General features: G+C 40.3%; 3 protein-coding genes across 9 annotated transcripts in view; 2 read left to right on the forward strand and 1 right to left on the reverse strand.

Moving 5' to 3' along the window:
• Positions 1–2,677: 2,677 nt before the first annotated feature.
• Positions 2,678–10,602, forward strand: LOC127007394 (co-chaperone protein daf-41-like). 2 transcript variants are annotated; one of them, XM_050878318.1, is made up of 5 exons: positions 2,678–2,844; positions 5,179–5,365; positions 7,000–7,188; positions 8,498–8,620; positions 9,633–10,602. In XM_050878318.1, exons 1-4 carry the CDS (start codon positions 2,831–2,833, stop codon positions 8,600–8,602), a joined length of 495 nt encoding a protein of 164 aa, XP_050734275.1. In that variant the 5' UTR covers positions 2,678–2,830; the 3' UTR covers positions 8,603–8,620; positions 9,633–10,602. The 2 variants fall into 2 exon arrangements, with proteins under 2 accessions (XP_050734275.1, XP_050734276.1); XM_050878319.1 differs by lacking the exon at positions 2,678–2,844 and adding an exon at positions 3,504–3,523.
• A 2,186-nt stretch (positions 10,603–12,788) lies between these two features.
• Positions 12,789–32,751, forward strand: LOC127007395 (cysteine and glycine-rich protein 1-like). Of its 2 annotated transcripts, none has more exons than XM_050878321.1 (6): positions 12,789–12,948; positions 25,905–26,031; positions 27,203–27,357; positions 28,960–29,086; positions 30,295–30,432; positions 32,498–32,751. In XM_050878321.1, exons 2-6 carry the CDS (start codon positions 25,935–25,937, stop codon positions 32,560–32,562), a joined length of 582 nt encoding a protein of 193 aa, XP_050734278.1. In that variant the 5' UTR covers positions 12,789–12,948; positions 25,905–25,934; the 3' UTR covers positions 32,563–32,751. The 2 variants fall into 2 exon arrangements, with proteins under 2 accessions (XP_050734278.1, XP_050734279.1); XM_050878322.1 differs by lacking the exon at positions 12,789–12,948 and adding an exon at positions 19,114–19,381.
• A 7,844-nt stretch (positions 32,752–40,595) lies between these two features.
• LOC127007396 (dynamin-1-like protein) overlaps positions 40,596–72,089 on the reverse strand; it is a 39,923-nt gene continuing 8,429 nt past the window's right edge. Inside the window, exons 3-16 of one of the 5 annotated variants that reach the window (XM_050878325.1) lie at positions 68,647–68,855; positions 65,593–65,803; positions 64,969–65,069; positions 64,463–64,609; positions 63,930–64,093; positions 56,986–57,136; positions 56,265–56,381; positions 54,181–54,279; positions 53,726–53,908; positions 52,207–52,407; positions 50,673–50,726; positions 46,671–46,755; positions 44,379–44,590; positions 40,596–43,369 (exon numbers count right to left, since the gene is read on the reverse strand). In XM_050878325.1, the coding sequence (XP_050734282.1) occupies positions 43,313–43,369; positions 44,379–44,590; positions 46,671–46,755; positions 50,673–50,726; positions 52,207–52,407; positions 53,726–53,908; positions 54,181–54,279; positions 56,265–56,381; positions 56,986–57,136; positions 63,930–64,093; positions 64,463–64,609; positions 64,969–65,069; positions 65,593–65,803; positions 68,647–68,855 (1,991 nt within the window). In that variant the 3' untranslated portion in view covers positions 40,596–43,312. Of the gene's footprint in view, positions 43,370–44,378; positions 44,591–46,670; positions 46,816–50,672; positions 50,727–52,206; positions 52,408–53,725; positions 53,909–54,180; positions 54,280–56,264; positions 56,382–56,985; positions 57,137–63,929; positions 64,094–64,462; positions 64,610–64,968; positions 65,070–65,592; positions 65,804–68,646; positions 68,856–72,089 lie in introns of all 5 variants that reach the window. The other 4 variants (XM_050878323.1, XM_050878327.1, XM_050878326.1 and 1 more) reach the window with 4 other exon arrangements.

Raw genomic sequence — 72,089 nt, forward strand, 5'->3', positions numbered from 1 at the left:
CTCATGTTAACATTCTCTGAATCATATGTAATGTGTCAAACATTCATGCAGGATTAGTTAAGAAGGAGCATAAATTTTCAGGAGTACTGTCTTTAAGTTTGAGCAACAGCATTTTACATCTGCATGATGAGTTATTTCTCAATTGCACTCTAAAGGCAAATGTGATAGTAATAGAGGATCTCAAGTGTAATTGGATGGGTCATGTGAGCTAGTGTTGGTAAATGATTGTGACTATAATCTATCGAATCTAACTTGAGCCATCAGGCACGGCTCCCCTGAGGTGCGCTAATGCCACATCACCCCATCACTCCCCTCAGAGGAGCTCGCTACCCCCCCTACGTGAGTCTTCCGTGGTGGCGGAAGGGTGAATGTTGCGGCACCATCGCATGAGCCACGTTGCCACATGAAATGGAAGGTTTACAGAGTTGTTGTCTTTCCCTCACCTCCCAAGCCATTCATAACACCATGCAGTCGTATTATGAATATATATATATATATATATATATATATATATATATATATATATATATATATATATATATATATATATTCCATAAATAGATAATGTACAGACTAACAGTGAGAAAGATCGCCGTGCGCAGGTCATCGCTAGATGTGTAAACGATGGGGGTTTCCCTGGGTCAAGACACATGGCTCAAGTTACAGTCGATCGACTATAGTGGTGGTGATCCTTTGTGTGAGCATTAAGGGAGCATTGTAGGTATATCACTTCATGATTTTAGTAAAAGGAACGAACCGAAGGGCTGCACAGAAAAGGATATGTATGAAGAATCCTGTAGGAAATTAATTGAAGTAGGAATGTTGGTGTAATATGTCAATGTAGAGAAGTATGAACAAAAGGTTGAAGATGGATGTCATGTAGAAAGATCTGGAATTTTATTGAAATCAGTAGAGAAGCATTCTAAGTTTTAAAGAAACCAAAGAATATCAGTATATAGGGATAAAGAAATATCTAGAAGAGCACAAGGGTTACTTAGGAATAAATTAAGCATTCAAGAAGTGGATGGAAGTTTGATGAATTATGCAACAAGAAAGGTCTTCACATTTTCTGAAGAAATTATTGTGATCCTCCAAAACTGTGCCCATAGGTGAAATAAGGGCTTTGGAATCACTTGGGGCATGGTATGGGATTGGAGTTCTTAATGTCCAGACTAAACAATAAATACAATACAATACTTGACTTGTGCATGCCTATAGTGAAATAAACTTTGCGTGGTTTTACTAAATCTTCCAAATCCTTTTTTTTGTTTTTTTGTTTTTCCGACTTCACTATCCAGCTTTAGTTGTGGATGCATTCACAAAAGAAAACATGACTCCAATAGAACTAGGAGGCAGGGCTGTGTCGCCTAGAGCAGGATGTGGTTCAGGCTCATGCCACCCCTTTGTAACTGCCATTTTTATTGTGCTCTTTTTATGCTTTAGGTGTCATGTGGTTACTGTAGGGACCTTAAGCAATTTTTTTTTTTGGGGGGGAGGGGGGAGGCTTCCTGGATTAGGGTGCTTCATAAAGGTTGATAGCAGACAATAAGGTTTGTGTGTGGCCCATTTTAATGCCTTACCTGTTTTAGATGCAATATGCAAGAGATGAATGGAAAAGAAACAATTGGCACATCCACATTATAAGTGAGGTTTTGAAGATGCGGAAAAACATCATCTAGTTTCAAGTTAAACTTTGATGTGAGCTTTCTTTAATTGGAGGAGGAAGGGGGGAGAGAGGAAATGAATAGTATGGGAAACCACTGCCAATTTAGGTAAAATTTTTATGTCCTGATTGAGTGGACCATTACACGACTTCCCCTTCCCGATATGGATGGATTTATGTTTCAGTTCTAAAGTTTAACCCATGGATCCCCGAGGGAGCCGGGTTTCTCGGGTACGAAGAATCCTTGGTAAGTCTGGTGCTTGGCCCAAGACCGGGAATCTGGAGCTGCCTTGTGTAGGCCAGTCGGCCTCTTGCAGTCCCTGTTCTTATTGTGATTGTCCCTTTGGTACGAGGAACAAATTTATCTAAATTGTGTTGGGGGGGTGGGGGTGAACTTTTGCGTCACTGCTTTAACTAGTCAGCCAGGAAGAGTACTACACATCCAGGTTGGACTTGACATTGCACGTCGCGCGGATAATTACAGTTCTAGAAAGTTGAATGAGGCATGCTGCTGGTGTTGGCAGGTGACATGCCAAGCCCCACCACGCGCTCGCGAAGTTTCAAGAACTTACTCGATCCAGAATAGCATGCCATCGATTTTCCTAATTACTTCAAATATTTATTTGAGATTAAATGCAGATCAATTATTACCTTGGGTTATATTGATTGTTATCAGATTTTTCATGGCTGGATACAGGGTACGATAATATACCAGACTAAGAACACAAATATATTGTAACGTTGGAACGTGGTTGATGTACATGAAACAGCCTAAGGCATTCTTGATAATGAGACGGCTAAAATGTTATAGTCAATAACTGTTAGCTGAGGTCGGTATTATCTATCGATTCTCGGTTTTGTCAACAGATTCTAGAAGTTTCTGAAGACAACGCTGGGGACGGTGCCAACTGTTGTCAAACTGCTTCAGAAATTGGTTGGAAGTCTTAAGTGAATCAGGCAGTATATAATACGAGCCACATGATATTTAAAAATAGTTATCAGTCTCCCGCAACAGCGGCGGCAGGGGCGGGAGTGGGTTCAGGCGGGGCCGGGCACAGCCGAGCATCGCGCCGCGCCGCTCGATCCCCCGCCGAGGCGCCGCAGCCCGCGCCCCGATCCCCTTTCCACCGCCGCAGTATTTACCTTCCCCGCGCCAGACGCCGCACCATGGCCAGCACACAGTGAGTGTATTCTGTTTCCCAGGGCGTCCTGTCAGGGGGAACAGGCGGTGGCTGCGTCGTGCGGGGCTCCTGAAGGGCGTGTGGTGGCGGTGTGGAGGCCGCGAGGTGCAGAAGCTCGTGCCAGGCCTTGTACAGGGCGGGACCGGTGGCAGGCGTGGGGGCCCATGCCTCGTGTAAATAGACAGCGGCGGTGGCCCCAGGCAGGAGCACGGGTTAAAGCATGAACTGAATGGTTACTAGCCTAGGAGAGGAAGTGGCACCGAGGGGATTGAGGCTTGGTGGTTTGCGGAGGGCACAGGGGAGGATTCAGACAGTTTATTTGCCTTTCGCAACACAATGATGAATCAACTTTGGAACTGTGGCTCTCACAGAGATAAGAGGAAAGGTTCAGAAAATGATCGAGATTAATTTTATCTGATACATTTGTTGCAAGCTATGTCCCCCCCTGAATGAATCTCGACTTAATTTTCATTCAAGATTAGTAATTTTAGGTAGGGGTGCCTATTGCCTGAGCAGTGCACTGTCTTTGTCTAGCCATCACTCTTATAGGAAAAGGTTATCATCCATCAGGTCTAGGGCAGGTTGTTAGTTTATAGATGTTTTCTACTAATTAAACCACTAGTTTACTATTTTTGTCAACTGCTGATTTGCTTGGCAAAACTACACAATTATTTATGGGGTAAGTGTATCTTTATTCAGCGGCCTATCTCAGGGACACTGACCATTTATTTCTGGATATAATGATACTTTTCATATATAGATTGTTTTATACAATTATGAGAAAACAGCTATGAAATTCCTAGAGCATAACTCCAAATCATAATATAGCCATTTTATTTCACTATCATTCATTAAGTACACCCATCTTTTCAAAGGACACCATTGTCCTGTATGAATTATATACTTTCTGCACATACGACACTGCAATTTTGCTTTGCTGTCGAAGATCACTCGTTTGTGAGATCAGTTTATGCAGACATGATCTGGAGGGGATCTATCGAGGGATTTATTTGTTTGTCGCATTTTGACAGTGGAGCCCACGTCAGTTACGGTTACTTAAGGTTTAGAGAATTTAGGTCAAGTTAGATAGGTTAGATTTAATCAGGTTTTTAAATTCAATTGTTTGCGATAATTGTGATATGTTTCGTGGTGCGCTGTTGGTTGTTTTAACTGATAGTCGGCGTGCGTAAATGTAATTTTACTGCTGCAACAAAAAGCATCATAGTTTACACATCAATGAAATCAGTGCCTTGTTAAAATGAGAACCCACCTAAATTCACAGAAAGGAGGAAAAAGGAACTACTTCCAATGAGGAAGGTTGACTGAAGAACTGCTGCCTCAAACAGCGTGTAATCAATGATGCATTGCAAATTTATTAGAAGAATTTAAAGAAAAGAGGTCTGATCTCGCTGTGGGTTCTGCACTTTTCCTAGGCATTTGTATGAAATAAATTAACCATAATGCCACAACTTCTTTGAGTTTTAGTCTGAAAAGTTGCCTTAGAATGCCTGAATAGTTGGTCGATGCGAGGCAAGTGATATCTCAAGATTGACCCCCATGTCGCTTACCTCGCTTAAGCAGGGAGTGCCAATTTGATACTTAATCTTTGCTGATAGGAGGATTGAGGCTGACTTAAAGAGATATCAAAATTAAAGATATTGTAGTTTCTAATATTCAGGCAGGAATGCTTAGTTTAAATATTGCTCACAACTTTAAAAAAAAAGTATGAATGTCATATTTGTTCAGAATGCAAAACTTCACTTGTTAAAGGTTTGTTGATAAATGGTAATATCTGTGCAAGATTTTTTTGTTCTCCAATGAATTCCAAAATGTGTTACGATTCTCCACTGATCTGTTGAGTTTCTGTGAGGCTTGTAGGTCCCTTGAATCCATTTCTGAGGCAAAAAAGCAAGTGAACTATTTAGTTTAAAAGATATTGGGTTGTATGTTTTATCCAGAAAAACAAAATACAAATACACACTCACCTGTCACCACAACACACCAACACTAACAATTACACTTGATTCACTTCTTTCCCCTGCACGCTCGGCTCCCCTGTCCCCCCAACAGCCAGCACAAATATGCGTGTTATGCACCTGAAAGGTGCCCTGCGCATTATTAATCCAGATCCAGATCAAATTGTAACCCTAAGATATGGGTGAACATTTTTGTGAATGTCTTGTTTTGATTTCCTGCGCTGTAAAAACTAACTTCCATGTAATTGAGTACGTAATTTAGTAATGATTTGAATGAGGCAGAATCCTAAAGTAGTCACTAATTAACCAATGCCAAAGCAGTCTCATCAGTTTATAATGTATATTTTTGTCCTTTCAGGCCACTTCCTCCTCCAGTTGCATGGGCACAGAGGAAAAATGTAATTTTCCTCACAATTTGCCTTGAAGACTGCAGGAATCCTGTCATAAAATTAGAAGAAAATAAAATATTCTTCAAGGGTACTGGTGGAACAGAAAAAAAAGATTATGAGTATACTTATGAACTTTTTAAGGAGATTGATACAGAAGTAAGTACCTAGATTAAAAGTATATTGTTTTCTTATCCATTAGAATTATATGCCTCCATGGTGCAGTGGTTACTCTGGTTAGTGTTCCTAACTATGAATCTGTGGGCCAGGGTTCAAATCCTGGCTTGGGCAGTAGGCATGCAGCTCTTCCTGCTGTTCATCCTTCAAACATTCATGGATTTTGGTATCCACAGGCAGTCCTGCAACCAATAAACTGTGGGTAATGAGGGCCAAATATTTTGGTCTTTGCAAAGACAAACTTTTGCAGAGATCCAGAAGATTTACCATATTTAACGGCTCATAAGACGCATGTTTTTTCCAAAAAAATGTCCTAGAAAATCACCCTGCGTCTTATAAGGTCAAATTCAGCTTTGAGTTACTGACTAGTGAAGGTTTAGTGGTGCGTGGCACTTAAATCGCAAACGTTAATAAGATGGCGATCGCTTCTACACCAACTATGGCGACAAAATATTTCGACTAAAAATACAATATAGAGAATTAATAAAATTTATTTTCACAATTCCTTAGGTTTTAAAATGTACTATAGTCTATTGATTTTAACTTGGGCCCTTGGCTGCGACTCAGGGACTCCCCATGAGACTGCACTAGTGCCACATCACTGCATTATCCTCCTCAGGGAGGGTTGCTCCCCCCCCACCCACCCCCACCCTCTCTCTCTCTCTCTCTCTCTCTCTCTCTCTCTCTCTCTCTCTCTCTCTCTCTCTCTCTCTCTCTCTCTCTCTCTCTCTCTCTCTCTCTCTCTCTCTCTCTCTCTCTCTCTCTCTCTCTCTCTCTCTCTCTCTCTCTCTCTCTGTCTCTCTCTCTCTCTCTCTCTCTCTCTCTCTCTCTCTCTCTCTCTCTCTCTCTCTCTCTCTCTCTCTCTCTCTCTCTCTCTCTCTCTCACACACACACACACACACACACACACACACACACACACACTTGTTGCCAAGGGCCGTCAGGCGGCAACATCGCATTAGCCACGTTGTCAAATGATATGGAAGGTTTACTGAGTTGTTGTCTTTCCATCAAATCCCAAGCCATTCATAACATTATGCAGTCGTATTATGAATGTATATATATTCCATAAATAGATAACGTACAGACTAATAGTGAGACAGATTGAAATGCGCAGGTCATTGCTAGATCTGTAAACAATGGGGTTTCCCCAGGCCAAGCCACAGGGCTTAAGTTAGAGTCGATAGACTATAAAGTATTACTACAACTAGAATTACGATGTAGAATAATAATCCAAAATATATGATGTAAAAACTTTATACCCATTACCCCTCTAACAATGTCGCTGTCTATACCTTGTTTGTTTTTGTCTCAAAGCAGTACTCTTTAGTCTCTAGGAAGGGCCAGTTTTAGTTATTCCCAGCAAATATTAAGGGTTTTAAATGTAAAATATTTGGATTTAATGAGGATCTGAATACATATGAAACTTTAAAAATGACGTGATATTGGGGAGGACTACAAATGTCTGGCGAAAAACCTTCACCTGACATTTGTAGTTTAAACCCGTTTAATAATTATTATTATTTTTTTCAAATGCCTTCCCAAATTGGGGGGTGCGTCTTATAACACCATGCATCTTATAAGCTGTCAAATATGTTATTTATTTATTTTTCCAGAAAAGCCGCAGCTTTCCGCGTGACCGCAACATAGAACTTATTTTGGTAAAGAAGGAGGAGGGACCTTACTGGCCACACCTACTCAAACAGAAGGTGAAACAGCACTGGCTAAAAATTGACTTTAGTAGATGGAAGGATGAAGATGATAGTGAAGATGAGGGAGAAGGTCAGAATCAGGATCTTGAGGAGGTATGTAGTGAAGGATGTGAATGTTGTACTGATTTGTTAATAATATGCACGCTTTGTTCTCAGCACTCACTTTTTTTTTATATTTATCATGGTATTTCCCGAACTTCATCAGATGATGTAATTATTGACTGGTTTCTTGTCATATAATATTAACATGAAATAAATCTTATAATTGTCAAAAGCTGCTGCATAGAATCAATATTTATCTAAATCAAGCTTAGTTTAAAGAAAAATTAAAGCACATGCAGAAAGGACGATGAGGGCTGGGACTTTACAATTAATAGCCTCAGCAGACTCAAAGCCTAAAAAAAACATTTCTGCAAGGAATTTCAACACAGGCAAGATTTTTGTTACATCAACTTGTACTTATCATGCTATGTGTTAAAGACATTTCAACAGTTTTGTAATATATGAAGCATTTTCTCTACTATTTTATCAAGTTTTTAACTCCTAGGCCATGGGTACCGTTTCTTCCCGCAACTCTTGCGCCATATGGGTTATTTAAGTAGGTGCCAAATGCTAAAGTCATTGTTTTCAGAGCTTGATTACTCTAATACTATTACTTAGATCAGGTTAATTTTGGTCTCATAAGATTCAGCTCACCTTGAACTTGCCTGATGTTGAAAATCTGAACTCAAGCTTTAGTGGGAACAGGAGAGGTGGGGATGTGGGTGAAAGAGCATTCATTATGTGTGTGTTTCTGGATATTTTCAGAGACAAAAAAATATTACGATCAACAAAAATGCCTGATTTCAGTACAGTAGTTTGTTCCGTTACTTTCAGTATTTTTGTAGATGAAATATGTTAAAATTTGATGTATATTTTTTCTCCATAGACTAACATTTTTACATGATTCATATATCTCGACTGCTGGCATAGGACTGACTGATAGGAGGAGGTCACCAACTGCTGAAATTTACCCCAAGAATAGCAGAAGCACATATGACCCATTTTCACTACATTCTCTGAAATAATCCAGTGGGAAGTAGCTTGTGTTATATAAGTACACCTGTAATCATGGCCAAGGCTGCTAACATGTTATATTACTACACCTGAATCTAAGGGTTAATTGATTTAGGTGAGAAAAGGTGTTTACTTTTAGTAAAGCACCTATTATAATCAGCTACAATAACCCTCGATCACAAATTTATCAGTGGGGTGAAAAAGTGATTTTTTAAAGTGGTCAGCATGCATATATATAGCTAGTTGAAGCCTGCAAGTGCATAGCCCTGTAGAGTAACCTATTAAATCTTGGAAAAATTGACTGGAAAGTAGTCCATTCTATAGTAGCAAATGAATTTTGTTGCAGATGATGCGTCAGATGGGAGGCCTAGGTGGGGGAGACAGCCGACCCACCTTGGATGACCTAGAAGATGAAGATTCAGATGATGATGACCTTCCAGATTTGGAGTAGTCACTCATCTGCCTTGTGGTAAGGAGATAATACTTATTTATAAGTCCTTTGATATGCAGTGGCAGGCCATGTGTGGATGTAGGGAGGAGGCCAAGAGAGGTGCTCTCTGAAAACAAAAGCTACCTTGGAATATATCTAGACTAAACTTATTGGCAGTTTATTTTTAGTTCCAAGCAGGACTGAATTAGTCTGTTTGCAGCCAGGTGTTTTGATGTTTATTGTCACAATAACTTCAATTTTCTCCTATCTTCCTTATGCAGAGGGGTAACTTAGCTATTTTGCAACACCACTTTACAAAGAGAGTTTGACATTGATTGCCATGGCAGTGTAAGATAATACCTAAGACATAGCCATAAAACATGGTATGTATATAGTTAGGCATAGTGAAACTATATATATCATGCTATAAAATTAAAACCCTTATTACTTAAATGATTATTATGTAAGTGTGAGTAGTACAGGAAAGGATCTGCAATATTATAACTTTTCAGATTTGAGTCCATGATAATATCAAGTCCTATGCTATACTTCTCACACTTTTTGCAGAATAATCATTTATGTAATGAGGGTTTTTATCTTATAACGATAAAAATAGCTTTGGTATCCCCAAATGTATACAAAGCCTTTATACCGACATGTCTCCAATAGTATATTACATTACTGAGGTAATCAATATCAAATTCTCTTTGCATATAGGCATTGCAAAATAGCTAAGTCACTCCTCTGCCCAAGGAAGTTAGGAGAAAATTAAAATTACGATGGTAATAGGCATCAAATCACCCGGCTGCGAACAGGCCAATTTGAGGAGGGCAACCTAGGCTAAATAGGACTAAGTAATCGTTGCATCATGTAATTGTTGCTCAGCCTACTTTAACCCAACACTATGTGGAGACCTAGGGCCTCCACAATTCCTAATTGGGTTTTAGCTAATTTCAGGTCTAATGTAAAGAGCTTTGGTATACATGAGGTTCATGAATTTAGTACTAAATGTTTATAAAATTATTTGTCATTGTGTTCTTTTCGTTAACAGAGGCCTTCATATACAACCTGTTGGTGGGGGCAAGACAGTAACATGTCACATCCAACTGTGCTGCAGCTTCATGTGTTGATGTGCATGAATTCCATTTCCATGTGCTGAAAACAACAGTGTTAATGAGTGGAATAATGTACACCTGGACTTGGGGTCCCATGCAATGAGTGATCAGTGCAGATGGACTAATGTCTACCCTTTGTGTAAAAACTTGACAAAGCCCTCTTCAGTTTGCACATTTTGAAGGTAAAATGTAACTAAGCTTGATTTTGCTAACTTCATAGCCATTGATAGAGGGGATGAATAAGAAATCCTACTGGTAAGGATTTTAGTGGAAATTCTTCACCAGGCTGTTTGAACATAGTCTTAAAGTCATTATTCACTAAGTGAATGGATCTTTATTATTTCTTTTGTATGCACATGAACATCTGTTTTCTATTATTTCTTTAAAGAGAGACGCAAGCAAATGCAAAGCTTTTATGATCAATATTGTGCATTAGACCAAAGTGGAAAAGTTTTAGTTGTTAGTTATGTTTAATGAGAAAGCTGCAGCAGACTGATGATTGGAAATATGACTGTTGATCATATTGTTTGTTTTTGGTACATATATAAATGAATAACAAAGTTGTCGCAGTTAATTTCTTACATTTTTATAGGGAATGCATGATGACCTTTCCATGTGTGTTTTTAAGGAAATGAGACTGCAGGTAAACCATTTAGAGTGCAAGGTAGTAGAGTTCCCCAGTCCTGTATACATCTTTGTGTTATTAACCACTTATGGAGGGTGTGGGATTGACTGTTAAAATGATTTTCACATGTGACTGAAAAAGGCAACTTAAGTAATTCCATGACAACTTAAATTATGCAAAATTTAGTGTGTGAATTGATGTCATCTAGATCACATGTTTCTGTCAACAAAAGTCCCGTATACCAAAAAGTCAGTTTTAAATACACAGACCACTTAGTAAAACAGTCTTATTTGCCCTTAAGTAGATTTATTGAACAAAACATCAGTGTTTCTTTTGTTTATTATTTTGTTTAGTATTATTACTATCAAATTATGTGAAGTTAATCTGGAGTGCATGGCTTCTGTCAGATCAACAAAAGTATGTTTGTGTGTGGGGGAATCAGTACCTTCATAAAGGGTAGACAAGCCTACCCTGACCTAGTGATGCAAAGCTTTTGTGTATGGTGTCTGAGGGCAACTGACAGTAAGGAGTTGATGATACAGGGCCGTAATTTATGGGGGCTAGGGGGGTTGTAGCCCTTCCAATGTTTGCTATATCAGCCTCAGAAGGCCCCTAAAAGTGCTTATTTAAAAAAATCCCACCCACCTGTGCATGCTTGCTTTACTTGCCATCCTCCCCTCCCCAACCCATGAACCTATGATGATGCCCTCTAGCTCCCCCCCCAAAAAAATCTCAAAATTATGGGCCTGTGGTAAGAAATTTTTTCACCTTTGAAAGTGCATTTACACAAGGATTTTCTTGTAAATGAGTGTATGAATTAGACTTTTTTATGACTGGTGGCTTTGATTACTGAGAAAAAAAGTTTTGTACATAGGTATACCCTTTACATATGTGCTATCCAGCTTTTGCAGGGTGATATCTAAAATTGCATACATCTCAAGTCTGTCATCTTTTATGAATATTAATTAAATGTATAATATGTATTGAATGTATTAATTGTTTAAATGCACTTTCAAATACCTTTTCTTGCTTTAGTTATTGGCTACTGATGTAACCATATAACTTGTTGATTATTGCTATATCATGTCTTTTTTGTGTGTGTCATTGAGAGAGAGAGAGAGAGAGAGAGAGAGAGAGAGAGAGAGAGAGAGAGAGAATCACAATATGCATTGTAAAACAAATCCATTATGAACCTGCAGTAAGAAGTATATAAGAAAACACATACACCATTGTACGAACCTGTCACGGTGGTCATTGGTTACTTCCCCCGGATGCTCAATGATCGACAGGTCCTGCCTGCAGTTGATACAGAGAGAGAGAGAGAGAGATTTGTATTAACTGGTTAAGCCCCTTGCTGTTTACTATTCATCAGTGACGTATAAGCCGAATCATTTATTTAAGACACCTAGCCATGGAGTGTCATTATAGCCGTTGAACGTAAGGAACAGGAAATATATAGGTTTACCTGAACGGGCGACCGGCGTTCAATTTAGTTTTCATTGTTACCTGTACGTGATCTAGGTGTGGATGTGAACTCGTGACCTGGAGCCAAAGCTTCTAAATTAGTAGCTCAGGGCATAGACAGCAGTGAACAGGTAACCACTGCATACCTACCGCATACCTACACAGCTAGGTAGGTACCGGCGAGGCAGGGTATATTATATTAGTTTTGACAGTGTGAGTGACTATTTAGGCATCTAGCACAGACACGGGCACTTACTTTTTTGCCCAAGTATTGACAAACGCAGGATAAACTATATCACAAATGAAAGGTAATGGAGTAATGCATCACGAAATAACGTCCTATATACTAAGGACGTGCAGGATACAGCAAAGGTTACTTATTTTTTCCTTACTGCCGGCCAACCGTTAGTTATGACATGTTCATCTCGTCGATAACTGATGTACAGCGCATATACTGTATTCGCAAAGTCTGCACAACATGTAGTATGAACAAAACAAAATTTAAAGAGAGAGAGGGTGACTGGCAACATAGCGGAGGCAGCAGGGAAGGGGCCGAGCGGTGGGCGGGCTGCGATAACGGTGTTGTAGGAATCAGCTCGCAGCCGCAAAATAACTCGCAGAGAGAAGTTCAACTTGCTTTCTTTTTCTATATTATACTCACCGCTATCGTGTACTTGTCCTGTTTCGGCTCCAATACATGGCAAAATATCAGAGTAACACTTATCATCAATAGAAGGCCTTATAACAAGGGAATATGGCAGATTTTAGAAATTACCCCGCGTTGATGTCCACTCGCCTCAGTTCTTGCGTGTTTGGACTGTTGGTCTGGTGGTGTGTTGTCTGACGGGCAATATCAACCATCACAAAGATCACAGGTAGACAAACTAGAACAAAACCAGGCAATTAATAGGTTTTCTTGTGTGTGTGTGTGTGTGTGTGTGTGTGTGTGTGTGTGTTCTCCGGTGCGCATGCGTAGTGACAGCAGAGTGACTTATTTCTGCGAGGAGATATTTCTCGCAACAACGGCGTGCAGCAGCCAGCGAGTCAGCGAGTCAACGGAGCAGCGGCGGGACAGACGGTTGTGTGACACCACTACAGCAGACAAATCACTACCAGGTGCTGTCATCCCGTTGTTTCGAGACGTCAGGCCACCTAGTGTATAGGTAAGTACCTGAATACTTCACAATGTTCACCACAGAAACAAGTGAGGTGATGCCCATAAACCCCCCGCTGACCCTCAGGCGGGCAGGAATGTATACCCGATGGCACGGGAAGGAGGCCATGCTGGAATTTAAATCTGTGCTTGGTAAATATTTAAACCGCAAACATACTTATAAAGGAACCAAATGTAGCCTTGTTTGAATGTCATGCATGGAAAGCGATGCCATGCTGTAATTTTTAATCCGTTACCCGTACCTATATTTGGTGACTGGTCAGAAACGTAAAAATGAAATGGGGTGCTTTTGAGAAGTATAAAAACAATTAAATACTTTATGAACAATTTTTTTTTTTCATTTGCCATGCTTGGAAAGTGATGCCATCAAATCCGTTACCCGTACCTATATTTGGTGACTGGTCAGAAACGTAAAAATGAAATGGGGTGCTTTTGAGAAGTATAAAAACAATTAAATACTTATGAACATTTTTTTTTTTCATTTGCCGTGCTTGGAAAGTGATGCCATCAAATGTTGGAAGTTACATCAGTGCTTGGTGAGCTAGATGCTGACGAAAATTAGTGGCGTGCGGCTTTTGACAAGCTGGTTATGATGAGTTTTCTTCAGCAGACAGTGTGCATAGCATGTGCTTGATGGTACAAGGTTATCCAAGCAGACGCAGGAGTGAGCGCTGGGACAAGCGAAGAGAACAGTGGTCTGCGGGAGGAAGGAAACCACAGCCGCGCGAACATAACTGGCAGTCCAACAGTTTAAGGTCGTCTCTGTAAACTTGCAACCACCCGCAAATCAATTCACATCTTAGGATATTTTGTGTAATAAAAATAATCCATAAGAGGTCAATCAGATTCGGGTATGCACATGTATAAAACTGAAGTATACCAGCGAATCGAAACAAACATCCAGAAAGAAATACTAGAATTTTTTTTAAAGTATTGTGAAGTATAATTGTGCTAAGTGCAGCAGCAACACAGAACAGTAAGTCCGGTGTCTCGCAAAACTTGAAGGTCAAACTGGGCTGACGCATTGAAATCTAACAGGCTGCTTTGTCAGAACGCGGCGTAGCTTGTTCGTGCCTGATAATGTTTTCAGTTCCGATAGCCCTAAGTTCACCTTTCCTTCAGTACACATTTGCACATTGTTATACTACGGATCTCTAAGCCTATTATCGTGTAAGAAAAGAGCTGTAGGCCTATAGACCTTACTTCATAATTATCAGCTGCATTTCGGCCTACTGCGACTCAGGAGCTAGTAAAACTACGTACTTTTGAGAGCAGTGAATCGGTCACTCCATTTATGTAAGAATATGCAAAATTCTTGTTTATAAGTTTCATCACAACTTAGGATTTCTTATCTGGATGGGAACACGCCCCATCCATAAAATTGTGCGATGTCTCCAACCAAAACTGCTGCTGATGATTTCCATAAGATGGTCAGATGGTTGGCAAATATGACATCACGAGATGGCACGGACAACTACTAATTTTCAATACCCAGTCAATAACAACAATCCAAACAAAACACCCAAAGGAGGAACATATGCCATCCCTACCCCATATAAGTTAGTGGACTTCCTATCGACACGATGGTATCATCGATTGGGTCTTTTAAAGCAAAATCAGGCGAAGCAGCATTGGCTTAACCGACCCTCTATGTCTATGGTCTGAGTGGCTGAGTTATATATTTTTTCCAATACCTTTCCGGATACTTCCCAATGCACCTGTTTTGATGCTCTCCCTCGAGATAATCACTTTACACTTCCACTTGCTAGATAATTCATTGCGGTGCTAAATAAACTGTCAGTTAATTAGCCGATTGTGGGGAAAATACTTATTCTTTGTCGTATATAAGGCAGGTGGTGCACTTTCATCAGGTGGTCTCAATGCGCGGTGTGAGGTGGATCGTTACCATAGTTTTGTTGAATTGGGGTTACTACCTTCCAGAATACAGGATAGTAGCGGTTTTATTCATGATGTGGTCTCTATACTCCATGTAATCATATGTAATTGGTTTCTGCACGCACGACGCTGGGGTCACGCTGACAAAGAGTCGTTGTTTGTATCGTGCTAAGTGGAATAATTTAACTTTTTGAGGCTCCCTTTTCGAGAGTAATATTTCCGGTTGTATTGTCATTGCCGTGGTAAGCCCTCAGTTGGTGTACCATTGTTATGCTAAAGTGGATGATGGCGTGGAAAGGGTGAAGGGGTTAATAACTGGACGGTTCATATAGGTCTTGCTGGCATTATTCCAATTACGTACGTGAAAAAAATAAGTGAATTCGAGCTAATGTTTGAAACGTGTCGAAATTTAGAACGCTTGTCCATATTTTGACTTACTTTGATGGTTCAACTAAATTCTCCAGACTAGTTAATCACCCCCCTTTGATATGAATGCTAATTGGAAGGGTGCGTACAAAGTGGTACACATATCCTATAAGTGAGGCAGTGCCATATATGCATTCCCCTGACCTAGGGTGTCGGGCTGTTTAATTCTCGTCAGCTTGGTTTGTATGGTGTGGCATAACCTTTGGGGTCCATATTTTTGGTGTGTGTGTGGGGGGGGGGGGGGTGATGACCTCGCACGCACGGACAGCTATCAGAAAGGATTCAGTAATTTAGTGCTCATAAAGTTCCTAAGTAAAGGGATTTAAGGTATTATATCATCCCCTGTCTGAAAATACCCAGAAATATTGAATTTTTTTTTTTTCTTTTTTGAGTTAAAGGAATGTAAGGTGAATCACGGGCGGGATGTTACGAATAAATTCACTATAGTAATAACCCGTGTCGCTCGTCCCCTCCACCCGCACATACACAGGCAAATTGGTGCACTGACCCGTCGCTCATGTCGTAACCAAGCTGAGGTCAGTTTGGTAACTACATGCATATAGTCGTCACGCCTATATCATATATAGGTTACAATGTCAGGCGTATAAATTTATTATGGTGTGTGTTCAGAGTTATCCGGCCGCAGCAGGAAGCATACAAGAGGAAAAGATTAAAAAAAAAAAAAAATAGGAAGAGGAAAGTGCGGAGGAAGAGGACTAACAAAAAATATATAATATAAAGGTTCGGAGTTTTAATACTGCGTGACTAACGTGGAAAGAATAATTATGTCTGATAGCTGGTGGTAGAGGGAAGAAGCAACAGGGCAGCAGGGGTCCGGTCGGTGGGTGACATGAAGGGGGAGGGCAGGGTGGCTCGGTCTGCTCGGGCTCCTTTGACCCAGTGAGGAAAGGAAACGTTCCTCTGGGGCGGAACGCGGAAGCCTGACGAGTGGATAAAGCGATTAAGTCACCTTATTGTGTTGTATGCGGTAATAAGTTGTGTATGTAATTATGCTATGCATGTAGGTAAAGGTAAAGTTGGGGACATACGCTATAAATGCGCGTGGCCTCGGTAGATAGGTGAAAAGTGTAGCAAAAGTTCATCATAATTGTCCATTTAAGCTATAATTGTATCGTGGTGCTACGCTCGTTTGGTTGAATGAACGTTATTTTAACGTAAAAAAAAGTACCGTAATTAACACTAGTTAGTTCAATGATGCAGTACTATTTCATACGTAGGCCACTGTGTCGGCCTCCTGAAGGTATGGCAAACCGCCTTCCCTTTTCCTTGACGCCTCATTATACTCATTGGTTTTCGAAGCCCCACAGCTCTCCTGACTCCTCGCCATCTACGGGTCCTCCACAGGTGTCAGGCTTGGCCGAGGATATAGGTGCCCTTTCTTTGCCTTTCTTAATTAGGTGCGCCCTGTCCTTTGTAAATGATGGGTTGTAGAAGTTTGTAGCGTCCGGTCATATATGGGCCATGTACAGTACAATAGTAAGATACCGGCTACAGTTGTTTTCCATGATATATGTGTAACATTACACTACATAGGTTAACTAGGACCGTAACTATTACTGGTCAGTGCCTTGTCCTCGATGAGTATTGTGATCTTGGTTACATTATATCCTCCGCGACAAACACTGCCACGCTGTGGAGGGGAGGCGCCCGTAGCCGTGCAACTCATAGGATATAAACAACCTTTTATTTCTCGTACAAAATTTTCCGAGTTTAACGAGGGGACGTAAGGAATCCAAGTGACGAAAAATAAAAGGAGAAGGGGGGGTATGACATATATGACCTTCTCTATCAGTTCCCGCCTCCCGTCGTGCTTAACACAGACCCTTCTTATCTAACTCGCTGCCACACTGGTGGTCTGGTCCTTCATCCTTCATTCCCAACATCCCAGTGTGCCGTGTGGATGTGTTAGCTGGGGGTGGGGGGTGGAATCAAGAAGCTTCGGTATATAGCATTCCTTTGTTTTTGAGGCAGACGTTACCAAATCCAAACACCATTAATTTTGTTTAAGTTTGTAAGTAGAAGATTTGTTAAGGGTGGTAGCAATCATTCTGTGAAATTACGAGAAAAAAGTTTCCCCTGATAAATTAGTACATAGCTACTAATATTGGCAAAAAAAAAAAAAAAAATGTAAAGAAAGTATTTTTGTTGTTAGTTGATATCATGTTTCTTATGTCGCTGCAGACAATAATTTTTGTTTCGAAAACACTTTAAGACTGATGGGGAAAAAGGGGGGAAGGGTGTTGGAGGTGTGGTAGTGGTAGTAGTGTATGTGTAAGTGGTGGCGGTGGCGTCGAACATCCCTCCCTCCCCTGCCGGTAGCCCCACCAACACAAATGCTTCAGCGTACTATTATTAAATTAATTATCTCGCAGGTGTGATTCAGGTGGAGGCAACAGCTTCTGTTACTGTGTGGGGTGTAGTGAGGCTGTGTGTGTGTGTGTGTGTGTGTGTGTGTAGTAATGGAGTAGTTGAAATAATAATTATCATTAGAACCAAACAAATGCGTTAAGTCATTAATGCCTGTCTTGTTCCTCTTCAAACCCGCCCTTGGGTAGGGTAACCGTCACCACCGTCTGCGCCACCACGACATAACGCAACGGCTCGGCGCTTGTGTAACACCGTGTGGAGGGCATAACTGCGGACAGTGAAAGTGGAGGCGACAGGTTAACCGTTGGCGGGAGTGTGTATGTGTGTGTGTGTGTGTAGTGGGGGCGTGGAGGGCGGTGAGGGGGTAGGTGAGGATCAGATGGAACTCCTCACCCCTGCCTCTGGTGGTGGTGGTTGTGGATGTGATAGTGAAGCCCTGCAATGTGTGTGTGTGTGTGTGTGTGTGTGTGCGTGTGTGTGTGTGTGAAACCTCTCATTCAAGAATAAAGATGTAATACTTCCACTATACAATAGTTTAGTCAGACCTCATTTAGAATATGCGGTATAGTTTTGGTCTCCCCACCACTCAAAGGACATTGCAAAATTAGGTGTGCAACGTCGGGCAACAAAGACAATCTCTTCCATGCGTAACAAACCTTAAGGCTAAAAGCTCTCTTGAGAAACGTCGCCTCCGAGGAAACCCGATCGAATGTTTCAAAATACTCAATGGTTTTACGAATGTGGACAAATTCAAATTGTTTTTGATCGATGACACGCTCCGAACGAAAAAAAATACATAAACCTTTTTAAACAAATAAATTCTGACTGCACCAAATTTTTCTTGACAAACGTTCGTAGCGCGAGAACTGAATAAACTCCCACTTTCAGTGATCCAGCGCAGTACGATTGATTCATTAAAAAAACAAGCTCGACCGACACTTCCTTCAACTTGATATCAATTCACTAAAGTCGAAATGCAAACCTTGGTGACATTAAACATTAAATCGAAAAGGATTTTCACTTAGATATAAGTGTGTGGTCTGACTGTCTATGTAAATCTCTCTCTCTCTCTCTCTCTCTCTGTGTGTGTGTGTGTGTGTGTGTGTGTGTGTGTGTTTCTTAGGCTAGGGGCATTGAAACTTTGGACTTTTAGATTATCTTGGTTTAGTTATGGAGGTGGTTACTTGCGCACTGCCTCGTTTAGAAGTCTTCCAAATCTAGCTGCTCCGACAGGGGACAGGTGCAGACCGTCCCTTTGGAACAGTCCACCTTTGGAACAGTCCACCCTGGCCGTAGAAATGGTCCCAGGCGTTGAAGAATCCCTCGTCATGTTCCCTGCTATTTATACTATTACTACTAAAATGGCGTTGTAGCAAAGGAAAAGGATATCAGTAACGAAGGTAAATTTTTAGATTAAATCTAATCTCAGCACATCAAAGTTCGGTTTTGAATTTGATAACTTTTCTTTGGCGGGTTCGCTAAGCCGCGTGAGGCACGACCTCGTGGGTTGCATAGGGAAGCTCAGGACGTTTGCCGTGTGACGAACCACCCCGGTTCTTATCTGAGGATATCCTGGTCATGCGTACACACGCACACACACGTGTGTTGTGTGTGAGTGGTCTCAGTCCTACCCAAAGATCGGTACTACGAGCTCTGTGCTCTTCCGTAGGGGAACGGCTAGCTGTCTCGAGAGACCCGCAGCAGACCAAGAGGTGAATTACACACACATTAAGATAAGTTGGGTTTATCTTTCACGTGTAGCCCCTGTTCACCCAGCAGTGAGTAGGTACGCGACGTAAGGCGAGGAGTTGTGACCTCGTTGTCGCGGTGTGTTGTGTTGTGTGTGAGTAGTCTCAGTCCTCCCCAAAGATCGGTCACAGAGCTCTGAGCTCCTTCCGTAGGGGAACGGCTGGCTGTCTCGAGAGAGACCCGCAGCAGACCAAGAGGTGAATTACACACACACGTTCAAGCCCAAGGTTAGCATCTCAGCGTCACGACAGTTTCTATCTTAAAATAATTTTGAATATTTCCTCGACTGAGGAGAAGTGAAGGTTCTGTGGATGCAGATTATTTCTTCTCTACGAATTTTATAAACTTAAATAAGAAATAGGCGATATCTATAATCTCATATTCATTTTCGAGGGAAAGGGGAGGTGAGAAAGTTTGTGGGCCCTAAAACTCCCATCGGTTTACTTTTTCTCATTACTTTATCCACTTTTAGTCAGTTTCCCAGCACTTTGCCCTATACATCCTGTCAGTTTAAGTAATTGTGTTGTACATTCGTCAGCTGCGTCATCCTATAGTGCATAATGCAACACGAACATGTGAAATTTATTTAGCAGCGAACACGATCCTTCATGGTGTTTAAACCCGTTTATAGCATTGCGCTGACTTTTATGACCGTGTGATTGAGCGGGCTATTAACTTTTTAATTATTGAGTTATACATATGTGGAGAGAGAGAGAGAGAGAGAGAGAGAGAGAGAGAGAGAGAGAGAGAGAGAGAGAGAGAGAGAGAGAGAGAGAGAGAGAGAGAATAGGATTACAAACCACACAACTCCAAAGGGTCAGTCTCGTGATGTATTAACCTTAACCTCGACTAGACAAAAGAATTCAAGCAACGCCATCATGACACTCAACGAACTGCCCAGCGGAAATGATGGTGGAGAGAGGAAGTGGTGAGGAAGTTTGTTTTATGAAAGAATTTGTAGTTCCCCGCCACGTCTAATAGATTTACAAGTTTATAACTACTTCATTGGTAAAGAAAAGGAAGGGTATAGCCGAAAGAGAGAGAGAGAGAGAGAGAGAGAGAGAGAGCGGACATCCTCCTCTGCATCCAATTGACAGGGGTTGTGGCCAGTCGTGAGCCCTTCGTATAGTCACGTTTCCTAACAAGCTCTCTTGAAATCATGGGACACCACACTGAGCTGCATCGTCGGGTTCGGTAGATGAGTGGGAAGGAAAAAAAAAGCTAGCAAGAAGTTGAAAGCCAGCTGGGTCTCGATAACAAGGTGGTCATATATAAACGGGAACTGATTAGCGAGATTAGCCGGGATACAAGTGTTCAGTGAGGCGGAGATTCATCGTGTGCACTACCCACGCACGGCAGAGTTGCGTCACATTCAGGCACGAAGGTTTCTGGTTCTGCAAGGCCGCTGCGTTGTTCCCATCCCCCTTTTTTTCTTTTTCCTCTCACTTCTTCACGCTCTTCGCTTTTATCTTTTGAAAATTTAAAGAAAACATAAACAAAGAAATCAGAGGTCTTGGGTAATTCCCAAAACCTGTTTTTAAAATCTGAACATTAGCTCGATAGCGGTTTGAGGTGTAAATGGGTATGGTCAGGCTTGCTTGCTGCTTTTTTCTTCCTTTTTTGCAGTAAAGGAAGCAGCTCAAGGGCAAAAAAAAAAAGTATTGACAAAAAAGCCCGCTAATCACTGCCCCTATAATAGTGCTTAGAAGTAGCCAAAAGAGAGGTCAATTTTGGTAGGAGAGGTGTCTTAATACTCTCCTTTTGAAAGCGGTCAAGTCGTAGACAGGGGGAAGTACTGACGAAGGAAGGCTGTTCCAGAGTTTACCAGTGTAAGGGATGAAAGAATGATGCTGGTTAACTCTTGCATAAGAGATCTGGACAGGATAGGGATGAGCTCGAGTAGAGTTCAGCGGGGCCGCGAGAGTAGGGGAGAAATGTAGTTAGCAAGTTCAGAAAAGCAATCAGCATGAAAATATATCGATAGAAGATGGAGAGAGAGACAATATGGCGGCGGAATTTAAGAGGTAGAAGACTGTCAGTATGAGGAGGGGAGCTGACGAAACGAAGAGCTTTTGACTCCACTCTGTCCAAGAGAGCTGTGTGAGTGGAGGATCCCCCCCCCCACACACACACATGAGATGCATACTCCATACGAGGGCTGACAAGGCCCCTGTATATGGATAGCATCTGGGAGAGGAAATGAACTGGCGGAGACGATACAGGACGCCCACCTTCGAGGAAGCTAATTTACTAAGAGATATGAAGTTTCCAATTGTGATTTTGAGTTAAGGATAGATCAAGATGATTACTGTAGAAGAAGGTGACAGCTGAGCGTTATCGAAGAATAGTAGATAAGTGTTTGGAAAATTGTGTTGAGTTGACAGGTGGAGAAATTGAGTTTTTGAGGCGCTGAAGGACACTTAAGTTCTTGCCCTAGTCGGTCTCCAGCCTAGAATTATGTAGTTCCTATTAGGAGGGTCTTTGTCAAAAGATATTGAGTAATGCAGAGTAGAGTCGTCGGCGCAAAAGTGGATAGGACAGTTTCTTTTGGAGAGAAGATCAGTGTACTACAGAAAGAGAGTGGGAGATAGGACAGAGCCCTGTAGGACAACATTGTTGATAGGTTTAGGGGAAGAGCAGTGACCGTCTACCACAGCAGAGATAAATCGGTCAAAAAGGAAACGAGATAAAAGGACAGAGAGAGGGATAGAATGTAAAGGTCGTGATTAGCAGGAGTGCGAGTGGTTATCCTGTATAGGTAGGTACTCTGTTATACCTGCCCTTTCTTCTGTTTGCAGTATTTTTTTACCTAAAGACCTATGCTTCCGTCAGACAGTGCTTAATGTGTTTTAGCCATTTAACCTCCAATACTTTTTCACTATTGCCATTATCTTACAAGTAGGCGCCCAAAACACGAAACTGAAATCATGAGCTAAGCATAAAAGTGCAGATGAACGCATGTCCTTCAGGTTTATATTTCTCACAGTCTGTGCTCCTACTTTTCGAAAGCCAGTTCTTTTCTGGAGACCTTCCCCGAGGTGCTGTCCACTAAATAACATTTTAACAGCATACATAGTTAACAAGGCTGCTCTTTCAGACTTACTCCTATTTTGTTTATAGTCATGCTGGTGGCGGTGGTTGTGATGATAGTAGTCCTGTTGGGGGTCGCATGCACCTTTCCTAACAGGATGCACGTTGTGGGTGTACAGGTGTATTGTCGCACGTTATGGTGGCCCTCTGTTCGAATACATTATATTGAATTAGGTTTACATTGGAGGATGAATGGTGGCGGTGATGGCAATGGTGGATGGTTTGTGGTGTCCGTGGTCCATGGTATGCTCCTTCCCCAAGAAACTGCATGTCGTGGGTATATAGGTGTGTCGTCGCATGAGGTGAAATGATCGCCTGTGTAAGATAAGGAATAGGAAGGATGGCGGTGAAAAAGGGTGATGAGAGAAAAGTGATTATGATGGTGGTAATGGTCTGCACTTTTCCCAATAACCTGCACGACGTGGATATCCCATGGAGGTAATCCTGACTCCATGGCATACACAGGTGTATCGTCGTACTATGTGAGATAATAGTCCTGTGTGTACGGTAAAGAGGAGGAAGCCGCGGCCTCAACCCTCGACCCTCCCACCTGACCTACAGTATTGTTTCCAGGGCTCGTCTCGGGGCGTGACTCCGCATCATGCTGATTGTTCCCCGTCCACTGCGCAGTAGGCTACAATGGCCGTAATGATACTATTTTTTTTTTTTTTTTTTCTCTCTGAAACGAGGGGATCTGTATTTGCGTCAGGCCGCGGGACCAGCCGAGTGGAAACGGGGGAGGGGAGAACCCAGGGATGCGAAGTTTAGCCTCTGCGGGAACATTTCTGGAGCTAACTGGACGCGGGGCTGTTTATTTAGTTCTGGCTGAAGTGACGCCACGCCTTAGGTTGAGCTTCTTGCTTCGTACACCCGTCCCCGCCACCTCAGCACGAAACTCCTACTTAGGAAAGTTGTGCCCTTATGTTTTTCCAAAGAGCGTTATAGATGTGGAGAAAACATGTTGGTAACATTTTTTCATGAACTACATAGTAACATTCACCGCGACGCTGGGCGACAAAGGAGACATTATTTGTTAGTCTATAATTATTATCAACAGATCGATATCCAATCAAACATTAATGGTTTATTTTTCTGTCTTTTAATTTTTGCTGAGACAAATAATCATGAAAAAAATCTGCCATAGGAAAGTGGCGTTATGTATACGTTATTTTTTTATGTATGAACCTCTTGATCGGCAGGATCACACCTGTCTGCCAAAAAGGTAAAGTTGGGAGCCTTACGCTATAGTTCCGTGGCGGCGGCGGCACTCATCTCCGTCGTTCGCCCTGTGAGCCTGTGGTGGGTGAGAACCCCACAGGGCCAGTGTAAGATTCGAGTTACCACAGGTTACCTTTCCCAGGTTTCCCCAGGTACCCATTTATCGAGCATCCCGAAAGGAGGGATGAACAACTGGGTGGGCTGCAGGTCAATTGCCCAGACCGGGATACGAAAAAAGGCCCGCAGATTCGTAGTTAGGGACACTATCCACTGCACCGCTGGCAAATGTTGGTTGCTCTAATCTCGGGGGCACCACACTGCCTCACCCTCCACACCTTGCCCCGTGAGGGGTGGAATGAGTGGATAATTCTTAGGTGACATCGCTGCCTATTTCGCAGTGTGTGGATCTTGTGTGGACTGACACACACACACACACACACACACACACACACACACACACACACACACTTTAAGGAACATCAAATTCATCTCCATGAGACAAGATATGATTGGAATTTTTTCACTGATTTTTCAACTTCGTGTGTGGGTATTATTCCCACCATCACTGCTGGCTACCCCTGCTCACGAGGAGGAATACCATGCAAGTCTCTGCAAGTACCGACACCACACTGAACTCAACGCAGCGCCTCCTTCCCCCCCCCCCCCTCTCTCTCTCTCTCTCTCTCTCACACACACACACACACACACACACACACACACACACACACACACACACACACACACACGAAAGTCCTAACCATAGGTTTTCCATATAAAATTCTGAAAAATAGGCAACTAATCGGCAAATTATGCAATTCTTATTGGTACTGATGGACAGCGCCCACCAACATCTAACTGGATCTCTAGCCACGCCGTCATGCACAGTACGTAGTTTTTTTTCTCTCGTATGGGCAAACTGTCTTCTATCAATAATTAGTAAGCCATGATTATTATATTAACTAAAATAATCTTTGTACATCTTAATCACTTAGTACAGTAATTTTCATTATTAGTAATTTTTATTATTATGTATATGGTGGGCATGACTACCGGTTCACCTTCAGATGGGGAAGGAGCGAGCATGCGTTGCTGCGTCAGGCCCGAGAGACGTCTGCAGGAGTGCAGGTTAAGGGGGAGGACGGAAAGGTCAGGAAGGGAGGGACAAGGCGAAGTGGACACGACGTATGTGGCAGGGAATATCGGTGAAAAAAAAAAAAAAAAAAAAAAAAAAAAAAAAAAAATCTGGGGCGTGTTAGGAGGGTAATGTCATTGTGGGAAAAAAAAAATACCTAGGGCCTTAGGTCGAGAAAGCCGTGGCCACCGACGTATTGTGAGAACCTCGATCCGTTTCCTTTCACCTCAACCCCCCCCCCCCCCCAAAAAAAAAAAAAATAATAATAATAATTCTCAATTAGCCAAGTAGTGCAGCTGATGTTTACTGAAAATGCAGAGTTGGTTACACTACCTGAAATTTAATTAGCGATATTTAGTATCTTCCTTTCAAATGGATTTATTTTATAGCTGGTCAGTAGGAGGGCGGCCATGGTGCAGCATCTCAGGAGGCGTGGCGGGCGGCAGTAATGTTGACACACGTTTTGTTAGTCATCATAGTTTGTTTTGGCCCCGACCTCGCTGTTTTCATTGTTACAAGTCCGTTTCCTTTCTTCCCACACCACCAGCTTCACAATTCATTATTCCCCAGCTGAAAAATTTTCCTTGTGTGTGTGTGTGTGTGTGAACGTCGCCCAGCTTGGCGATGTCAGCGGCGCGGATAGTTAAGCTGCATCTTCACTGTAATGCTTCTCTTGGGGGGCTCCCGTGGTACCGTCTCCCGTGGTAGAGTCTCCGCCTTGCACTCCGGCGGGGTGCTGGGAGCGTATGAGTTCGAGACCTGCCCTGTTGTTGGGCCTCTTCCTTGAAAGAAGTGGGCATCTCTCTACCAGCCGTCTGGGTGGTTGCGCGGCATGCACCGCCTTCCTCCCTTGGGGTATATCCGCAACGAAATCCCCCCCCCCAAAAAAAAATGCTTCTCTTGCACACTCAGTTATGTTCATGAGAAGTACTATCATAGTATTGTTCCCTCCCTTCTACCTGTTACCACACACCATTTGATGCAGGTGACGAATATAACTCCCAAAGCCTATGTATGGAATCCTGATCGCCACTTGCCTTCCTCAGACACGTTAGAAACCATTCACACAAGTCAAGATGCCAGGCCAGTGTCCACGCTGCCAGAAGGCTGTGTACTTTGCTGAGGAGAAAATCGTCCTCGGTCGACCGTACCACAAGATGTGCATCAAGTGTGGTTAGTATGGTAGATTTAGTTGCATGTTTATTTTGCACTTTTTTTTTCTTTGTTTTCTTTCTGATCAGAAGTTTGGTTTCCTAATCATAAGTAACATAAGGCATTGAATGTGAATTTTGCTTGCATATATTATTTATATTTTCACTTTTTCATACATTATTAGTACCAATAATAATGAATTTCATTATCTATATACGTATAGGGGTAACAATGAAAAAATTGCCTTCGTCAATGCAGGTGATCTCAGTTGCAATGAATAAACTGTGCAATCTGAGTGCATACTTAAACTCTAGACTGGATTATAAAGCACAGATTGTAAAAAGTTATCTATATAATAGAAACCTCTTCTGTGGTTTATAAAGACTTTACCTCCATAAGTTAGTTCACTTAATGTTCTCCAGTGGGTTATTGAAATGCTCTGCTGGCAGTTTATATTTTATTGTATCCACTTTTTTTTCAGCAAAGGAAGCAGTTGAAGGAAAAAAAAAAAAATCACTGCCTCTATAAAAAGGAGTATAGAGAGGTCAATTTTGGGTGGAGAGGTATCTTAACATTCTCCTCTTGAGAGAGGTTTAGTTGTAGACAGGAGGAAATACAGGTGAATGAAGATGCTGGTTAATTCTTGCATAAGGGATTTGTACAGCATAGGGATGAGTGCGTAGTTGTTGTGGGCAGCGGGAAGGGGGGAGGCATGAAGTTAGCAAGATCAGAAGAGCTGTCAGCATGAAAATATCGCTAGAAGATAGAGGTTCAACACTGCAGCGGAATTTAAGAGATAAAAGACTGTCAGTAAGAGGAGGGGAGTTCAAGAGATAAAGAGCCTTAGACTACTTTGTCCAAGAGATGTGTGTGGAGTCTCCCACATATGAGATACATACTCCATATGAGGGCAGACAAGGCCCCTGTTGAGTAATGAAGAGTAGAGTCATTGGCATAAGAGTGGATAGGACAGTTTGTTTTGGGAAGATGATCAATGAACAACAGAGTGGGAGATAAAACAGAGCCCTGTGGGACACCACTGTTGATAGATTTAGGGGAAGAACAGCGGCTGTCTACCACAGCAGAGATAGATCGGCCAGAAAGGAAACTGGAGATAAAGTATAGAGAGAGGGATAGAAACTAGGAGGATGGTTTAAAAAGCATAACAACAAATAAATTATTTATTCAACAGCAAACTGTAACAAACTGCTGGATAGTAGCACCTTCACTGAACATGATGAGGAGATGTACTGCAAGAGCTGCTATGGCCGACTGTTTGGACCCAAAGGCTATGGCTATGGTGTTGGTGCTGGTGTGCTCTCCATGGATGATGGCAGCAAATATCAGGTTGGCAAAGAGAGGTCTTCAAGTCAGATGTCAGGGTTTTGATATATTTGGTTAAACTTTGTAAGCCAGGCTAATCAGGAAGACAAAAATATTAGCCCTTTAATGCCTGAATTATTTTCTCACTGATAAAAAAATGATACTTTAAATTAATATTCATTTTACTGCACAGTTGACATGTATATATATATTTTTTTTTTTAATATTTCAATATTCATGGATTTTCTCAAACGTGATGAAAACGTTACAGTCGTCCTTTGTGAATTTGAGTTTAAATCATTTAAGTCTCTCTCTCTCTCTCTCTCTCTTTCTTTCTCTTTGTTTCTCTTTCTCTCTCTCTATGTTTCTCTCTTTCTCTCTCTCTTTCTTTCTCTCTTTGTGTCTCTCTCTCTCTCTTTCTTTCTTTCTTTCTCTATCTCTCTCTCTGTCTCTGTGTGGGGTTCTTGAAAGGTCTGGACTTCCTGAGATCTCAAAAAATTCTCAGTAATAAAAAAATATAAAATAAAATATCTGAAAATCGAGTTCTCGGACTCACAGCCCCTCTAGTCACTTATTATTATTATTTATCTGACCAGTCACACTACCATAGGTTAAGCAAAGACCAGATGAACCAGCTCTTTAAGTTTATTTAAGCAACAAAGAAACTCGCTGGAAATTAAGAAATAATTAATTAATACCAGGCACACAGCAACCTAGCTATCTATCTTAAAACATCTTATGCAAATAGATTACATAACTGGAGATGGGCGAAGCGGAAGCCACACCTGATCTACCTCGTGGTCTGGAGCCCTGGAGTCCATCTTCAGTCCTCTCTGCAACACGCCGTGCCCTCCTTACCTCCCACGGGCTTCCCTCACCTGTAGTACACAGTCTCACTGACTTGTGGATACTACAAGGCTGGAAAGACCACGATGAACACGTGGCATGGAAGGATGGTGAGAGAACGTCAAGTCGCGTTGGAGTCTGGTTGGAAGATGGCTGCGAGCGGCCCGGGGAGACCCACAAGCCTCAGCCGCGGTCAAGATGCCAGCTCTCGCCACAGTGACATCTCGTTTTCTGTGTAACACTTACGCTAAAACGCCCTAACGGCTATGAATTATTATTTATTAGTAACCTAACACCATGCACTAGGTATCAGTGGGTCATGCATCCCACACATAGCTCAGCTTTGGCAGTAATAACTAATATGATTTGAAATAGGTGCTGTTTCCACAATGTTTGGAGGAAAATGGCCAGTGTGATACTACATTTTAAGGTAGCGTGCGTGATGCTGATGGCAAGTAGACGTGACCCGTACATGTCAAAGCAGCGTGAAACTCGGGGTGATAATGCGCGAAAGTTGGGATGGTAAGAATTTAGAACTAACCGCGAAACTCGAGGATCGCGAAACTCGGATAGTGCGAAACTCGAGAGGGTACTGTAGTCATTCCAGTGATATCCCATGATTCTGCATAGGCACTTATTACCAAAGGCATCAATCTTTTCTTGAATCCAGCCCCAGGTTAATATATACTATTGTATGAAGTAAATTGGTGAGCAATGCTCACTTATGCCAAACAACAGGCTCAATAGGTGTTAAAGTATTAAAAATAACTTATGTTTCAGAATGGACCTCCTAAGAGCAACATTCCAGCCACCATGGAAGCGTACGTGGCTCCCCTGAAGGAGTCTGCTCCAACTGGCAAGCCAACACGACCCAAGTGGGGTGGGGCAGACTACTGTGTGAGATGCTGTGAGTAGGTTTATCCTTGCAATACATGGTGGAGTGGTTTCATTTAGATTATTGATTTTTTTGTTGTTGGTGGTTATATATACATATATTAGAATAGATAAGAAAGAACTTTAGTCCCAGTAAAACTTCAATAAACACTAACGAACAAGAGGCAATTAATCTTCTATATACCTATATATATATATACCTATATACCTATTGATGATCTAAGTCCAAAAGTATGGTTGTAGTCCCTGAAATCAACAAACTCCTAATCTGCATCATGCACAGTTTAAAATTCTAAAGGAAACTTTCTGGTGTTTCTTGTATTAGAGCCATAAGGACCAGCACATTTCTAGTGGCCAGTTGTCTGATGCCAGATCTGACTGCACTTAGTTCACCAATGACAAAATACAAGGGTATATCAATTTATAGTACAGTACTAAGAGCACAGTTTAGTGTAAAGCACCTTCTTATCCAAGGGCAGTTATTGGTAGGAGTGCACATCATAACAAAAGCTGAAACCTACAGAATGCTACAGTACAAAGAGTGGGCCACTTGGAAGTTTGTGGGATACCGTGTTAAGAGTGTGACTTGTGCATTTTAGCCTATTGCTGTCACCTTTTTTGTTTGATGGTTTATGGTGTTTTGGGTTACAAAATATGTATGGCTTTTTTTGGTTATGTGTATTTTAGCATATTGCTGTCCACCTCTTTTGATTAATATTTTATGGTGTTTCTGGATGAAATAAGTGGGTTTCAAGGCATTCTTTGTCATTTGTGAATTAAGGTGCACTGCAGGAGGGGCTATTGATGAGTATTGCACATTTGAAATAGGGGTTTGCTCAATAACACCTTTGCATGTTGGAGAATGACTTTATTGTCAAGTCATGGTAATTCCCATAGTTTCAAACTCACTATATGTTAAGGACTACAAAAGAGAAACTTGGGACAAAACTCACTTTATAATGGATTCTTGATGAAACTGTTTATATTGGATTTCTTGATTCTTTATGGTTCCATTGATAACTTTACTTTGTACAGAATGGATTTTTAAAATTTGAAATTTGTATCGGCTTGTGATTTAGAAAGGAATATTAATTATAATTACTTTGACTTTATTAATAGTCATGTGATTTAGAAAGGAATATTAATTATAATTACTTTGACTTTATTAATAGTCATGCTTTTATGAAAGTCAGTAATATAGTTCAATATTTCAATTTTCAGCTAAGCAGGTGTTTATGGCAGAGCGTAAGATGGCTGCTGGAGGAGCCTGGCACAAAGCTTGCTTCAACTGTCGCGAATGTCACAAGTGCCTAGACTCAAATTCCATCCGGGAGCGAGATCAAGACATTTACTGCAATCGTAAGTGTGGTGATTTTAATTTTTTTTTTTATATATATACAGTCGTCCCTCAAATAGTATGGGGGTTAGGGACCCAGAACCCCCGTACTATTCGAAAATCCATATAAAAGTAGTGCCCCACCTAGAAATACTCCTGGGCTGCGTTTGAGAGAGGGAATTGGTACTCTCGTTACGTCTCAAACGCGTGACATGGCAGCATGAGTTGTCAACTCGGCACGTCCGCTCCGCTCCCGGCTTTGAGAGGTGGAACACCTCTGTGCTGTGATGATGTCATCAGCAAATATGGCAGCCCAAACAAACACATAAGTGCTTCCATCAGGAAGATCAGCGTACCCCATTTTGCTGCGAGTGAGATGCCGTTACCATAGCAACGACGGGGCTTAGTAAAAGGACGGCCTTTATCTTTACTCTTGTAGCACTTTTGGAGCACTGGCAGTTACTGCAGCAAGAATTTCTCTTTACACTATGATAGATACAGCGAACACTGCTCTCATTCACGTGACATGCTCTCCCTACCGCAACGTAACTCATCCCAAAACGTAACTTCTCCTAAATCTGAATTCTTCTGCAAGGTGAACACCTTTCTCGAACGCTTTGGGGTGCTTTCAGCAGGTGTTTTGGTAGAACAGTGTTGCCACTCACGCCATGGCTACTTGGTGCGACGAGCGGGAAATTTAAAAATCATAAAAAAATTATTCCAGGACAATCCGTATAAAACCGAAACCGTACTATTTGAGGGATCTCTCTCTCTCTCTCTCTCTCTTCTCTCTTCTCTCTTCTCTCTCTCTCTCTCTCTCTCTCTCTCTCTCCTACTTTACCTTCCCGACCGACTTGTGGTAAGGATTGAAGGCACGGTCTGAGGCCGTGTCTACATTGTCAAAGGGAAGGTACGCGGCTTGACCTTCATGACTCTTGGCACAGGCCTTAGGGCGGAAAAGGCCCCTACATATGGAAACCATCTGTGGGGGGGAGAAGAAGTAGATGAGACGATACAGAACGCCCAACCTCAAGGAAGCTGATTTAGTAAGAGAGGAGATGTGAAGTTTCCAGTTGAGATTTTGAGCTAAGACTGAGCTAGACTGAGGATATTTAGTGTTGCAGAAGGTGACAGCTGAGTGTTGTCAAAGAATAGGGGATAGGTGTTTGGAAGATTGTGTCAAGTGATAGATGGAGAAATTGGGTTTTTGAGGCATTGAAGGATACAAGGTTCCTTTTACCCCAATCGGAAATGATAGCAAGGTTTTAGGTTAAGTGTTCTGCAGCCTCCAGTCTGGAGTCTTGTAATTCCTGTTGTGAGGGTCTTCTGTTGAAGGAAGTCGAATAATGCAGAGTGGAGTCGTCAGCGTATGAGTGGATAGGACAGTTTGTTTTGGAAAGATCATTGATGAATAATAGGAAGAGAGTGGGTGATAGAACAAAGCCCTGTGGAACACCACTGTTAGGGGAAGAACAGTGACCGTCTACCACAGCAGAGATAGAACATCCGGAAAGGAAACTGGAGATAAAGGAACAGAGAGAAGGATAGAATCTGAAAGAGGGCAGTTTAGAAAGCAGAGTTGTGCCAGACTCTATCGAAAGCTTTCGATATGTCTAGCGCAACAGAGAAAGTTTCACCGAAACGGCTAAGAGAGGATGACCAAAAGTCAGTTAAAGGAGGGGTTACAGATCCCACCACTACCATTGTAGATCAGGGATTGGACTGACAGCTAATCCTGAGAGGATAAATTCCTCTACAATATTAACTGATTGATTGATTTATATTATGTATGGTTGTGGATAGATGACTTAAGGCCCAAGAGTGGGTTTTGTTTTTCCCCTTCACCTGATAGTCTTGAAGCCTATAGCTACCAGATCCAACATCACAGTGGTGGATTAGGTGGAGCTGACAGGCTGAAACTGCATGGGAAATGGACACTCATTAGTAAAAGGGAACAGTTAATGGCAGTCTGTCAAGAAGACTAGAAACTTTACAGCTAGTCACTATTTCTAGTTCAGTGTAGAAAGTATATTTATTTTATTTATTAATATTCTGGATGGTTATATATGACATTCTTTCACTTTACAGCCTGTTATGGAAAGAACTTTGGACCCAAGGGATACTGGGGATGGTCCTCTGCTAAAGTGTCATAAAGGTATCCCATTTGTGCATGTAAGTCATTTATTTGTTAAAAATGTAATTTAATTTGTGCAGATTATCTTATGGGCATCATTTAAAGGACTCGTACATAGCAAGGGTAGCATGTCTGTGCGCACACATGCAGCATGTTGAAAAGTTATTGTATATGGATATTAAATATATGTAATTTAACAGATACAAAAGTAAGTGATGTGACCTGAATCATGTTATATTCTCTTTATATAGTAGAATATAGGGCACAATATGTAATGTTAATTCATTACCATATCAAGATAAAGCTTATAATTATCTTGTATACCTGTATTTTTGTGTTCATTAACATTCCATTGTCTGCACTTCTTAACTTTTCTTTAAGCTGATAATGGCTACTTAGTAATGTTGTAGTTTTAGGTTAAAATACTATATGAAATATGCTCTAAGTAGTTGATTTAGGTATATGTATTAAGGGGAGATTTGATTAACTTTAAATCATACTACACTGAGTTGATTCAACATAGCACCCAAGTTAGTAATAACATATAATACAAAATTGAAATATTATAACAAAATCAACATATGCTAATGAAATTAGACCACAAAAATGCTCATAGCATTTTAAACTTCTAAAATGTCAGCTGTGCTTTACACAAAATGTGTAATTTAAGTAATATAGTTACATTAGTTTAAAATGAACATTAGTGCACTCATGAGTATAATGCTGAAAGTTTTCTCTCCAATGACTGATGACTGCATTATTATGAAGGAAACTATGTTTATTGTATATAATTAAATCCATCCTACTAAAATACAAATTTATACAAAAAACTACAATTTTAATTACCTTTGACTAAATAATTAGGCTGTAGAATTGTGAATGTCAGTGAAAATGAGAGGTGGACAGATAAATGAGAGAGAGAGAAGTATAAAATGCACAATAAGAGGGAGAAGTATAAAGTAACAAGTAGAAAAGATAAACTGAAAGTAGAATAATATGAATAGAAAAAAATATAATTGGCAAGTACATCAATGAGAGGGAGTAGAAAATTGAGGAAGGAAGAACAATGAGCAGAAAGTAGATATATGACTGAGAAGTAGAAAAATATAAGGGAAAACTGAAACGGAGTAGAAACCCGAGTGGGAAATACTGCTTACCATTACACACAAACATAGTCTGTGTATGAGGGAGATGAGTAGGTCATGGAACCACAGCCCTGAGAGCCCCAAAGTTGCAGGCTTTTAGAGACTTAGCAAGGCAATTTCTCTGGAGTGGGGGCTAGAGCCTACTGAGCTGGCCAGACATCTGCAGGAAAGTTGTGTGCATACAGACTTTGAAATCATTGTTAGGGCAGAGTCAGTAGGTAGGTTGGTCTGTGGATATAAAGCTTAGGCCAAAGACCCCACACTAGTGACCCATGGAGCTCAAAACATACTGATATAGGAAAACATTTCCTTCTGTTCTGCCCAAGATTCTGCTCAATCATCACCATCCTGAAAGAGAATAGAGAGGAAATCTCACTGCTCAGATGACATTAGAAGAAGTACAGTAAGGCCCCACTCACACTATCAAGCAATGCCAAGCAGGCAATGTGCCCTGATTGTATTTCTCTAGCTTCTCAATCAGTGTTACCAAATGGATCAGTTCCCGGCAGGCTCCACAGTATCGGGTGGTACCTGGCAGGCAGTACACTTACTGGGAAATGCCTGCTGGACATTACTTGACAGGGTTGGAGTATTTGTATTCGAATACATTCAAATACCGTATTTGAATGTATTTGTATATGTATTCAAATAATTATTGATAGAAATCAAAGTATTCTCATTCATATTCGAATACAAGGGAAAAGTATTCGTATTCTGCGAATAATCTGACAAACAGCCGTTGTTCCTGACAACTCCAACCTCTGGCCTAAATTTCTCCATGCTTCTTTATTAATCAGACTTATTATCTGACACAGTGAGCTCTTCCTTTGTTGGTGTGTGCCACAAGTTCTCACCTATCATGTACTTGAAGATACCTTAAACTTAACCTAACCTAACAAAACCCCACTTACTCTAGGCCTTGACTCAGAAAATCCTATATGCTTCCTTACTAATGAGACTTTCTATACAACAAAGTGATGTCATTCCTTGTTGATTTATACCATAATATGCTGGCTATCATGTGTCTGAAGATACCCTAAACTTAACCTAACCTAACAAAACCCCAAACAGTTACTATACGTCTTGACTCAGAAAAGTCATATATGCTTACTTACTAATAAGACTTTCTATACAATAAAGCGAGGCCATTTTTTGTTGATTTATACCTTAAGTTGCTGGTTATCATGTGTTTAAAGATATCCTAAACTTAACCTAGCTTAACAAACCCCCAAACAGTTACTATAGGTCTTGACTCGGAAAATTCATACAAGTTTCCTTACTAATGAGACTTTCTTTATAGCAAAGTGAGGTCATTCTTTGTTGATTTATACCATAAGTTGCTGGCTATTATGTGTTTGAAGATACCCTAAACTTAACCTAACCTAATCTAACAAAACCCCAAAGTTACTTTACGTCTTGAATCAGGAAATTCCTATATGCCAAGGTTAAGTGAATTGCCAAGGCATTTGAAATATTAGAGGAAAATATACAGTAGTATATATCTTTCTTAACATATATGCAGACTCCATGTTTAGCAACTCCAGATGGAGAATCAGATGTGTAGATGTCAAAATTATCAATAAATACTGAGGAATCAAATATGGACAGTGTCAACCAAGTTTCTGTCATGACAAGGATACAAATAAAGGTGAGACATTACGTATAATATCAACCAAATACTTAACTTTACTAATGAGACTATTAACATTAACAGTCACTATCACAGGTAGAGATCTAAAGTGATTTGCAGTTGGTCTTAAGAAGGTGCTCGTTGGTGAAGGGGCAGGGAGCTAGGCTTGGGTTGGCTGAGGACCAACACGTAAGGGCCCTGAAGCATTGCTGGCCTGGGACAGGTTAGGAGGAGACATGTCTGAGGATGGCTGAACCCGAGCCTGGCGATGCAGGTAGAGCTCCTGATGCTGCTTGTACTATGTCAGATCTCTGCTGATTCTATACACACTGACTGTAATCCGGGAAGGTTACCAATATTTCTTGCAACAGACAGCAGACGCTTTTTTTGTGTGTTGTCACCTATAATTTTGATTGAAAATTTTGTTTGGGGCTGTGGTAGGTAGAAATGAAAGAGATGTATGTTGGGAGCTAGTAAGTGACTGGGGTTGGGTCGAAGGGACAGAGATCCAACTTCCTCTGGGAGTTGTTGTACTGTCTTGCACAGAGATTTAACTGTCTGGTGGAATGCTTAAAAGCCCCGACATTAATAGAGTCATTGTCGTTACTAACACCAGATGTGGAGGTTCTGGTTCTGTGCACTCTGGAGTCTGTACAAATAAATGCTATACCATCTCCCTCAAACTCCACTATATCCTACACAATACGATCTGGGAGACTAACACGCATGGGGCTGGGGTGATACTCTGGGTGGTACACCTATCACAGCCTATGGCATCATCCCCCATCCTAACGTCACATAAGAACATAAGAACATAGGAGTCTGCACGAGGCCGGTAGGCCCGTACGAGGCAGTTCCTTTGAACCTAAGCTCCCGTGTATCTAACCCCACCTAATATCGCTGTCCATGAATGTATCTAATCTATTTTTGAATGTGACAATTGTATTGGCACTCACCACGTGACTGCTAAGCCTATTCCACTCATCCACCACTCTGTTAGTAAATCAATTTTTGCCTATGTCCCTGTTGAATCTGAATTTATCCAGTTTAAACCCATTACTTCGTGTCCTACCCGGTTCTCTTACCAACAAAACCTTATGAATATCCCCCTTATTAAAGCCCTTCATCCATTTATAAACCTCGATCATGTCTCCACGCACCCTTCGCCTTTCTAGAGATTGCAAGTTTAACTGTTCGAGTCTTTCCTCGTATGGTAGCACATAATGAAGTACGTAGTCAGTATTGTCAGCCGTGGTCCGTATGACGTAAACTGGATTCCCGACCACCCCTGCCCTTGCGGTTATTCCTTGCCTTGCTATGCGAACCAGCGTGACCAGAGCCAGGTGACACGGGGTTAATGATGAACACGGGTGAAAGCTGATGTCCACGGAGGGCAGAAAACAGCAGGTGTGAAAATGGTCAAACTCTAGACCTTGGAGGGGCAAGACCGTAGTTGGCTAGTTGCGAGAAATAACTCCTCGTAGAGATAAGGCGATCTGCTCATTAGTGGAGGTGAGGGGGTAGCGCGGGCCTGCACGGCCATCTTGGTGGTCAGTGATGGTGGTCACTTATCAAAGCAAACCTTGGTGGCGGCTGCACAAGTGCTCTGTGTGTTTGTCATAGGATACGTATGCTGTGCGGTTGGATGTTCTAACTGACACGGGAGAGATGCCGTGTCATTTTATAGATTTCCAGCGAATCCAGAAGAGCGGGGGAAGTGGATAGCAGCTGTTAGGAGGGAAAACTGGCGGCCGTCTGCTTCATCTCGACTCTGCAGTGCTTATTTTGTCAAGAGGTAAATATTACAGGCAAGACTGATTAGATTATTACATGAGGTAACACTCATTTAAGTATTGCCCCGGGTCCCCTAGCTTATTGTGTGGCGGGGTATTACTCTGGAACGGGATTTTGGGTGATACGGGGTAAAGTCGTACATGGGGTGAAGCCGTACAGTCGCTGTAAAAAAAGTTAATGGTAACTGGATCGTGACGTCACGGGAAGGGATGGGGAAGACGAGCAGCGTCTACATTGTCGCCATTTTCTGTGCTTCTATCGCTGGTCGTCTGCTTACAAGACAAGAAATTCAATTTCTTTAGTGTCTGTTATTATTGTTCGGCCATATTATATAGTGTGTCATGACTGTGAAGATGGCCTGATAATTTTGGAAAGAGGTGTATAGTGAAATAAGGCCTCTACGCGTTACATGCGAATGAAACAAAAGTGATGGACAGTGAACTTGGTCCGATGTTTGGGTTTAAAGAAAAAAGAAAAGAAAAAAAAAAAAAGGCGTCGGAGTGAAATCGTGTTGATTTTTTTTGAAAATTCATAAAAATTATTAAATGTTATTTAATGCCTCCAAGGACATGTGTATGTGCGTATTGAGGGTCAAATTAAGTGCCGAAGTGATTTTAAAATATAAAACCATACCCAAATGTGTCTAATTTACCCTTGAATAGTATAGTAATTTTTATTTTATTTAATATTCTATATTAACATTAGCTTAATTCACTTAACAGGTAGGTAGCCTAACATAAGTTCAGAAATAATTCACATTAATAGCCCTATAAGTTGAAATATCTAAAAAAAATACATCATTTTCATATTTAAACCTTAAATATTGCTGAATATTTTGAAATTCACTCCATTTGGCCTAAATAATATTTAAAAATGCTTAAGCGTGTGTGACCTGTTAATTTGATTAAGTTAATGTTAATAATAGTTCAAAAAATTTGAAAAAAAAGGAAATAAAAATTTTAATGTGATGTCACGGAATTGTATTTTTGTACCTATATTTGTTACAGTAAAGCCATACTTTTCTACAGTCTTTTAATTAACCTTCTAGTAGCTTTACAGGTTTAAAACAAGCTGATAACTGGAAAAAAGGCTGAAAAGTGGGGGAAAATGACCCGCATGGGTTCACCCCATACCTTGTACGGGTTCACCATACTGTGGGGAACCCGTATGAAAAAAAAAGAATGTATAAAATGGGTAAATCTTAGGAAGCACCACTCCACCACCCCAGCCCCCCCCCTACCCCCCAAGACAAGCCAGGGGACCTGTGAGGAACCGTTTTTTTTTTTTTTTTTTTTTTTGGGGGGGGGGGGAAATTCCCTAACGCATACTCTTGTAGTCTATTCCAATATGACCTAGCATTCGGCCTGTTGACGAGTGGCAGGCGTGTCATTGGATGGCGATGAAAACTGGCAGAAACCATGCTTACGTGGCGCTGCCTGCGCGATTCACCCCGCGTAGTAATACATCCTGAATATAATCGTTTAAAATTATAAAATACAAATACTTGCGCCATTATTTGCTTTAATATAGAGAAGAAAATAACGTAGAGCTCGTAAAGACCGTTTTATTTCCGAAATCGTAATGATCCATGCGCGTACTGACATAGGAACTATATATAGTTTGTATGGTGCACTGCAAGGCAGGTACGAGGCTCAGTCTGTGCATAGAGGCGCCTCGCTCGTGAAACAATAACAGTGGACTTAGAAAATCCAAGCCACCCAACTTTATAATTAATGAGGCTTGCCCCCCTGGCCCATCCCCAAGGTAAAACGTATACGAAAATGCATTATAATAATAATTCTTTCACGTGCTAAATTACTACGAATATTGGTTTGGAGTGGTGATCCTTACCAGTGAGGTTACTATATTGAACCTCTCCGCGAGCTATTTTGCGGCTGCGAGCATATTCCTACAACACAGGTACTCAGCTGTCACTTATATTTCCCCTAAAGTCCTTTCGAGTCACTGCGTGGGCTTAATACGTTTTTAAAGCATTTCTCCAAGCCTAAATCAACGCGTCTGAATCTCATATCAACGAGAGCAAAACAAACCACTTCAGCGTGTCTTCTAAACCTTCTATGATAACAGGAATATTCAAGGTTTACATTTCCACGCTCTAATCTTACTCACTACTTACCACTGAGGCTCAAAACCATACATTATCTCGTGGGTGAGTGCAGGCACATTAGGCTTACCTTTGGGAATGAGGGAGACTGAGGAACGCTCTGGCAGGTGGTGAGCTCCGTACTGCTGCTCCCCACGCCACACAGACACCCTCCCTCCGCCGAACCACGAATCACTGGAGCTTCGAGTTCTATAATCTATTTAAACAATGAAAATGCTTTGCTAATCTTTTCGAATGAGGTAATTGTTATGTTTGCTTGGGGGAGACATTTTCTAACCTTCACCTGCCGATACGGATACTTGACCCTAGAATGGAAAAAAAATACTGAAAATTGCATGTCTTGCAACTAGTCGTCCAGTCTTTATATCAACTCTATCTCCTGAGGAACCATAATGACTGAAAGACCATTAAAAAAAAAAGTTGACATCTCTGCCAGCAGGAGGAAGAGCATCAGTGTGTATATTCCTGATAACAACTACCACTGACGGGGCTCTAGATCGAGGCTGTGGCCCCACAGCCTAACTAGCCCCATAAAACACCCAAGAAGAAGTAATTGTCCTCGATCGTCGTTCAAACGTTTAAGATCCAACAGAAACAGGAAATTGAACCGAGTTAAGGTGCATGAGGGGGGCTCCCGTGGTCCAAAGGCGACTATATTAGCCTCCTTGCGCTTCGGTGGGGTGCTGGAGCGTATAGGTTCGAGTCCTACCCGGTGCCATTGGGAGTGGAAAGGTGGGCTCTTTCCGACACCCCAGCCCCGTTGTTGGGCCTCCACTTGAAAAAATTGGGCATCTCTCTACCCGCCGTCTGGGTGGTTGTGCGGCATGCACCGCCTTCCTCCCTTGGGGTATATCCCCAACGAAAAAAAAAAAAAAAAAAAAAAAAGGCATTTCGTTGGGGATATACCCCAATGGAGGAAGGCGGAGCATGCCGCGCAACCCCCCAGACGGCTGGTAGAGAGATACCCAATTCTTTCAAGGAGGAGGCCCAACAGGTGTCGGAAAGAGCCCACCTTTCCACCCCCATGGCCAGGATAGGTCTCGAACCCATACGCTCCAGGCACCCTGCAAAAGGGCAAGGCCGAGACTCTACCACGGGACCACGGGAGCGCCCAATGGTAAATTTTTATAGAATCAAATTTCTGATATATATATATATATATATATATATATATGTATATATATATATATATATATATATATATATATATATATATATATATATATATATATATATATGTGTGTGTGTGTGTGTGTGTGTGTGTTTTATGAACATCAAAAATAAAGGAAATCAAACACATACACACACACAAACAAAAGGTTTGAAATGACCATGTCGTCATTTGCAAGGACAAACACTTTATGAAATAAAGTTTTTATTATGTACATTAGATTGCTTCATGCACCAAATGAAGCATTTAAAAAAGGAAAATTTAACTTGTAACTATTTCCATATTTACTTGTTTCATTACTGTTCATAGTGCAGTGGAACAATCAACCCTGAGCACCGGTAACTTTGCATACTTCGAAGCCACTGCTGTCACCAAAAGGAACAGCAACTGGCATATTTTTTTTATGTGTTAAGTTTTAACTTTGAAAATATCAAAGAATTAACCTTTGAATCTTCATTCACACTGATCAGAGAGCTTGACCCCATATATAGCATAAGGTATGCAATTTACTAGCTAAAAGAAATAAGTCAGGGATTAGATGGACTCATAAAGATTACTATAATTGTGCATACAAATATCAGCATTATTTTTTTTATGGTAAAAAGACAAATCACCTGACTAGTGCTGCCCTCAGTTCTATTTACTTCAGTAAAAGGGTGAGTATAAAGTCGAAGTGCACTCACATGTGTTAGATTACTTCAAAGGTTTGTCACTCTTCTCCTGATTTCAATAATGAATGTTCATTTTGTGGCCAGTGGCAATGGAGGACTTTCCATTTACTTTGCATTCCTCTTTGAAATATTGCACACAGTATGTGATGGAAGTTTTTGGCACAAAGCTGCATCTGCATCTGGAAATTCCTGCCACCCAGGGTTCCTAGATGGTTTGAGAATTCCTGTCACCTGGTGGAATGGGTTAATAACTTGGTGGTAGTGATGATCATTGATATTGGTATCACAACAGGTTCTTTAATAAGTATCAGAAATGGTGTCAGTATCGGCAAAGTTGAAGTATTGGTTTAAGGTATCAGTATTAGTAAAAATATTGGTATTTCTACAGCCCTAAACAATTCATACTGTCAGATATATAACATGAACATAATTGGAAAACAAGACGCATAAGGTGAGGAAAGGAGTAACCCATACCATTTTGGTGAGTATACTTCTTGAGTGGTTTAGCGGTATACATGCGTGCTCCTGCTCCTAGACCGAGTCATGCCATTGCAAATTCAGGTGTGAAAAAGGGCAGCATGAATGGATGGCTGCTAAATGTCCTAAGTTTAGACTGGGAGTATGATAGTAGTACTTTAATTTTTTTTTTTTTCCAAAGGTGGGTTTTGGAAAAGAAATGAATGGCTTTGACATATTTAAGAGGAAAACCTTTTCTTGGCAATAACTTTCATGAAGTCTTCAAGAATAATTGGCATTAGTTTGACACAGTATTTTTGCAGCACCAAACCTTTTAGTCTTGGTTTAAGCCTGGCATAAGTTTTAGCAAGCTAATATATATAAACTAGTTCAAGCTTGGGATCTTTCCATAAATAAACATGGCACCAACTCCATATAATCAAGAGCCTAAAGTACACTTGGTGAGGCTCAGTTAATGACTTTTTTCCTTCGCTGTTATTGCTTTTTAAAATAAATTATTTAGTCCATGCTTACATAAGTGTATTGTGAGAGCCACCTGAGTTTGCCATAAGCTTTGAATGTCTGGATGTCCTAAAAATGTCCCATTAATTTTGCCAGTGCTGTCAATTTAGTTCAAAGGACTGGATGAGTCTAGTGACTCAGCTGTTGAAGATCCCTGTGTATGCTATCACTAGATATGAAGTCTAATCAAGCATGGTTTACTGTGTTCTGGCATATGTAAAGAAAGATTACTGAACACATTTTTATGGGGTGACCTATAACTTATGATTGATTTTTCTGTATCGAGAAATAATATGGCCCTTATTGTGCACTTTTATGGTAGTAGAAAGCAATTGATACAGGCCACAAAATTAGCATTTTATATTAAAATCAACAAATGCTTCTGGCATGTCAGTGAATCCAGGAATGGCTGACAAATTGCTGGGCTTCTTTACTCTTTACAGTTATCTGCAGTCATTGAAGTCATTTTTGGCCATGTAATATTTTGACCTTTGGAAAACTGAAGTAAGAAAGTTTCCATCAGACTTTCCATACCAATCCTTCAGGGTGTTGTTAAGCGTGACATCTGACTCCTGATGGTGAGTTTTATCTTTTTTTTTTAGCATTTACATATATTAACAATTAACAAAATAGCTTATTATGTACAATTCTAAAGACAAAAACAGAAGTGCATAAAAATATGTCCAACATGTACCACAAACATTTGAATCAAAGTACAAGGTATGTGACCTACACATAAATGTTTTAAGTAGTAGCTCTGTAGACATTTACAGTTTTGTTCACTAATGATCATCAACTCTATATATCTAAGGTCTAATGGGATGAGTAAAACTTAAAAATTTGCAATTCTGTGTTAGGGATCATGACATGAACAGAGCCAAACGCAATAATTTTATGGCACGATATTGATTAATCATCTGAGCTTTACATGCATGAAAGCCCTTAATACTTTTGTATGTCTAGACATGAATAAAACTGAAATATACATATAGTTAAATAAAATATCAATACATAAACAAGTTCTGAAAAGATGTGTCTATATTTATTTATGAACTGGGTAAAACAGGAAATCCTTAAACTCATAATATAAAATACTCTCCAGTTAAGAGTGAAAAATATACATGAATAAAATAAATAAAAGTCAAAGACAACATTAATTAACATTCAAATATTGGAGTGTTGTGTATACATCTGTGCAACATAAGAATGCTTGACAGCGAACAAGGCTGATCTGGGTGCATGGCAGGGCGCTGCTCTACCACATGTGGGTTTCTCGAATTTCTCCAATGATGACATTTGCATTCTGGAGTGCCTGAAAAATGAGATTAAAAAGTTATTAAGGTGCAACCCTGCTTGCTTTTTAATTTTTAAAAGCCTTTTAAATTTCATACGTGATTTATTACTAATAGTTCTCTACTTGTAAACCTGATTGGTTCCTGGGTATTGTTTGTAACTCAAAATGTTTCAGTCCAACATTACTCCCAACATTACTCTTTTTAGTACAGACTACTGTACACAATTGTTTTTCACAATATGTACATCCATGCCCAAATAATACTGGAGTATATTTTATCAACCTTATTTATTTTTCTCACCTCTTTCACTTCACTTCAGATTTTTTTACCATAGTTTCCAATGTATTATCAGTGTGACGCTACTGGCTCCACTCTTATACTTCTCAGCCACGTTAGGACGATTAGGGACAGTCATACAGTGCATAACATCCTACTGAACAAAGTCTATATTTTTACATGTCTGTCCCTTACTAGCAAGTCTTCTCAGTCTACATGCCCCAGGTCATTTACATGTTTGAATATCCTGATTAAGTCACTTCTCATCTTTCTTTTAATGCTAGTAGCTGCAGTTTGTGCGATCTCAATGTACTGCCATACTCTGCCCTACATAATTAATTAGTTACAAAAACAGTGGCATAACCTGTTTTTTTTTTACAAAAACCAAATGCAATACTGTAAAAATTCCTTAAAATGACTAAAAATACTGTAACAAGTGTGCATACTTGTACCACTATTAATCACCACCATCAATGCTTCTCGTTAATTGAGTGTTCATTATGCAAAAGTGGCAGTGTGGACAGGAAGTTGGTAAGCAAACACTGACAAACACTGGCAATGAAACTGCTTGCCAGTGAAACTCAATTAGATTAGTCTTCTTAGTGAACTTTGCCTGCAAGTGCCAATGACAACAATAGTGTCATTCCCAGTAAGTGAAGAAAGATTTACTTACACATGCACTTTTAACTTGATGAACAACTAAAGAACGTCTTGCTGTAAGAAAGACAAAGTTCAGGCATGTGATCCCACCTTGAGCATCTCTGCTGCTTCCTTCCTGCGTTGTGCAATCTCTGGTGACTCTGAGAGGAAGGTGTCGATTTCATCAGTGCGGTAGAGGTGCTTCACAAGTTCTGACTGGAGGTTGTCTTTCACATGATTCACCAAAAAATGCATCACTGCTTTGGGCACCTTATCTTGAATGCTCTTTCGTACGATGTAGAAGTAGGATTTGATGAGGCGCTCTGTAAAGGTACCAGTATTACAAATATTTCTTTCTTCTCAAATTGCTTAGTCAAAAAAGTTCAAATATGAACCCAATTAGAATTAATCTGTCATAAACTGGTGTTTTCACAGGACATTTAACCCTTTCATTGCTAAATGCTCGCAACAAGCATTAGGCGTATTTGCTGGTGGTGCTAAACGCTCGCTGCGAGCTCCACCCACACTCAAATCTCCTGCTATGAAAGTGTTCCAACACTATTTCTCACAACACAGGATTGCCAATTGAGTGGGTTCTTCACTAAATTTGGTGGAAAATCATATCAGCCCAGCGCAGCAAATCTACGGACGAGTAACTGGTGGATGTTGTTGCTCAAAATAGCGGCATTTTGTATGATACTACATCATATAATAACTGCGAAAAGTTACAAGACTGGCTCCTTTTCTGGTGCACTGGCAGTGGTCTCTCAATTTCCTGCGCTGCGATCACTATACTCTTCGTTGTGGGTGAATATTGTGTTTCGGCAATCTCCGTTGTTTGTAGCTCAGTTTCGCATGTGATGTATGGCGGGAGGAGACTGTGCTGGGCTGTCTTTTTCCCCCTCCATCATTCTTGTCGTATGTTTTAATATTTTGCCTCCCAAATTTTCCTTTGACACTCAAGATGGTTGGTTAAGATGTCGTGTGAGGAAAAGGCGTGTATTCTCCCCTTGAATGAAGGAAAAGTTGGAAAGTTTTGTTTAGTCGGCGCAACATCTGTGGTCATATGCCGGAGAGAGACAGGAGGGGAAGGAATTATAGAAGGCAACAGATCCCAGGAGACGGGACACAACCCCCGATTAATACCTGGTACCCATTCACTGCTGGGTGGACAGGGGCGTAGGGTATCGGAAAAAACGCCCAAATTTTTCCACTCCGCCCAGGAATCGAACCCGGGCTCTCTCGGTTGTGAGCCGAGTGTGCTAACCACTGCACCACGAAGCCCCCCTGAATGAAGGAAACGTCGGCTGGAAGGAGATAGCTGAGCGCACAGGTCGGAGCAAGGCTGCTATTTTCGCCTTGATAAAAAGAGCCTAGTTTCTGCTGCCAGGCAAAGTTCCTCCACCTGCCCCGGTCCCAGGCTGTCCCCGGAAGACCACACCTATGACTGACAAGCTGATAAGACGTGAGGTTATTAAATATCCACGTACCACAGCCAGAGAACTCAAGCAAGCGCACCCAGACCTGCTTGGAGATGTTGCAGTGTGGACAGTGCAAGAAAGGTGCCAGAAGCATCTGAAGCTGCCACTTCACTCACACACCAAGAAACCTCTCCTTACCAAGAAAATAAAGATGGCACGTCTGGATTTTGCTCACACATACAAGGACTTCACTGTGGCTCAGTGGCGAAAGGTGATGTGGAGCAATGAATCCACATTCCAGTGTAGAGCAAAACGGAAGGGCAAGTTGTGTCGCCCTATTGGTGCCAACCCCTTTGAAAGTCGGTATGTGCAGACAACAGTGAAACACCATGATTTTGTCATGATTTGCGGAGGTTTCACTGGTGAGTTTGGACGTGCTGGTTTATTTGTGCTCCCTAAAAATTGTACAATGAATGAACATTTGTGGACTTTTTATGAGCTTTACGAGTGTGAGTTCTTCCAACAAGACAGTGCACCATGCCACAAAGCAAAGAAAGTCATGAAGTGGCTCCAAGATCATCAGATTAATGTGTTGAAGTGGCCTGGTATCTCGTCAGACCTTAACCTTAGATTGAATAAATGTGGGGTTACATGAAGAGGAAGCTGGAGAACAAGGACACGTCATCAGTACCACGCATCATTGAATCACTGAAGGAACTCTGGATCCATCACTTACCCCTGGACTTTTGTCAAAAGCTATCTGATTCCATGCCTAGACATGTTGAGGTTGTATTGAAGGCCCATGGAGGTCACACTAAATATTTAAAAAAATGTATCACTTCAATTTTGATTTTTTTCTTTAATTCCTCTTTTTAAAATGACCAGTCTTGCAACTTTCCATGGTTACTGTACTTCTTGACCCTAGCAACCCTTTCATTATATATTTTGAAAAATCCAAATAAAGTTGCGTTGCTGCACCTACCAATCACTTCACAATCTTTGGTCTCCCTCTCAGTGAGCTTGCGTGTCTGCTGCATCGGGACCTCCGGAAGCAGGTTAACCGGCTTCTGTGGGGACAGGATGCCACCCTCAGCTGGTGGTGGGGGTAGCTGGGGCAACTTCTCCACCTGTTAGTGCACACCACACCCACACAGGGAGGATGAAGGGAGGAGGGGAGGAGAAAGAACTAGTAAGCTGAAGCATCTAAGGCCAGGCTAAAAGTATTCCTCTATTATCTAAAGAGCATTTAGATTAGCCAATAAGCATTAAGCTTTGTAAATACATTGCAGCTCCAATACTGTGAATTAACTGAAAGAACCAAATTGTCAGAGAAGCTTGAATTTTTTTTGTGAGGGATCCCAACATAAACCTCTCTCAAGCATAGAGCCTACAAATTTTGTGAAAACACCTTTGTTTTTCCAATATGACATTTTTCTTCTTCAGAAAATAACTAATACTCTAAAAACTGAGTGTACAGGAAGTTGACGAGTTTCTGCATCACCCATTCTCAGTGTTTTAGTAGTAAGTTATCTTTATTCAAAAGAGGTTATAAATTTTGTGTAAAATTTAAGTGAAGCAAGGCCTTGTCTATGCACATGGTTCCATGTCACCTGCGGTCAGTTATCTTGCTGTACTACCGATCAGCAAAGCTCTCAAACGATACCTTAGCAGTTAGGATTACAGCATTATATTCAATCTCAACTTCAAGCAAATTCAGAGAGATTTTGTTTTCTTTGATGACTAGAAAGCATTCTAAGCTCCTCCACTAATTGTAACTTAATCTAAGTGCATATCATGCAAACAAGTCAGCTTCAACACAAAATCTGTTTGCTCTCTATTTCTAAAGCCATATATATATATATACATTTTTTTTTATTTGCGGAAAAACTGTGGAGCCATTATCAGAATATCCGCTTAGTTTTTTCAAACTTTAAATGCCTTACTATTAGTAACTAGTAATCTTCACAAAAATGTTCTTAATGCAGGTCTTACTTTTAATGAAGTGATTTGTATCAGTTAAATAATATTGCATATTACTACTGTGCTGTGAGCTGATGTAAGCAGATGGCAGTGAAACCTGAGAGCAAAATGCACTAAACCATTATTAAGGTTTTACCTTTTAGTTCAAGAAACTCATACATACTGATAACTGCCTCAAATTTTACATCTCAAAACCACAAGTCCAACTCATGGAAAGAAGCAATTTAAATATATTAGAGTTCATACCTATGTAACAACCTGCATCAAAAGGAGCAGTAGACAATACTGATTTGGTTAAAGTGGTAATCATAGAAATAGGGATATAGATGGAGAAAAAAAGAATCTAACCAGAAGACTGCTGCGCCAATGATTACACACACATATATATATATATATATATATATATATATATATATATATATATATATATATATATATATATATATATATATATATATATATATATATATATATATATATCAAAGTGAAAAATGAAAATTATGAAAAGATTGATTTATGCAATTATGAAGAAATTTTATATACTTATTTGGATTTGTGTGTGTGTATCTCTATGGATTCTACTTTTTTTTCTGCACAGGTAGTGATGGATCAGCTTTGGTTTCATTACTGTACTATATTATCTTCATATCAAAATATTTTTATCTTTAATGATCAGAACTTTGCTGTCCAAGAATACTCTCTTCAATGCTGCATAATATAGTAAGTTTCTTTATGCCAGTTCATGGGAGATTCTGAATAAGAGATTAAGACATTTTTTCACCACCATCACTACAAAGTGAGTCTGTGTTAGGCATGAAAGACTGAAAATGCAAGACAATTTAAAATCTCTATAACTACCGTATTTTGCGGCGTATAATGCACGCCTTTTTCACAAAAAATGCCTGAAAGTTTACCCCTGCATGTTATATGTTATACACTGAAGGTACAAATTTTTATAGATTTTTTTTCTTCTTGGGGGTGTTTTAAGGGTCTTTTTTTTTGTCTTGTCCAATAACAACTGCAAACTTCATTTCATTTCATCGACGCCTGCTCCTAGGAGCTCCCACCAGGGGATGGCCACGGCAGAAGAGCTTCCAACTTTCTCTATCCAGACACTCCCTCCTTGCCTGCTCAAAGTTTCTCAAAGATCTTTCCCCCCTCTCCCTAATGTACTCCTGCACCCTATCCCTCCATTTCACTGGAGGTCGTCCTCTAGCATTCCCTCCCTCTATCTCACTCACATACACCCTTCTGGTCATCTTACTCTCCTCCATTCGCTCCATGTGGCCAAACCACTTTAAAGTCTGTCGCTTCACTTCTTCCACCACTCCACACTTCTTCCCTTCACCCCTGTGACACATTCCAAAATGCTCGTACACACTTTCATTACTCATTCCATCCATTCTACTCACACCACAAGCACTCCTCAAATAACTCCTTTCCACTGCCTGCACTCTAGACCTCTGACTTTCATTCCAGGCCCACGTTTCACTTGCATATGTGAGGGTTGGTACTATTATTGTATTCCTCAAATCCCTCTTTACCTCCATGCTCCCATTTCTGCCATTCATGATTCATCCCAAAGACCCTACCACCCTTCTTCCTTGCAATGCCCTTTCTCTTATATCTCCCTCCATACCACCATGCTTACACATAACTGATCCAAGGTACTTAAACTCATTTCAAGGTACTTAAACCCATTTCTTCACCATTCAAAATTATTTTGCATTCTTTTTCACATTCAATTCCCACTCTATATGGGCATACAAAATCTACAACCTCACTTCTACTTCGCTTACAAACCATCACTTTACTTTTGTTGACATTTACTTTCAGCTTTCTCCTATTACAGACACTATCAAAAACACTGACCAAATTTTGTAGGTCACTTTCATTTTCTGCAAACTTACATTTATTATTGTTTATAATCCTTCGTAGTCCATACCTGTCTTATAATATGTTACCATAGAATACAAGGCGATCAAATAACTACTATATAAAAATGAAATCGGTGGAGAATTGACCATGCCTTGTTGTTATCCCGCTTTTCCGTCAGGCGCCGACATGACCCGGCCGCCATTTGCATTGTTTTGTATGATTAAGGAGCACTGTTGCCAATTCGAGCAGTTTAAGCTACATAAAAAATCATATTTGAAAAAAAATATCCATGTGTTCATTATTAATTATTAATATTTGTGAGAATAATGGGGTAAATATTATATCAGAAACTGTACATCGTGAGTCTTGTATGAGGAGTTATTTCGCGCAACACCAGCCCAGCCGCTATTTGCATTGTTTGAAAACCACACAGCCGCACCCATACAACAAACAGCTGCATGCCACGTGTCACCAGAACCGTGTGAATTGTGTCTTGCCTAGTTGTCTGTCATAACCTATGAGTGATGGTGAGAATAATATGCTAATTATGATATTAGAAGCTGTGCATCATCAGTATGTACGAGGAGATATTACGCGCAATACCAGCCCGGACGCCATTTGCATTGTTTGAAAACCACACCCATACAACAAACAGCTGTATGCTGCGTGTCACCAGAACCGTGTGAATTGTCTTGCCTAGTTGTCTGTCATAACCTACGAGTGATGGTGATAATAATATGCTGATTATGATATCAGAAGCTGTGCCTCATCAGTATGTACGGGGATGTATTTCTCACAACAAAAGCCTGACTGCCATTTTCATTGCTTTACTCAAGGACACTTGTCAATTCAAGCAGTACAGGTTACACCAAAAATGTATACATTTTGGGAAATTGTACATCGTCAATGTTCTTTAACCGTACATATTTCTGAGCATTTTAAGAACTTTTTTTTTTCCCCAATAAATGGTTGTCTTAAAGTTTGGGGTGCACGTTGTACGCCAGTGCACGTTGTACGCCGCGAAATACGGTAGGTACTTTTCATTAAATTGCAATAATCAGGACACCCACTTAAAAAAAAAAAAAAAAAAAAAAAAATAAAAAACAAGATATAAGAAATGACAAACCTCTATGATTTCAGATGGATTAGTGAAAGCCTCAAATGCTGACACAGCCAAAAGCTGGGATTCCACACACAAACAAGCACACAAAATTGTTTTGGTTAATTGATTCATTGAGTTATCAGTTGCATTTAGAATTAAGGAAACCAAATATCATACCATTTCAAAGGAATCATATTTGACAACATATAAGATGTGCTTTTTTCCCTCAAATAATTCTCTGTTAATCACCCTGGATTTTATATACTGAAAGATAGGGTCAAAGGAGGCTTTGGATTGCCTGGAAGATGTGATCTGACCCTACAGAGGCTCACAATATCATCTGCAAATCTCATATTTGTAGATGGCATTGTTCTTTTGACATTAGACATTGTTCTTTTTCTGGTGTTCTGAAGCATATGATGGAAGAACTATACATTGCAAGTCTACAGGGGAAGTCAAATAAAAAAAGGTACGAATCAGACAGATAATCATTCAAGAGGAAGCTCTAGAAACAGTAAATAATATTGTATAATGAACACAACTAATACAAGCAAACTCCTCACAAGAATAGGAAATAAAAGACTGATATGACTGGGCTGAAGTGCTTTTGAAAAATACTACATTGAGGAGCTCTCTACTGTTATGGTTAAGGCAAAAGTTTTTCAAGTAGTGTGTTCTCCCTGTCATGACATAGAGGTCAGAGACATGGACATGGACTAGTCTTTGGAAAGACAACTGAAAAGAACTCAAAGAGGGGTGGAGGAATTGATGCTGGGTATCACTATAATGGATAAGAAAAATGGAAATGGATGAGAGCAGACAAAAGTAGATGACATAATAGAGGCAATTGAAATTAAGAAATAGCAACGGTCAGGGCACATTATAAGAAAGGGGACAGCAGATGGACAAAAAGGTGACAATAGGAAATACTGACAAAAAAAAAAGACCAAAGGGAAGGCCATTTAGCAAGTGGTGGGATGAAATAAAAAAGTTTACAGAACATTTACATCAAAAGCAAGAGGCACAAAGAAACAAATGGAAGTGCTTGGAAAAGGTCTTTGACCTGAAGTGGAATGATATGGGCTGAAGATGACTGGCTAATTGCTGTTTCATCAACATATTTGATCCTTACTTTGGCATTAGTCTCCCTGAATTGCTGAAAAGTGGATTTTATGCTTCTCTATTGCTAATTCCACATGCTTATAGAACTTGTGCCTTATTTGTTGTCAAATACGATATGTAAATTTGAAAATTATTTCATCAACGTCATTATGAACTCATTTCCTGCAGACACAGATGGAGTCAGAAGACCCTTAGTTAAAAAGGTTAAAGCAGACCTACAAGAATAAAAGTCATTTGAGAAGGAAGGAATCTCAATGATGTCCAGACCTTTGCACATAAATATATATACCGTATATCATCATCACTAACAATAAATAAAATTAAATTACAAATTAAAATATGATCATTATTACTACCTGTAATGACTTCTGAGAGCAAAGTGTATCAGAATAAATCAACTTTACAATGTTTTACAACTGGGTGTTTGTGACCTAACCTGATGAGTAGGAGTCATGTTGGGAGAGCCCTCGCGAGACTGTTCTTTGCTGGGGCCTGTGAGCTCTGCTCGAGGTCCGGCTATCAGTGAGGAAAACCAGTTTTGGTTGTTGGCTTGATCCTTGCTTATAGGTTGCGATGGTTGACTCTCCAAAGTTATTGGTCGGGGCAGAGCTTGATGCAGGCTTTGCAAACTCTGAGCCTGTGAGACAGCCAGTGTCAGTTTCTTAATTAACATCATTTAAAACAGGAAGAAGGTCTCAACATACAAATACCAATAACATTAAATGCAGGAGGAGTAATGTCACTCAACAAAGTCAAAAACCCTGTCTTATACCTCTCATGTTTTCTATCCTACATTGCATAACTAATATGCAAATGATTGTGTACAACCCTCCAAGACTCCAGGTGTATACAGCCTTACCACATTTTGATACTATTAGAAACCTCAACATAGTTATTCACTTCATAAATCAAACAACTGTGAATGTATACTAAAAATAATTGCATATACATTGTGACTGTCCTAATCAAAATCATACTTTTTCTTAAAATTAGTAGTTTACTAGTTCATGTATGAAAAATAGTAGTAGACCCATCCCACTGCTATTGTGTCTTCCACTACTGCCATTCACTGCTATCACACAGCCTAAAAGCTGCCATCCTCATGGTATCACGCACCTGAAATGCGCTGTCATGCACACAAAACCTGAGTCCGTTAGTGGATTTGAATAACCCAGGCTGTGTGGTACATGGCAGCTGATTGCTGTCATGGACCATCCTTGCTCAGTGAATGGTCGATGCTCCAGCCATTCTCCCGCTTATTCAATCAAGTGCACATCTCTCTACTGACAGCAGTGAAAGCTCCCTTGCATTTGGTTGATGAAACACCCACCAAATGTTGTGCAACATTATGCAATGGAGTGAACAGGTTACGTCAACATAGCTGTGTTGTGTGAGTGGGTGGGGGTGGGGGCTCAATCTTCGTAAACATGGAGGCATTGTAGCTATATAGGTGTTGCCTCTGCTGCACCCTCTTATTTCCTCCGAAAGTTTCATTCAGCTATGACTGCCGACCTTTACGGGTTAATGGAACCATGCCCACCACTGCTAATTGTAACATTTTTATTGGTTGTAGCATCTTATTCTTATCATTAAAAGATGGCTGTTTTAGTATTTGTAACTCCTAGGAAAACTGACAGAAAAATCAAACTGGCTTATATGTTACAACTCTGAATGATGTGACTATTATGCTAAGTTTCACACTGGGATGAATGGAAAAGATATATACTCATAGTAACATCCATATCATTATAGCATATCCCACTGTATATGGAATATGATATTGGCTTTCACAAAAGTTAAAAGATTTGTCCCACAATACATTACATTTTCTCATATACTTAAACATATTTATATTCCTGAAAAAATGTATCAAGCATTATGATGTAAAGTAGAAAGAAATATTTCACACTGGTACCTTTCACCTTGTGATTCAACATATTTTGCAAACATCTGACCTTGGGCTGCTCTCTCATCTCTTGCTCATATGTGGAAGGTGCATTGCCGTGACTGCGCCTTACTGGAATACTGCGGGTCTTCTCCTCTTCTCCCAAGAACGTTGACACTAGTGAGGTGTTGCTTTGAAAGTCTGGGTGCTTGGTGTTGATGTAGGCCAACTCAATGGCCACCAAATTTTCAACCTTCGTAGATGAGGGAAATGAATAATTTACTGAAGCATGAATGCATAACTGGATCCAAGTCCAGTTTCAGTGATGTATAATTTAACAACAAACTTGCTTACACGCTAAAGCTACTTTGTGTAACTAATGTCACCAAGGAACCTGTCAATAATAAGAAAACAATAGAGAGAATAGTCAGCAACTTTTGGACACTTACAGATACAAGTACACATAAAGGGTAAAAGAACACAAGTGCATATAAAGGGTTAATGGAGAAAATATCTTCATTTTACCATGGAATTGGTGGGAGGCAAGCGTCTTCTCAGAAGTTGAGTTACAACATCAACAATTTTTTCATGCAGTTTGGGAAAGCGAAGCATCTCCTGCTGAACCTGAAAATATTAATAGGATATATACAGATTTATATATTAAGGACACAAGTCTGGGGATATACCGTATTTGACGGCTTATAAGACGCACTTTTTCTTCCCTCAAAATGTCTCATTATATTGTCTGGTAGGCCATAGGGCCGTAACATTGTGCGCGAAAAGTTTAAAGCTCAAAGCAGTGAGATGAAGCATCTGACTCATGTGCCAAGATGGAGGAAACTGCCTTTGTTTATGCTTCCCAGTCAAGGCTATGCCAGTGGAAAGGGTTGCTAATTAGTTCATTTAGGTGAGGGTGACGAAACTGCTCAATCAGTAAATGATGCCACTGGCGTGAATGTAAGTATTTCAAAATAGCATTTTAGTTCCCTTTCACACCACTGACTGGAAAGTGCACTTGGACCCTAAGCACATATACACGCCATTGGCGTGAAGGTGCGCGAGAGGATTAAAGTGCTGTGTGGGTTAAGCATCCTCAAACATGGGATGTATACTTCATAATAAGTTAGAAAAGGCTCTTGCACATAGCATCTAAAAAAAAAAAAAAAAAAAAAAAAAAAAGTGGAGACAATACCAACTTCATCAACTAACTTCAAGGAATCTGATTTAGTGAAATAAAAAGTTTCCAATGGCAATGGTCACTAACTCATCATTTTCATGGGTCACCGGCTGGCTTAATTTACAAGTTGGACAAAGCGTCGCGCTCTGCTGAGTGGCATCTGCAAAATAGTCTTGTTTACCATATATATTGATTTTCAATGCCAATATTCTTAGTAATGTAAGTTCATGGTTATTTGTCTGTGATAATTTCTGATATATACTCGAGTATATATTATTAACATCCTTTTAGAGCGGAAACAATGGTCACACGTGTGTTGCAGCTCAGCTATCTCATTTTTTTACGAATGTACTATACCAAATATGCCGTACACGCGTTTTACTTCGCCTTTGTAGAGGTTTATGCTTCAAATAAAAAAAAAGCTTGGAGCACATTATCTTTAGCTGCCTTTGTGGAAAAACTGAAATCATGTGGCCAAAACCGAAATAACCTGCCCAACTGACGACCGAAATCGAAGGTCACGAACCCTCCTTGCACCCACCCACACACTTGCCACTGCACACATTCACTCCTGTCCTCAGCCTCAGTCAGTAAAGATGGAATAGGCAGTGAAGAGCAAGCGAGCAGACTCAGGCGGAGGCAGGGCAGCGCGTGTGGTTTGTTATTGTTTTGGTAGACACGGGGGACAATCTCAGCTGCAGTGTCATTCTCAAATACCATTTATGACGAAAGTAAGCTATTTATGGGTTCTGTGTAAATGCATTTTCTTTAAAGTATATAAAAAGAAAAAAAAAATAATAAAAACATTGAGTTCAATCCATCAATACATAAAATAATAATTTGTCCCAGAAAAACAGATGGTACAAAGAGCATGAAACATCTATATACAATGATTTCCATTATTAAAGTCTTTATACTATGGAGTAATGTGTAAAAGTGTTGTAATTATTCTATCTTTTCGTTTAGTGATAACATAATGTACATAGAAAATAGAGATCCAGTTGTCCAACTTGTCTGTGAAATATTATTGTCTGGTGAATCAGGCAACTGCTGACTGAGTTAGTGGCCTTGGCCATTGAGATTGTGAGTTAAGAACAGACTGACAATATTTGATGTTGAAGATTTGTTAATGAAGAAAACATAAGAAATATCTGGAAGGTTGTGTTGTGGCTGACAAATGGAGAAATTGAATATTTGGCCCTATGAAAGTCACCAGGTTCCTTCTACCCAAATCTTAAGTAAGAAATAGATAAGAAGTTAAGTTATCTACCCTTAAATTCTGCAACTTTTGTTGAGATGAACAGCTGGAAAATGAGTAGAGTAATGCAGAGTAAAGTAGTCCGTTTAAGAATGGATAGGATGAGCTTATCAATCCACTCTGCAATAGAAATAGCCATACGTTTGATTGATCTATATTCTCTAGGTATTATACCTCAGTTCCACAAAACTGGATGATTCTCTGCATTTCCTCGTGGACCAACTCAACACAGCGGAGGGAAGGGTCCTCCAGCCTGCGAATCTGTCTCTTCACCAGCAGCTCAAAGGAAACCTGATGAGAAAAAAACAAACCATTTCTGTTCATAATCCCTACACATCAGAAAGCATTAGCTGAGGATATTTACTATTTAATTACCATATTTGGCAGCATATAAATGACCTCCAAAATTTCCAATCAAAATGTGAGCTTGCAGCCCCATAACCCTTGTCTTTTATTACTTTCCACTAACCAGTGAACTGATAATGTTATCAACACCTTGCTAAACAGCACAGCCTATGGTTAGATTTTACCTTTCACCAGCTTCTGGGTTTCATGGGTAATACTTAGTCACCACCTTTCTCCTCTGTCTCCTGGTAATATTTATCTTACTAAAATCTCACATATTTCTTCACTTTCCTAGTTTTACCAGTGCCTTACACATAGTGTCTAGTAATTATTTTGTATAAACTTTCCATCATACAGGAAATCAACTGTGTTTGATGCTGATGACAGTGATTTGAACAGTTAAAAATATTCAAGATGAATGTTTGTCAAAGTCCCCCCCCCAGAGACCCATAACTATGGGATAAAGAGGTAATGATTTTTAGCCAGTGATTCAGATAACCCAGCACATATGGTATATATGGCATTACCTGTGCTGTATCTTGGATCTTACCTCTGGTACAAACAAGGCTGGCCTCGGTCCTGTGGCATTTCGTATTGCAGTGAGAATGTCCATCTGTGTCAAGCCAGCAAGTGGGTGGATGCAGTCCAGGGTACGACCAAATGTTTCATGGAAAATATAGCAGATTCGAGCACCCCCACACCTGTTAAGGAAATTAAATAAACACTACACTCAGTGGAAATTAAGAAGGAGAAAATCCACACCAGTCAGTGAGGATATATTCCAGAAAAGTTTTGGTGACAAAAGTTGGTTTGCTTCTATATCATATATACTGCCACTGCTTTGCGAAGTGGCAGTACCGTAACCAATGAGGTTCATCCGATGTGCATTGTTGCCGATGAGTAGAGCTTCCTTGTTTTGGGGTATTGGGAAAAGAGCAATACGACTACCTTCTGACTGGGAGGGTAGCCTACCCCATCCTCACCTTCACGCGGTACACACCGTTATTATACCTTGTGGGTTTTAATCCTTTTGCCTGGACAAGGAGCAAGTCTCCATAATACTACATTGGACTGGCCACCCACTGGTAGCCTCTAATACTTTTATCAAGTTTAGAGGCAGGAGCAATGACCAGGGAGTGGCAGGAGAATAGGGAATGCTTGAGACTGGTGACTATTAATGTGAATGGGTTAGGTGATGAAGAAAAGAGGAGGGATGATTGAAAATTTTGTGAAGTGGATGTGTTGGGAGTGAGTGAAATGCATATTAGAGGAACAGGTACGAGTGATGGTCGAGAGGGTATATGGGAGGGTGTGCCTGGGGGGGCTGTATGGACAGGGGTGGATGAGAAGTATAATGGCAGGAGTAAGGAAGCATGTGCTGTTGTGATGTCTGAAAGAGTGTGGAATGGTGTGACTGATTATGGTTGGAAGGAATCAAGACTTGTGTGGGTGAAAGGAAAAGTATGTTACATAAAGTATATATGGGTGTGTATTTATGCACCAGTAAATGTGAAAAGTAAAAAAGGACTGAGGGAAAGGGATGCCTTTTGGGAGGAAGTGGTTGCATGTTGTGAGAAAGAAAGGAAACTTATTATGATGGGAGATATGAATGCTAAAGTGGGTGATGAATGTGTGATGGATGTGGTGGGAAAATGGGGGATACCTAGAAAGAATGAAAATGGAGAGTGCCTGGTGGAGGTCTGTGCTGAGAGGGGGTTGTGCATAGCGAACACCTTCTTTCAGCACAAGAATATCCACCGATACACATGGAGGAGGGGGGAAGATCATGAGCAGAAAGTATTGATTGATTATGTGGCAGTAGATGGAAGACTTAGAAAAGATATTTGTGATGCAAAGGTAGTAAGAGGAATGTTCAATGGCTCTGACTATCTTGCAGAGCTGGTAAAATTAAAGTTAAAGGAAAAGTGGGTGTTTGAAAAGAAAGGTGAAGTAAAAAAGGAAATATTGAAGATAGAAAAGTTACAGGAAAAAGAAATAAGAGATGAGTATAAACGAGAAATGGCAGAGGCCTTAAGTGAAAAATGGGAAAGTGTAAAAGATAATACAGATATTGAATAAGTTTTTAGAACATTTAAAGAAGTAATGTTAACCACAACAAAAAAAGTGTTAGGGATGAAAGTGGTGAGTGATGGAAAAAGAAAAGGAAATCCATGGTGGACAGAAGAGATAAGGAGGATAGTAAAAGAGAAAAGGGAACTTTTAAGAATACTCAAGAAAGAAATGTGGCTGAGCAAGTAAAAAGGGAAAGGAAAAAGAAATATAGAGAATGCAAAATGAAATTAAAACGAGCAATAACAGAAAGTAAGGAGTGAGTTGATGAAGACTTTGGAAAAAGACTAAGTGAAAAATATAAAGGGAACAGAAAATCATATTGGAAAGAAGTAAAAAACTAAAGAAAAGCAGAAAATATCTCCCCAAGTAAAATAAATGAAGTTATGGATGAGAATGGAAAGATGTTGAAAGACGGGGAAGCTGTGAAAGAGAGATGGAGAGAATATTTTAAAAACTTAATGAATTTTGAGGATGGATGTCCAGCAGCTGTAACAGCAACAGTTTTGGGTGGAGGTAGAGGAGTATATAAAGAAGGAAGTATAACATATCAAGAAGTAAATCAAGCAATAAAAATATAAAAAAATGGAGAGGCAGCAGGAATTGATGGAATCACAGTAGAAATGTTGAAGTGTGGAGATGTAGTTACTAAATGGATGGTCAAGATATGTGAAGTGGCATGGGTGGGGGTGGGGTGTGGGGGTGCCAGCAGACTGGACAAAAGCCATCATTGTCCCAGTTTACAAGGGGAAGGGCAGGAGAGGGGAGTGTGGGAGCTATAGATATATAAGTCTCCTGAGTATACCTGGAAAGGTATATGGAAGTCATAATAGAGAGGGTGCAAAGACTTACAGAAGAGAAAATCAGTGAAGAACAAGGAGGCTTCAGGAAGGGAAGAGGATGAGTAAATCAGATATTTGCCATCAGGATGGTAGTAGAAAAAATATTAGCAGAAGGAAAGAAACTATATGCTGCCTTCATGGCTTCAGAAAAAGCTTATGACAGAGTCGAGGTTTTTTGTTTTTTTTTGCAACTAGAACTCGGGTCAGGGGTGACATGTAGGTGATTTTAAGCTCACCACCTTATCCACTAGGCCACCGCCTCCCTATTGGATGGCATTGTGGAATGTTTTAAAGATATATGGTGTGGGAGGAAAACTGCTTAATGCAATAAAGTCTTTCTATGAGATGCATCTGCATGTGTCAAAATTAGGTGGAGAAACAAGTGAACATTTTGAGATAAAAGTGGGCTTAAGGCAGGGGTGTGTCATGTCACCATAGTTGTTCAATATTCAATATGGATGGTGTTATGAGAGATTTGAAGGGCAAAGTTGGGGAAGTTGGAGTAAAAATGTACGCTGAGGGAAGTAAGTGGGTGCTGAATTCAATCTTATTTGCTGATGACACAGTGCTCAATGCAGAAAATGAAAGTGACATACAAAATTTGGTCAGTGTTTTTGATAGTGTATGTAAAAGGAGAGCTGAAAGTAAATGTCAACAAAAGTAAAGTGATGGTTTGTGAGCGGAGTAGAAGTGAGGTCGTGGATTTTGTATGCCCATATAGAGTGGGAATTGAATGTGAAAAAGAATGCAAAATAATTTTGAATGGTGAAGAAATGGAGGAGGTTAATGAGTTTAAGTACCTTGGATCAGTTATGTGTAAGCATGATGGTATGGAGGGAGAGACAAGAGAAAGGGCATTGCAAGGAAGAAGGGTGGTAGGGTCTTCGGAACATATCATGAATGGCAGAAGTGTGAGCATGGAGGTAAAGAGGGATTTGAGAAACACAATAATAGTACCAACCCTCACATATGCAAGTGAAACAAGGGCCTGGAAAGAAAGTCAGAGGTTTAGAGTGCAGGCAGTGGAAATGAGTTATTGGAGGAGTGCATGTGGTGTGAGTAGAATGGATGGAATGAGTAATGAAAGTGTGTATGAGTGTTTTGGAATGTGTCACAGGGGTGAAGGGAAGAAGTGTGGAGTGGTAGAAGTGAAGCAACAGACTTTAAAGTGGTTTGGTCACATGGAGGGAATGGAGGAGAGTAAGATGACCAGGAGGGTGTATGTGAGTGAGATAGAGGGAGGGAATGTTAGAGGATGACCTCCAGTGAAATGGAGGGATAGGGTGCAGGAGTACGTGAGGGAGAGGGGTGAAAGATCCTTGAGAAACTTTGAGTAGGCAAGGAGGGAGTGTATGAATAGAGAAAGATGGAAACTCTTCTGCTGTATCCATCCCCTTGTGGGAGCTCCTAGGAGCAGGTGTCGATGAGATGATGATGATGATTATCCAGCCAGCAATCATGAATTTTTCCCACAAACCTACATGACTAAATATTTTCAGATGAACAATATTTCACAGGTAAATGAATATTTATTGACATTGTCATGAACATATTCAAGTTTCAGGGCCTAAAGGCATATTTTCATAAAGAAATATGTAGATAAAAGTTTTCATTGTTTTGGTATGGGTGTAACAGCAAGTGTGGATATTGGAGATGTTCATTGGTTGAAGCAAGGTACTTTGAGATGACTTGGACACGTGACAAGAATAAATGAGGATGGCTTTGTGAAGACAGAGTATGAGTATGATTGAGGGAAATGATATCAGGGAGGAAAACTGCTTAGTGCAATACAGTCTTTCTATGAGGATGCATCTGCATGTGTCAAAATTACTGGAGAAACAAGTGAACATTTTAAGATAAAAGTGGGCTTAAGACAAGGGTGCGTCATGTCACCATGGTTATTCAATATTTATATGGATGGTGTTATTAGAGAAATTAAGGGCAAAGTTGGAGAAGTTGGAGTAAGACTGTTCGATGAGGGAAGGAAGTGGGTACTGAATTCGATACTGTTTGCTGATGACACGGTGCTCATTGCAGAAAATGAAAGTGACCTACAAAATTTGGTCAGTGTTTTTGATAGTGACTGTAACAGGAGAAAGCTGAAAGTAAATGTCAACAAAAGTAAAGTGATGGTTTGTAAGCGAAGTAGAAGTGTGGTTGTAGATTTTGTATGCCCATACAGTGGGAATTGAATGTGAAAAAGAATGCAAAATAGTTTTGAATGGTGAAGAAATGAAGGATGTCAATGAGTTTAAGTACCTTGGATCAGTTATGTGTAAGCATGGTGGTATGGAGGGAGAGATAAGAGAAAGGGCATTGCAAGGAAGAAGGGTGGTAGGGTCTTTGGGACAAATCATGAATGGCAGAAGTGTGAGCATGGAGGTAAAGTAATAGTACCAACCCTCACATATGCAAGTGAAACGTGGGAATGGAATGAAAGTCAGGTCTAGAGTCCAGGCAGTGGAAATGAGTTATTTGAGCAGTGCTTGTGGTGTGAGTAGAATGGATGGAATGAATAATGAAAGTGTGTACGAGCATTTTGGAATGTGTCACTGGGGTGAAGGGAAGAAGTGTGGAGTGGTGGAAGAAGTGAAGCGACAGACTTTAAAGTGGTTTGGCCACATGGAGCGAATGGAGGAGAGTAAGATGACCAGAAGGGTGTATGTGAGTGAGATAGAGGGAGGGAATGCTAGAGGACGACCTCCAGTGAAATGGAGGGATAGGGCGCAGGAGTACATTAGGGAGAGGGGGGAAAGATCTTTGAGAAACTTTGAGCAGGCAAGGAGGGAGTGTCTGGATAAAGTTGGAAGCTCTTCTGCTGTGGCCATCCCCTGGTGGGAGCTCCTAGGAGCAGGCGTCGATGAAATGAAATGAAGTTTGCAGTTGTTATTGGACAAGACAAAAAAAAAAGACCCTTAAAACACCCCCAAGAGGAAAAAAAATCTATAAAAATTTGTACCTACAGCGCCGGGGTGCCCGAGCGTGCCTGAGGGGATAGTCTCGTTGTGAGCGCTTAGCAATGAAAGGGTTAAACTACTCCAACCGAATTTTAAATATCCTGACCTTTAACGGGCGGCTTCGCCCCCGTGGACCCCCCCAGCGTGGTAACACTACACTGTGACTGCAGCAGATAATGCATAACTGGCAACTTGGGCCTGTGGGTTACAGCTGAGCCAGGCGGGACTCAGATTCCGTAGGAGTGCCCAGGAGTGTTTCTAGGGGGGCACTAATTTTATACGGATTTTTGAATAGTACGGGGATCCTGGGTCCCTAACCCCCGTACTATTTGAGGGACGACTGTATAGACGTTTCGAAATTGGGACTTTTTGTCAGTGCGTCAATATATAGACGTTTACTCTCATTTGCCCACACTAGATTGTAGCATGATATATAGATGATTCCTTACCACTAACAAAATTATCAAAATAAATCATTATTTGGCATCTCAAGCCCCCTGACACTTACCGACATTGCCTCTCAAGGACAGTCACTGCTTGTGCTTTGTCGGTGGTGGATGTGCTATGCACATCAGCTAACATGGGGAATTTTTGCATTTTTTTCTATTTTCCATGCTTCAAACTATACCACACGGTAGCAGTTTTGCCTAAAAACGAATAAGTACAAAAAGAATACATGAAAAAAATGAAGAAAAGTGGAGGGAGGGAGGTAAACCACATCCAGATCACAAGTCCTGGACATTGCCTTTGCAATGGGTGTGAGTGACTCTAAACCTCATATAAATATATCAATATACATATAACCAATCAAACTTAAATAACATCTATATATAGATTCAAATGTTTGTTCAGTTTTGCGGCAGTCTATATATAGACATCAATCTGGAATGCCCACTTGTGGGGAATCTATATATAGACGTATGGATGAAAATTGACGTCTATACAGATGATTTTTTTTTCTGGTAGTACACACATCAGCCCTGCTGCCAGGAAGGGGTTAAACATCCTTAGCTGTAATTATGGATGTATGGTTGTGTTTGTAAAGCAACAAATACACAGTTTTTCGTATGGCTTTTCGTATCGATGAACACATTGAACAGTTGGGTGGGCTGCACGGCAACCGTCCATGCTGGGAATCGAACCCAGGCTCCCAGATTCATAGTCAGGGATGCTAAATACTGCATTGCAGAAGTGTATTAGGTTCAGTAGTGACAGTAATAGGCTAAGAGGAATGGGATAGGAGGCTAGAGGAGGAAGACTGGGCAATCTGTACATGTCAGGGTTGTATGGACACCAAAAGGAATCGGAAAGAATTGTAAAACCAACGTGTTTCTAACACAGTGCTGGGAAAAAAGGACACACATGCTTGAATAAATCCAAGGAAAAGGATAGAAAATAAGTGGTTTAAGCAAAAAAATAAAGAAATAAATTGTGAAAATTATAGTGTTATACTGTATTCTAGAGTGGACAAATAATTGGCATAATGTCATTGAAAAATATAAATATATATATATATATATATATATATATATATATATATATATATATATATATATATATATATATATATATATATATATATATATATATATATATATATATATATATATATATATATAACTTACAGTTCTGTGGTTTCAATATTTCTGGCAGTGCCTTCAATGGTCTGGCAGTAGGCAGCATTGAACTTGGTAATGATCTGGAGAAGAGTTTGAGCCTTGTCTTGGACATCATCACCATAGCTATTGAGGAGTGTTTGAAATTGTGACATCATCATGGTCACTCGAGTCTGCAATAAAAATAATAATGAAGTAATAAGGAAAGGTAAGAAGGTCAGTGGGTGTCATTCATTCATATGAGTAGCTACCTAAGAAATAGCAATGGTGCTACACTTTAGTGACAGATTGTGCTACAACACTGATAAGTTCTTCCAGAACTCCCTCAGCGGACCCAACTCAAACCGACTTATAGGTGAGTCAGACTATAGGAAGATGGAAATTTTTCAATTACAATGTCATGGTAAAAAATATGACATGGAGCTCAGTAAGTTGTAACAAAAGGAAAGTTATGCTGAAGAGGCTATCCAGAACCATGTATGCATAAGACTTCAACAAAATGCAAGTAATGTTGAAATGGAAAACTATAAGTTAATGTAAACCTTGAGTTCAGGAAGGCAGTCTCGAATGTGGTGCATCAGGAGTCTGTTCAGAGTCTTGGCCAGGTAGGGAGTGCCATTGCGGTTGGCCAGAGTTGGGTACCTTCGTTGTAAAAAAGCAGCTTCATCAGCCAGTGCTTCTTTTATGGACTGGAGAGGAAAAATAAAATTTCTCCAATTACATACATGTGTTGTAAAAGCTGAATTCTGAAGCACAATATTTAGAATGGGAAAATGCTGAAAAAGTCTACATGATGTTGATAGGACTACATAAATTGCCAGAAGTACAAAGGTAGGCGCATTATGGTCCCTTCGTTACTGTTTAAGGGAGCAAAACAACTTGGCAAAATAAAAGTTTAACTGACAATCAGTAAGGAACTCTACAGGATGGCTAAAGTCCATGCACCAAGGGATGTGGTGACCATGATGATTATCTTCTCAGCAGTCTCTTCCTATCTGTTTGGTACATCTATTCATTGTACGATACTGCTACAAAACTTTTGCCTTACTTTGCTGTCAATTATGTCTTGCTGAGATCTGTTTACCACACCAATTATTCCTAGCTTTACAGGAATAACTCTGCCACAGAGGATATCAATGGCATCAGTCCCTGTAATGGAAAAAGGTTTTCTCTGTAACAAAACAGCAGGAAACATCTTCAACATAATTAACTCAGAACATATCAATGAGTGGGCATAATGTCCTGATCTACAGCTAACTCCATTCCTAAAAGGTGGTTCAATTGAGTCTGCTTGCCAGACAGCTTCCCAGTTTATAAAACTTTTGGTAAGACTGACAAGTCTGCGTCAGCCATGAGCTTTGTTGGTATCACCTTGTCTCTTCAACTTGAGGTTGTCTAACTGATCTTTTGTATTGATATACTTCTGTCTTCCAACAATGACAAAAATGATGCAAAATCAGTCTTGACTGTTTAATACATACAATGTTAAAAAATGTTCAGATCACTTTTCAAGCAGAAATAAGGAATGAAAGTGAGATTATAGGTCAGTATCATGTGTAACGAAAAAAAAATTCCTAAATCATAATCCTAAATAAAATCTAAAATGAGACTTGCTATTGCTCTATACTTAACAAACTTAAGTCACATATATCCAGAAAACAGTGAGGCTCACCTGCATCCATTAGGTCCAGTTTGGTGATGACTGCCAGTGTTCGACGCCCATCTGGATCAACTTCCTTGGCCATTTTAAGACTCTCTGAGGTTGCCATGTCCATGTTGGCAGAGGACACTGCCAGAATGATGGAGTTTGGGTTGCTGATATAATACAGAAGGAGGTCACGGATTTGAATTTCTATGTCCTCTGGTTGGTCCCCAACTGGTACCTGCATGGTAAAGAATTACATAACTTTTTAACAATCATTGCCATGCCATTTGATGATGTCAGGTATTAACTTCTTCACTCCGGCGACGCTGACGTTGGCGTCCGACAGTGTCACTGTATGGAAAGGGTTAGTCCTCTTCTAAACCTCTTCCATTTCCTCTTAATCCTCTTCTAAACCTCTTAAGAGGAAATGGAAGAGGGTTAAGAGGAATTTAGAGGAGGATTAATCCTCTTCCATTTCCTCTTGACCCTTTCCATACTGTGACGCCGACGTCTGCGTCACAGATGGAAAGGGTTGAGAACACGTAAAAAAAAAAAAAAAAAAAAAAAAAAAGGTGAAGTTGCAAGCATAGTCACTGATGGAGATACAATCTCTCATTTTCCTCCTAAATACTAAGCATTCTGACACTGATGAACAAAGAATTTAGAAGCACCTCTCCCTGTATACCCATGCTCTGTGTGAATGGGTAATGTGCTGGTGGCTCATTATTACATAGGCACTGATAAATCTTGTTGCTTGATCTCAATAATGCATTGCTAATACAATGTGGTGTCAAGAGTGATATATGAATTATGCAACTAAAACAAACAATAGGTTGTATGTTACAACAATGATGTATAGAGTAATTAACATAATCATGCTTCACTGTGACCACATCTGTTCCAATACCCATTTCATAGGTTGATGATTGGAAAAAAAATGAATATTCTATAATATATTCCACCCTGTTTGTCCCTTTCCTTTTTTACTGTCATTGCCCTCAATGCTGTGACGAAGGCTACAAACAACATTTATATATTGCAGCATCTGACAGGAAACTGAGACTTTTCGTGCAGACTATGTTTTCCTTAGCTAGTGAGAGGGTATCTATAGAACTCAGAAACTGACAAAAAAAAAAAGAGAGAGAGAGAGAGAGAGAGAGAGAGAGAGAGAGAGAGAGAGAGAGAGAGAGAGAGAGAGAGAGAGAGAGAGAGAGAGAGAGAGAGAGAGAGAGAGAGAGAGAGAGAGAGAGAGAGAGAGAGAGAGAGAGAGAGAGAGAGAGAGAGAGAGAGAGAGAGAGAGAGAGAGAGAGAGAGAGAGAGAGAGAGAGAGAGAGAGAGAGAGAGAGAAAGCTTGCTACAGTTTGTGCGGATGATTATTGCACAAGAGTCCGCACATCAAGATTTGCCTCCTATACCATCATAGATATGCAAGAGGCAGTAATCGTGTGGCTAGCAGTGACGTACATCTTTTTCCCCACTCACAGAAGGGAGGGAAGAAGGGTCTCCCTCCCTCCAGTAGTGGTTGATAGTTTGTATGGCCTTGAACAATTTAGCCTGAAATTTCCCCTTCATCCTTGTGTTTCAGCCCATTTTTGTTGGATTACATAATGGCTGGAAAACATACAGATGTCAAAACAATTCCAGCAGTCACTGATCTTTACATTGCTGAGCACAGTAATAAGGAAATTTGCAAGCTAAAAGGACTGAAGCTTAGATAGTGGATTGGGGAGGTGGTGGCTGAATGGATAGCATGACAGCCCCGCATTCAGGAGGACGCGAGTTCAATCCCCAACCGGTGCCACCAAGCTGGGATTTTTCAGCCGCCGCCGAGTGGCTTAAAACTACCCACATGCTGTCCAGAAGACCACCTATCAACCCAGACTCTAGATTCTAGGATTAAAAGATGAGCTCCGGGAGGGCAGCATGAGCCAATGCAAGATGGCGCCACTATAAACACTCGCCTGTGCCAGAACGGGCTGGGCCGACCATCAGGACCCACCGGGAAGAAGCCTTGGGCCGACCATCAGGATTCACTAGGAAGAAGCCTACCGGCGCAATAGGCCACGCCGTAAAAAAAAAAAAAAAAAAACAAAAAAAACTTGATCCACTGATTTAAGGCTGGTGGAGAGAGGGCAGTCACACTCCCCAAGAAACAACCAGTGAAACCATTTTTTTTTTTTACAGAAGCAGGAACATGTTGAGATGATTGCTTGACGGCAACCCTCATATCATAACTAGGGGAAAAAAAAAAAAAAAAAAAAAAAAAAAAAAAATCTTCTTGGTGATGAGTCACTGTACAGTGCAAGAACCTTTGCTGTGTGACCTTGGCTGCAGGTGTTATTGTGCATGGAAGAAGCCACTGATAAATGACCTCAAAAGGAAGAGGACACATAATCTTTCTCAGCAATATAAAGATCAGTGACTACTGGAATTGTTTTGACATCTGTATGTTTTCCAGCCTTTATGTAATCCAACAAAAATGGGCTGAAACACAAGGATGAAGGGGAAATTTCAGGCAAAATTGTTCAAGGCCATACAAACTGTCAACCCCTACTGGAGGGAGGGAGACCTTTCTTCCATCACACCAGTGAGTGGGGGGTGAAGATGTAAGTCACTGCAAGACACATGATTACTGCCTCTTATATTTTTATAATGGTATGCGAGGCAAATATAAAGTTGCACGGCAAATCTCAAGATGCGGGCTCTTGCGCAGTAATCATCTACCAAACTGTACCTATTATGTTAAATAGAAATAAAGCTTCATCTCCCATATTTTGTTGGCCAACGGCACCACTCACACAAACATTGGGATGAAGGACACCACATTTTTTCATATAAACACCAAACATTTGGTGGACTCTATTACCATTTAGTGTATAATAGACTTAAACAATTAGGGCTTGCTACTGAGCTCAAAATCAGGCTAAAAGTCTAATGACATTCCAAAACATCACCTCTCCTCTAAAGGTTAAAGTGTGTCATTAGAATCATGCACACCAACCAATAAGATGTGACTAGCCACAATCTGCCAATTTTCACATCCATAATGGCTGGCAGTTCAAAATTTAGGTGTTTACTTACCTTTGTTAATCCTGGTAGATCAACAACAGTTAAATTAACAACTTTATCAGAATATATCTTGAGACGTATTGGTTCACTGCATATTCCTTTGTTGTCTCCTGCAATTCGTCTTGTTTCACGTTCAATTTCCTTTCTGACCTCAGTAAAGTCTGTAAAGACTTTGTCCTTTATGTGGAGAAACTGAGCCCATTCATCCAAATCTAGAGTTCCTGAAAGGAAAATGAAAATATGATATGATAGACTTTGTCCTTTATATATATATATATAGAGAGAGAGAGAGAGAGAGAGAGAGAGAGAGAGAGAGAGAGAGAGAGAGAGAGAGAGAGAGAGAGAGAGAGAGAGAGAGAGAGAGAGAGAGAGAGAGATATATATATATATATATATATATAAATAAATATATATATATATATATATATATATAAAAATATATATATATATATATATATATATATATATATATATATATATATATATATATATATATATATATATATATATATATATATATATATATATATATATATATATATATATATATATATATATATATATATATATATATATATATATATATATATATATATATATATAAAGGGAGAAAAGGAGGAAAAAAAGCGATCTCCGTGGGGCAGCATTACCCAATTATAATGGCGCCACTATAAACAGTTGCCTGCGCCATGACGGGCTCGAGGCTGACCATCAGGCCCAGATGGATAGTCTACCTGCACCATCGGCCACATGTACAAAAATCTCATATATATATATATATATATATATATATATATATATATATATATATATATATATATATATATATATATATATATATATATATATATATATATATATATGGTAGACTCCATCTGGGCCTGATGGTGCAGGTAGACTATCCATCTGGGCCTGATGGTGCAGGTAGACTCCATCTGGGCCTGATGGTGCAGGTAGACTATCCATCTGGGCCTGATGGTGCAGGTAGACTATCCATCTGGGCCTGATGGTCAGCCTCGAGCCCGTCATGGCGCAGGCAACCGTTTATAGTGGTGCCATTATAATTGGGTAATGCTGCCCCATGGAGAGCATTTTTTCCCTCCTTTTCTCCCTTGTTATCTATCTATCTATCTATCTATCTATATCTATATCTATATCTATATCTATATCTATATATATATATATATATATATATATATATATATATATATATTTTCTATATCTATATCTTTATCTATATCTATATATATACGCCTAATGCCTGCTTGCAGTGGGCGTTAGGCGTATTTGCTGGTGGCACTAAACGCTCACTGCGAGCTCCAGCCGCACTCAAATCTCCCGCGTATGAGAGTGTTCCAACACTAATTCTCACAACACAGGATTGCTAATTGAGTGGGTTCTTCCCTAAATTTGGTGGAAAATCATGTCAGCCCAGCGCGGAAAATCTACGGACGAACAACTGGTGGATGTTAATTGTTGACCAATATAGTGACATTTTTGCATAGCTTCACCTATCACATGACTGATATTTTGACCAAATAGTTGTAAATTTTGCAGTTGGCAATACTGCCCTGCCAGCACCCCATCATCAAGAGACCTACAGTAGTTGCCTTACGGCTGACCGTCACCCACATATAAATGTATGTCTACACAGGCAACACCCCCTGAATGTGCCTGTACTTTCGCAGGAGGGGCTTACATTACTGAATCGTATAGATCTTGGCCTCCTCCTTCCAATGATGTTTTTGTTTTTTAGCTGTGATGAATAGTTTTTGAGATACAGCGGTTAAAAGAGCGAGCACTAGCGTCACTTGCTGGTGGTGCTAAAAGCTCGCTGCGAGCGCCAGTCACACTCACAGCAAAAAAACACCCCCTGAACGTGCCTGTACATTCGCAGGAGAGGCTTACATAACCGAATCTTATAGATCTTGGCCTCCTCTTTCCAATGGTGTTTTTGTTTTGTAACTGTGATGAATAGTTTTTTGAGATATAGCAGTTAAAAGAGATCCCCTTCCCCTGCTGGGGTGCCTGAGCGTGCCTGAGGGGATAGTCTCGTTGCGAGCGCATAGCAATGAAAGGGTTAACTAACGCGATATGTTCGATTTAACACGATTTTCATCGATGATGTCACACTCGATGACGTCACCGCTCAGAGACGCTGTCTCAGTCTGAAGCTAACCGGCACTGTGAATGGAACGTTTCTCTGGAATATGTACACTGCATTTTGACCTCTACTATGGCACCCAAGCATCCTTCCACCTCCTCACAGGAGGTGGAAGGACAGGGTGAGGAGGGAGGAGGGAGAGGGGGTGAGGATTTGGACGACAACGACCAGTGACGCATCAACAGTGATGGTGAGTGTCAGGACGTGTTTTTATTGTGTATGGGGAAATTATGTTTATATAACGCAATTTTAAAAAACGTGACATTTCCAGGAAGGTAACCCTCGCGTTAATCAAGAGGTGACTGTACACATCTTTGCTCGAATTCGGTGTGCCCTCTCTTGAATTTCATTTATTATTATTATTTTTTTTTTTATGAATTATTAAATAAGACACCATGGGACCACCACATTCCACTTAAGCCATCAACTCTCCTCTGTACAGGTATGGTAAAATTAAATTAAGTTTTTGTCTATATTCTATCTGTTTAGTATTGAATTTATCTTTTTGTTGTGTTACCATAGTTAGTATAAAGTTTCATGGTTAAAACTGCTTGAAGAAATTGCAATGTAAAATCAAAATTCACAAACACAAGTCTCAAAATGCCTTCAAGTAACATTCTTAGGCAATCTGAAAATTGAGCCAGACAATTTAGTAATTGCAACCATATTATCTTTGTATAGGTTAGCAGCAAAAATATGATCTGCACATCTCTAACAAATTACTGTTACCTGACTTTAGATGGTGCTTGGAAGGAAAGTTGGGACCCCTTTTCTTGCGAGGGGGAGGTTGGGGGGAAGACAATGCACCAGGACAGTCAAGCCCAGCTGAATGATCTGCTGACCTTTGACTGGTCAGTTATAACAACTACATGTGGGAACTTCATTTTCCTTATTTACTGTCACTTAAAAAAATATATATATAAAAATAAAATAAACAAACAAACAAACATAAAATAGTAAGGGTTGTAGAAATTTCAGGATGATGGACAGAACAGCATTTCAGTTCTAGTTCATACATGAATAAATGCTAATGATTTCTCTCAATATTTGATCAGGGACAAAAATTTGGATTACTATATCACTTGTGCTCCCTGTTTTACTTCATGGTTGACAGACATGAACACTAAATAGTGATGGTAATAAATGACTTCACAGAATCATGGGATATGGCTGGAGTGACATGTCAAGTCATATGGAGTATGCATCTCACGTGTGGGGGGGCTCCACTCACACAGCTCTCTTGGACAGAGTGGAGTCTAACGGCCATAGTGTTAGACTTCCCCATTCCCAT

The sequence above is a fragment of the Eriocheir sinensis genome, chromosome 35 (assembly GCF_024679095.1).
Source record: "Eriocheir sinensis breed Jianghai 21 chromosome 35, ASM2467909v1, whole genome shotgun sequence".
Taxonomy (NCBI): domain Eukaryota; kingdom Metazoa; phylum Arthropoda; class Malacostraca; order Decapoda; family Varunidae; genus Eriocheir; species Eriocheir sinensis.

Excerpts from the sequence above, each read along its gene's own strand:
- LOC127007395 (XM_050878321.1), top strand. The coding sequence starts at position 25,935 with ATGCCAGGCCAGTGTCCACGCTGCCAGAAGGCTGTGTACTTTGCTGAG. Across the intron at positions 27,358-28,959 it reads ATGATGGCAGCAAATATCAG|AATGGACCTCCTAAGAGCAA; the intron begins GTTGGCAAAGAG and ends CTTATGTTTCAG. Across the intron at positions 29,087-30,294 it reads AGACTACTGTGTGAGATGCT|CTAAGCAGGTGTTTATGGCA; the intron begins GTGAGTAGGTTT and ends TTCAATTTTCAG.
- LOC127007394 (XM_050878318.1), top strand. Across the intron at positions 5,366-6,999 it reads TTAAGGAGATTGATACAGAA|AAAAGCCGCAGCTTTCCGCG; the intron begins GTAAGTACCTAG and ends TTATTTTTCCAG. Across the intron at positions 7,189-8,497 it reads AGAATCAGGATCTTGAGGAG|ATGATGCGTCAGATGGGAGG; the intron begins GTATGTAGTGAA and ends ATTTTGTTGCAG.